Raw genomic sequence first — 63,675 nt, 5'->3', positions numbered from 1 at the left:
CTCCTACCTGATAACGATCTCTGTCTCTGGCTGCTGGTTCATCAACAAATCTTGAGCCCCCACCCAGATATGGTTCTTTTCCTCAGGGATAGAACGAGTTCAAACATGACAGAGAATTTATTGAGGGTTTTCAGCAATTGAGAAGGGTTTTCAGAATATCGTCCTAATTATTTTATCTAAGCCAAGTCTGCCACGGAGAATGGGATATGGACTGGAATAGCGCCGTCTCCATCAGCAACCTCCCTAAGAGGATATAGTCCCGATTTAGGAGGAAGACAGGGAATTCCACTCCTGGTATGTCCAGCTGGAGCAGAAGGGTCTTGGGGCTTGTAAGGAGGAGGGACAGTAACAGATCCAATGTCTTCTTTGTTTGAATTGGCTGGTGATTCCTCCCCAGATTTGTTGGGAGGAGGGGGCCTATTTAGACAATCATCATCCAATATTTTGGGAGGGCGTTTATTAGCTTGGTTAGTGGCTAAACAAATTTTGCAAAAAGTCCTTAGGTCAGGATCTTGATTTAAGGCCATGAAGGCCTGGACACAGGTCACTTCAATCCTTTTGCCTTGTTTCCTGCAGAAGAGATCTAACAGGTATAAAAGTACTGAATTTTGTTGTCCCATTAACGGGCTATTTTTTCCTCATCTCCTATGGAGCACTGAGGCCATGCATTATTGCAGACGATGAGTCTTTTCTTCTTTAAATCTTGCAATCCAAATTGGTTCCAATGGGTTAAGAGACACCCCAAGGGAGAAAAACACCCCCAAGAGGAAGATCCCATTCCCATAAAAGAAGAAAAGTCCATTATCATAATCTCCCCTGGATTGCTTGGTGGCATCCCATTCAGGATTATGTCAAGGGTTCCTAGTGTTCAAAGAGACCAGAGGCATCCCTCAAATAGCTGTTAAGAACACTGACTTGTTTACTGAAGGGATGTCAACATCCCTTTGCTTCCCTATTGCTTTTCCCAGGACACAATAGGTGCACCCGGTAGGTGGACCAAGAGAACCTGTCGTCTTAACCCATGGAGATGCTAAGAATCTGCAGGAGGAAATACTTAATGTTACAATTTAAGTTGTCAGTAGAGGGCACTGATGGAGAATACTAAAGATGGAAATCTATCATGGTCTAAGTGACATTCCAACACATGTGGTCTTAATAGCTGACTTCCCCGGGAAATGGTCCCTGGCTGGGTTTTCAATTCAGTCGGGTACCTGTTTTAGCCAGCTCCAGGCAGAGGTCCCCTGGCCAGAAGCAGCTAAAACAGAAATGTGGAGGGTCTAATGATCACATTAGACCAATGAGGAGGAAACCTCCCATGGGAATCTTAAGATCAGTAACTCACCAAGTTTGCACCAAGGCTCGAAGTCCAGAGGAAGGAAGATGCAGAATCCCTATATGTATGGGCCACCAAAAATGATGTGGGGCCATCAGGCACAACGGTCAAGAAAGAACTCTTGAGACATTTTATGGTGCAAAAAAATGATTATAGCACAGGCCCAGGACCCGGGGGCAGACAGCCACACTTGTGATTGTGAGGAACGACTGATTATATACTTTAAGTTTGGGGGAGGGGGCTCACAGAGATACTGTAAGTCTCTAAAGGGATTTCCACATGTTAAAGAAGAATGATAGGATCCTGGAGATTTAACTATTATTGTCAAGATAAGGTTGCTTTTAGTCTCTAGCAAAACATTAACATTGGGGCACCTGGTTGGCTCAGTAGGCCTTCAGCTCAGGTCATGATCCCAGGGTCCTGGGATGGAGTCGCACATCGGGCTCCCTGCTCCTCGTGGAGCCTGCTTCTCCCTCTGTCCCTCCCCTGACTTGTGTGCTCTCTCTCTCAAATAAATAAAATCTTAAAAAAAAAATTAACATTAAGGCAGCCGTGAGTTCTTTGAGGAATGTCATGCTCTGTAGGTCTCAGGTATTTATCAGTGAGCTCAAAATTCTAAGGAAATTTAATTTTAGCTGCATTTCTCTTGCCTTTGTTTTCCTCATTAGTTATCACAGACAATTCTAAAGGTTTTACATATCAAGTTCCCTCTATTAAAGTCTGGGTTCCTTGAGGTCTGGGCCCATTCCTTTTAAATTCCTGATTCCGACGCACATCTGTGCAGTGTACATTAAGTAAACCCTATGTTTTGATCCAAGATGGTAACACGGGAAGACCCTGAACTCACCTCCTCCATGGACACATCAAATCTATACCTGTTTATAAAGCAATTCCTCCTAAAGAAGAACTGATGGCTGACTGAACAACTTCTGCACACACAAAACAAAAAAGAATAGACCACATTGAGAAGAGCATGGGAGATGGAGACACGCTTATGAAAGGAGCCATTACCCCCAACGCTGCAAACGTCAATGAGGAGGGACAGTACTGAGAGATCATAAACAGATTTATTTTCCTTATGGCACAGGGAAGAAAAAAAAAAAAAGCTGTGTGGTTTTTTTTTTTTTTTAAGATTTTTAAAATTTATTTGACAGAGAGGAGAGAGAGCACAGGTAGGGGGAGGCACAAGTAGAGGGAGAGGGAGCAGCAGGCTCTCCGCGGAGCGGGGAGCCCGATGCGGGGCTCGGTTCGAGGACCCTGGGATCATGACCTGAGCCGAGAGCAGACGCTTAACCGGCTGAGCCACTCAGGCACCCGAAAAAAAAAGCTATGTTTTAAAAGGACAACTAGAATATGTAGGAACCAGCCCTAGAACTCTGTCAAATGGCAAGGGAGCTGCTGGAACTCTGTCTAAGTCTGAGGGGCTCATGAGTGCCGGGATTTATGCTCCCCCTTCACCTTGATGATGCACATGGGATCAGGGTGTCTGCACCATAACCAGCACGAGCTGCCTCAGTGAGCTCTGGGTCTTAGCCCATACCAGCCCCTAATGCCCTGGGGCACAGGAAAAAAGCCACGTTTAAAAGACCAAGTGGGTGGCGGTTCTCCCCCACCCCGCGCCCCCCCACCCCGCTCGCGCGCTTGCTCTCTCTCTCAAATATTTATTTATTTATTTGAGAGAGAGAGAGAGAGAGAGAGAGAGACAGCGAGAGAAGGAACACAAGCAGGGGGAGTGGGAGAGGGAGAAGCAGACTCCCCGCCGAGCAGGGAGCTCGATGTGAGGCTCGATCCGGGACCCTGGGACCATGACCGGAGCTGAAGGCAGACGCTTAATGACGGAGCCACCCAGGCACCCCAATAAATAAAATCTTTAAAAAAAATTGAAATAAAATAAAAAAATAGAAAAGCAACTAGAATATAAAAGAGCCAGTCATAAAACTCCACCAAAAGGTGGGGTAGCTGCTGGAATGCTCTCTGGATCTGAAGGGCTGGTGAACACCACTGGTTACGTTCCCACTCCACAAACCGACAGGAACAAGGTCTGGGTGCCATGGCTGGCTTACCACCTCGGTGAGCCCTAGGCCCCTCAATCACACCGGCCCCAACTGCCCCACCAAGGCAGCCCCAGTACAGCACACGCTGGGAAATCCCTGGTCAGTGCTCACTACAGCTCTAGCTCTCACACCAAGGTGACACAGGGGCGAAGTACCCCAGAACACTCTAGGCCCACACCATTTTGGCTCCAGACAGCTTGCTAGGGCACCTCTGGCACACAGAGGTCCAGGACCTTCTGGCTCATGCCTGCTTTGGCTCTAGCTGCCCCACCAAGGCACCCCCTGTGCAGAGCACCCCGGAAAGCCCCTGGCCAGTGCCTGCCTCACTTCTAGCTGCCCCACCAGGATTCCCCTTGTGTAGAGAACCCCAGAACCCCTGGACTGCTCCCCATCTTAGTTTCAGCCACCCCACCAGGGTGTCTGCCCCCAGTGTTGGAGGACCTCAGGATAACCCTGGCCCATGCTGGCCTTGACTCTAACCACCCCACCAGGACACCCCATGCACTGAGAACTCTGGAATACCGCAGCATGCACCCACTCTAGCTATAGGTGTTCTGCTATGAGATATAGGACACAATAATAAAGGGGACACTCCAACAAGAAGATAGAACAATTCTAAATATTTATGCACTCAATATGGGAGCGCCCAAATACATAAAACAGTAAATAACAAACATAAAGGAATGAATTGATAGTAATATGATAATAGAAGACTAACACCCCACTTACCTCAATGAATAGATCATCCAAACAGAAAATCAACAAAGAAACAATGGCTTTGAATGATACCCTGGACTAGACAGATTTAACAGCAATATTCAGAACATTCCATCCTAAAGCAGCAGAATACACATTCTTTACAAGTGCACATGGAACATTCTCCAGAACAGATTACATATTAGCCCACAAAACAAGCCTCAACAAATTCCAAAAGATCAAAATCATCCCATGCATCTTTTCTAACCACAAGGCAATGAAACTAGAAGTCAACTACAAGAAAAAATATGAAAGGACCACATAGGTGGAGATTAAATAACATGCTACTAAATAATGAATGAGTCAACCAGGAAATAAAAGAAGTCCATGGAAATAAATGAAAACACAATAGTACAAAACCTTTGGAATGCAGCGTGGTTCTAAGAGGAGGTTATAGAAATACAAGCCTACCTCAAGAAGCAAGAAAAATCTCAAATAAACAACCTAGCCTTATACCTAAAGGAGCTAGACAAAGAAGAACAAACAAAACACAAAACCATCAGAATTAAGGAAATAATAAAGATTAGAGCAGAAATAAATGATACAGAACTAAAAAAAAAAAAATCAATAGAACAGATCAATGAAGCCAGGAGCTGGTTCTTTGAAAAATATCAATAAGACTGATAAACCTCTAGCCAAATTTATCAAGAAAAAAAGGAGAAAGGACTCAGATAAATAAAATCACAAATGAGAGAGGAGAAAAACAACCAACACACAGAAAGACAAACAATTATAAGAGAATATTATGAAAAACTTTATGCCAACAATTGGACAACCTAGAAAAAAAATGGATAAATTCCTAGAAACATATAAACTACCAGAACTAAAACAGGAAGAAATAGAACATTTGAACAGACTGATAATCAGCAAAGAAATTGAATCAGTAACCAAAAAACTCCCAACATCAACAACACAAGAAACAACAGGTGTTGACAAGGATATGGAGAAAAAGCAACACTTATGCACTGGGAATGCACATTGGTGCAGCCACTCTGGAAAACAGTATGGAGTTTCCTCGAAAAGTTAAAAACAGAACTATGATCCAGCAATTGCTCTACTAGGTATTTACCCAAAGAATACAAAAATATTAATTCAAAGGGATCCATGCACCCTGGTGTGTATAGTAGTGTTATCTACAACAGCCAAATTATGGAAACAGCCCATATGTCCATAGACTAACGAATGGATAAAGAAAATGAGGTGCGTGCATGTGCACACACACACAGACACACACACACATTACTCAGTCATAAAAAAAGAATGAAATCTTGCCATTTGGAACAAAATGGATGGAGCTAGAGAGTAGTATGCTAAGCAAAATAAGTCAGAGAAAGACAAATTCTATATGATTTCACTCATATGTGGAATTTAGCAGAGCAAACAAGCAAAGGCGGAAAAAGAGACAAACCAGTAAACAGACTCTTAACTACAGAGAACAAATTAATGGTTACCAGAGGGAGGTGAGTGGGGGGATGCGTTAAATAGGTGACAGGATTAAAGAGTACACTTGTTGTGATGAGCACTGGGTGATATATGGAATTGCTGAATCACTATATTGTGCACATGAAACTAATAGAACACTGTATATTAACTAATGAGAATATATAAAATTTTTTAAAATAAAAAGTTTCCCAAACAAAATATACAGTAGTTTGTTACCACTAAACCAGCTTTACAAGAAATGTGAAATAAACTTCTTCAAGTGGAAAAGAAATGTCCATAATAAGACATAAGAAAAATATGAACAAAAAGATGTAAAATATGATAGCATACACATAAAATGTGGAGAAGAGAGTGAAAAAGGAAAGAGAAAGGGAAAAAGATTTTTTCTTTTCCAATTAAAAAAATTTATTTGAATGTGTCTGAACTTAAATGACCAACAAATTAATATGAACTGTTATTTAATTAGGATGGTATATATGAACCTCACAGTAACCACAGACCCAAAACCTATGATGGATACACAAAAATTAAAGACAAAGAAAGCCAAACAAAACACTATAAATACTCATTAACCACAAAGAGCAAGAGAAGAAGCAACAAAGAAGAAATACAAAAACAACCAGAAAACAAATTTTAAAAATGGCACATAACAATAATTACTTTAAATGTAAATTTAAATGCTACAATGAAAAGACAGAGTGGTGGAATGAACAAAAAAACCAATATCCATCTATACCTGACTTTGAAAGACTTGTCTGAGAACCTAAAGACACATACGGACTGAAAGGGAAAGGATGGAGAAACATTCACCATCCAAATGGAAGTGACAAAAAAGCCAGGATAGCTTTCTCATATCACACAAAGTAGACTTAAAAATGAAGACTGTAACAAGAGACAAAGGAGGACATTATATAAAGGGATCAATCCAACAAGAGGATATAACAGTTGTAAATATCTATGCACCCAACATTGGAACACTTAAATACATAAAGCAAATATTAATGGACATTAAGAGAGAAAGTGACAGTAATACAATAATAGTAGGGGACAGTAGGGGACTTTAACACTCTACTTACATCAATGGATAGATCATCCCGACAGCAAATTAATAAGGAAAGAGTGTCTTTGAATGGCACATTGGACCAAATTAGTAAGGAAAGAGTGTCTTTGAATGGCACATTGGACCAGATGAACAGATACCTACAGAACACTCCATCCAAAACTAACACTAACAGAATACACATTCTTTTCAAGTACACATGGAACATTCTCTAGAATAGATCACATAGTCGGCCATAAAACAAGCCTCGATAAATTAAAGAAGATTGAAATCATATGCATCTTTTCTGACCACAACAGTATGAAACTAGAAAACAATCACAAGGAAAAAAACTGGAAAAACACAAACACATGGAGACTAAACAACATGATACTAAAAATCCAAGGAGTCAATGAAGCAATCAAAGAAGAAATTTTAAAAAAGATATATGGAGACAAATGAAAATGCAACAGTCCAAAGAAAGCAGTTCTAAGAGAGAAATATACAGTAATACAGGCCTATCTCAAGAAACAAATCTTTTTTTTTTTTTAAGATTTTATTTATTTGACAGAGAGAGACACAGCGAGAGAGGGAACACAAGCAGGGGGAGTGGGAGAGAGAGAAGCAGGCCTCCCACTGAGCAGGGAGCCTGATGCGGGGCTCGATCCCAGGACCCTGGGATCATGACCCGAGCTGAAGGCAGATGCTTAAGAACTGAGTCATGCAGGTACCCTCAAACAAGACAAATCTTAAACAATCTAACCTTATGCCCAAAGGTTCTAGGAAAAGAAGAACAAAGCTCAAGATCAGTAGAAGAAAGGAAATAATAAAGATCAGAGCTGAAATAAATGACATAGAAACTAAAAAAAAAAAAAATAAAAAAAAAAAATCAATGAAACCAAGAGCTGTTTCTTTGAAAAGATAAACAAAATTGACAACTCCTTAGCCAGACTGAACAAGAAAAAGAGAGAAAGGACCCAAATAAAATAAAAAATGAGAGAGGAAAAGTAACAATTGATTCCACAGAGATACAAAGGATTACAAGAGAATACTATGAAAAATTATATGCCAACAAATTGGACAACCTAGAAGAAATGGATAAATTCCTAGAAACATACAATCTTCCAAAACTAAACCAAGAATAAAAACTCTGAGCAGACCAATTACAAGTAAAAAAACTGAATCAGTAATAAAAAAACTACCAAAAAATAAAAGTTTAGGAATAGATGGATTCACAAGTGAATTATACCAGATATTTACAAAAGAGTTAATACCTATTCTTCTCAAACTATTCAGAGAAGAAAAAAATAGAAGAGAAAGGAAAGCTTCCAAATACCTTCTACAAGGACAGTATCACCCTGATACCAAAACCAGACAAAGACACCACAAAAAGCGCCCCCCCCACACACACACTACAGACCAATATCCCTGATGAACATAGATGCAAAAATCCTCAACAAAATATTAGGAAACCACATATAGCAACACATTAAAAAGATGATTCACCACAATCAGATGGGATTTATTCCTAGGATGCAATGATGGTACAATATTTGCAAATCAATCAATGACATATGCCATATCAACAAAATCAAGAAAAAAAAATATGATCATCTCAATAGATCCAGAAAAAGTATGTGACAAGATTCAAAATCCATTCATGATGAAAATTCTCAACAATGTGGGATTAGAGGGAACATATCTCAACATAATAAAGGCCATACATGAAATACCCACAGCTAACATCATCCTCAATGGTGAAAAACTGAGAGCTTTCTCTCTAAGGTCAGGAATAAGATAAGGATGCCCACTCTCACCACTTTTATTTACTATAGTACTAGAAGTACTAGCCACAGCAATCAGACAAGAAAAAGAAATAAGAGGCATCCATCCATATTGGTAAACTGTCACTATTCACAGATGACAGGATACTATACATAGAAAATCCTAAAGATTCCAGCAAAAAAACCTGCTAGAAGTAGTAAAAAAAATTAGTAAAGTGGCAGGATACAAAACTAATGCAGTGAAATTGGTAGCATTTCCATACATTAACAAAATCACAGAAAGAGAAACTTAAAAAACAACACCATTTATAATTACACCAAAAAGAATAAAATACCAGGCATCTGGGTGGCTTAGTTGGTTAAGCGATTGCCTTTCAGCTCAGGTCATGATCCTGGAGTCCTGGAATCGAGTCCCACATCAGACTCCTTGCTCGGCGGGGAGTCTGCTTCTCCCTCTGACCCTCCCCCCTCTCATGCTCTCTCTGTCTCATTCTTTCTCTCTCAAATAAATAAAATCTTAAAAAAAAAGAATAAAATACCTAGGGATAAATTTACCCAAAGAGGTGAAAGATCTGTATTCTGAAAACTGTAAAACACTAATGAGAAAAATTGAAGACAAACAAAAGGAAAGATATTCTATGCTCATGGATTGGAAAAATTAATATTGCCAGAGTGTCTACATTACCCAAAGCAATTTATAGATTCAATGCAATCTCTAACAAAATACCAACATTTTTTGCAAAACTAGAACAAATAACCTGAAAATTTGTATGTAACCATAGAAGACCCTGTATAGCCAAAGCAATCCTGAGAAAGAAGAACAAAGCTAGAGGTAGCACAACTCCAGATTTCAAGATATACTACAAAGCTGTAGTAATCAAAACAATATGGTATGGCACAAAAATAGACACAAAGATCAACAGAACACGATAGAGACCCCAGAAATAAACCTACAGATATATGGTCAATTAATCTATGACAAAGAAGGCAAGAATATATAATGGGGAGAAGACAGTCTTTTCAATAAATAGTGCTTGGAAAACTGGACAGCTACCTGTAAAAAAATGAAACTGGACAACTTTCACACCATATACAAAAATAAACTCAAAATGGAGTAGAGACCTAAACATGAGACCTGAAACAATAAAAATCCTAGAAGAGAACACAGGCAGTAATTTCTCTGACATTAGCCATAGCAACATTTTTCTTGATACATCTCCTAAGGCAAGGGAAACAAAAGCAAAAATAAACAAATGAAACTACATCAAGCTAAAAAGCTTTTGCACAGCAAAGGAATCCATCAACAAAACAACAAATAACCCACTGAATGGGAGAAGATATTTATAAAAGATATATGCAATAAGGGGTTAACATTCAAAACATATAAAGAACTCTTACCCCCCCCACACACAAAATCTGATCCAAAAATGGGCGAGAGGCCCTGAGTAGACATTTTTCCAAAGGAGATATATAAATGGCCAACAGACACATGAAAAGATGCTCAACAACACCAATCCTCAGGGAGATGGAAACCAAAACCACAATGAGACATCACCTCACACCTATTAGAATGCCTAAAATCAAGACAAGAAACAACAAGTGTTGATGAAGATGTGGAGAAAAAGGAACCCTTGTGCACTGTTGGTGGGAATGTAAAACAGTGCTACTACTGTGAAAATAGTATGGAGTTTCCTCAAAAAATTAAAAATAGAAATACCATATGATCCAATAATTCCACTATTGGGTATTTGCCCAGGGAAAATGAAAACACTAACTTGAAAAGATATATGCACCCTATGTTTATTGCAGCATTATTTACAATAGGCAAGACATGGAAGCAACCTGGGGCACCTGGGTAGCTCAGTTGGTTAAGTGTCTGCCTTTGACTTAGGTCATGATCCTGGAGTCCTGGGATTGAGTCCCATGTCGGGCTCCTTGCTCAGTGGGGAGTCTGCTTCTCCCTCTCCGTCTGCCCCTTCCCCTGCTCCTTCTATGGAAGAAACCTGTGTCCACCAATTGATGAATAGAAGGGAAAATGTGGTATATATACACCAAGGAATATTACAAAGCCATAAAAAAGGATGAGACGGTGTCATTTGAGTCAACCTGGGTGGTCCTAGAGGCTATGATGCTAAATGAAGTAAGCTGGACTGAGAAAGACAAATACCATGATTCTACCCATAATATGTGGAATCTAAAAACAGGTATCTACAAAAAGCTGAATCAGAACTATAAATACAGGGGTGCCTAGGTGGCTGAGTCAATTAATTGTCTGATTTCGGAGCAGGTCATGACCCCAGGGTCCTGGAATTGAGCCCCACATATGGCTCCCTGCTCAGCTGGGAGCCTGCTTCGCCCTCTCCCCACTCCCCACTTGTGCTCTCTCTCACTATCTCTCTCTCAAATAAATAAATAACCTTAAAAAAAAAAAGAACTATAAATACAGAAAGCAAACAGATGAAGGCCAGGGCAGGGGGGAGGTGGGGCTATGGGCAAAATGGGTGAAGTGAGAGGGAGATTCAGACCTCCAGTTATGGAATGAGTAAGTCATGGGAATAAAAAGCAGAGCATAAGGAATACGGTCAATTATATTATAATAGTGATGTAATGGAACAGATGGTAGCTATACTTGCAGTGAACATAGCATATCATAAACTTGTGAAATCACTAAATTGTACACCTGAAACTAATGCAACATTTTGTTTCAACTATACTAAAAAAAACAAAAAGTCAAATTAAAAACAAGCTGATGTACCAATACTGAGATCAGACAAAATGACTTTAAGACAAAGACTGTAACAAGAGAAAAAGAAGGACATCACATTACGATAAAGGAATTAATCTGACAAGAGAACATAGATTTCTATGTACCTAGCATTGGAGCACCTAAATACATAAATCAATATTAACAGACATAAAGAGAGAAATTGACAGTAATACAATAATAGGGCAATTTAACATTCCACTTACTTCAATGGATAGACCATCCAGGCAGAAAATCAACAAGGAAATGGTGTCTTTGAATGACACAGTAGACCAGATGGACTTAACAGTTATATACACAACATTCCACCCAAAACCAATAGAATACACATTCTTTGTAAGTATACATGGAACATTCACTGGGAGAGGTCAAATTTTAGGCCACAAAACAAGTCTCAATAAATTTAAAAAGACTGAAATCATGTCATACATCTTTTCTAGCCACAGCTGTATGAATCAAAAGAAATGATTTACAAGGGAAAAAAAAGCACAAACATGTGGAGGCCAAAAAACATGCTACTAAAGAGCCAATGGGCAATAAATCAAAGAGGAAATTTAAAAATACCTGATGAAAAATGAAAATGAAAACACAACAGTCCAAAATCTTTGGGACACAGTGAAAGCAGTTTTAAGAGGAAAATTTATAGGAATACAAGCCTACCTCAAGAAACAAGAGGACTCTCAAATAAACCATTTAACCTCACACCTAAAGGAACTAGGAAAGGGAGAACAAACAGAGTCCAAGGTTAGTAGAAGGAAGGAAATAAAAAGGTTAGAGCAGAAATAAATAAAGACTAAAAACAAAGAAACAAAACCTGACAAACATAGAAAAGATCAATGAAACCAAGAACTGGTTCTTTGAAAAATAAACACAGTTGATAATCCTTTAGCCAGACTCAAGGGGAAAAAAAGGGGGAGGGCACAAAATCTGAAATGAAAGAGGGGAGATAACAACCAACACAAATAGAAATACAAAGGGTTATAGAGACTGCTCTGAAAAAGTATATGCCAACAAATTGGACAACCTAGAAGAAATGGATAAATTCCTAGAAACAAATAATCTTCTAAAGATTCTAAGTCAGGAAGAAATAAAAATTCTGAACAGACTGATTCCTTATAATGCGATATTGAATTGGTTATCAAAAGCTCCCAACAAACTAAAGTCCAGGACCAGATGTACCCATAGGTGAATTTTACCAAACATTTAAAGGAGAGTCAATACCTATTCTCCTCAAACTATTGTGGGGAAGGATGGAGGAAAAACAGAAGAAGGAAAGCTCCTAAATGCATTCTATGAGACCAACATTACCCTGATACCAAATCCAGACTAAGACACTAAAACAAATAAAACCACAGGCCAATATCCCTGATGAACATAGATGCAAAAATCCTTAGCAAATTACTAACAAACCACATCCAACAATACATTAAGAGGATCTTTCACCATGATCAAGTGAGATTTATTCTGGGCATGCAAAGATGGCTGAATATTCACAAAATCAATCATGATACACCACATCAACAAACCAAGGATGAAAATCCTATGATCATCTCAATAGATATAGAAAAAACACTTGACAAAATTCAACATCTGTTCATGATAAAAGCTCTCAACAAAGTGGGTTTAGATGGAACACATCTCAACATAATAAAGGCCACATATAACAAACCCACAGCTAACATCATACTCAATGGTGAAAACTGAGAGCTTTTCCTCTAAGATCAGAAGACAAGGATGTTCACCCTCACTAATTTTACCCAACATAGTACTGAAAATCCTAGCCATGGCAATCCCAGACAAGAAAAAGAAATGAGGCATTCAAATTGGCAAGGAAGAAGTGTAACTGTCACTATTTGCAGATGACATGAAACTATACATAGAAAACCTAGACTCCACCACAAAACTATTAGAATAAATGAATTCAGTAAACTTGCAGGCTACAAAATTAATACACAGAAATTGGTTGTGTTTTCATGCACTAATAATGAAGTAGCAGAAGTAGAAATTGTGAAAGGAATTTCATTTACAGTTGTACCCAAAGGAATAAAATATCTAGGAATAAACTTAACCAAGGTGGTGAACAACTTGTACTCTGAAAACTGGAACACTGATGAAAGAAACTGAAGATGATACAAACAAATGGCAAGATATCCCATGCTAATGGATTGGTAGAATTACTATTGTCAAAATGTCCATGCCCCCCAGAGCAATCTACAGATTCAATGCAATCCCAATCAAAATACCAACAGCATTTTTTCACAGAACCAAAGCAAATAGTCCTAAAATTCGTATGGAACCACAAAAAAACCCAAATAGTCAAAGCGATCTTGAGAAAGGAGAACAAAGCTGAAAGTTTCACAACTCCAGATTTCAAGATATGCTACAAACCTGTAGTGATCAAAACAATATTGTATCAGCACAAAAGCAGACACAAAGACCAGTGAAACAGAACAGAGAGCCCACACACCAAAAAATGCTTTTATGGTCAATGAATCTCGAGAAGGGAGGCAAGAATACACAATGGGGAAAAGACAGTCTTCTGAATAAATGGTGCTGGGAAACCTGGACAGCTACATGCAAAAGAATGAACCTGGACCACTTTTTCACAGCACACACAAAAATAAACTCAAATGCATTAAAGACCTCAACGTGAGACATGAAGCCATAAAAATCCTAGAAGAGGGGCGCCTGGGTGGCTCGGTCGTTAGGTGTCTGCCTTCGGCTCGGGTCATGATCCCAGGGTCTTGGGTTCGAGCCCCACATCGGGCTCCCTGCTCCGCGGGAAGCCTGCTTCTCCCTCTCCCACTCCCCCTGCTTGTGTTCCCTCTCTCGCTGTGTCTCTCTCTGTTAAATAAATAAAAATCTTTAAAAACAAAAACAAAAAAAAAACCTTACATAAAAAAAAAAAAAATCCTAGAAGAAAATAGGCAGTAATTTCTTTGACATCGGCCTTAACAGTATTTTTCTAGATATGTCTCCTCAGGCAAGGGGACCAAAATCAAAAATAAACTATTGAAACTACATCAAACTAAAAAGCTTTTGCATAGCAAAGGAATCCATCAACAAAACAAAAAGGCAACCCACTGAGTGGGAGAAGAGATATGTAAATGATATATCTGGTGAGAGGTTCATATCCAAGATATATATAGAACTTCTACAACTCAATGCCAAAAAAAGCAAATAATCCTATTAGACAATGGACAGAGGACCTGAATAGACATTTTCCCAAAGAAGACATAGAGATGGGCAACAGACATATGAAAAGATGCTCAACATCACTCATCATCAAGGAAATGGAAATCAAAACAACCATGAGATATCACCTCACACCATTCAGAATGGATAGAATTAAAAAGAAATAAGTGTTGATGAGGATGTGGAGAAAAAGGAACCCTTGTGCACTGTTGGTGGGAATGTAAATTGGTACAGCCACTGTGGAAAACAGCATGGAGATTTCTCAAAACATTAAAACTAGAAATATATGATCCAGTAATTCACCACCCAAGGAAAACAAAAACACAAATTCAAAGATACATGCACCTCTGTGTTTACTGTAGTATTATTTACAATAGCCAAGATATGGAAACAACCCAAGTGTCCGTTGACTTATGAATGCATAAAGAAATGGTATATATATATATATATATATATATATATATATATATATATATATATAATGGAATATTACTCAGCCATGAAAAAGAATGGGATCTTGCCATGTGCAACAACGTGGATGAGTGGGAGGTTATCATGCTAAGTGAAGTAAGTCAAACAGAGAAAAACAAACACCCTATGATTTCACTTATATGTGGCATCTAAAAAACAAAACAAATATATAAACAAAAAGCAGGAACAAACTCATAAATACAGAGAATAAACTGGTGGTTGCCAGAGGAGAAGAGGTAGGGGGATGAGCAAAAAAAGGGTGAAATGGAGTGTGAGATATACGATTCCAGCTATGGGATGTCATGGAGATAAAACATACAGCATGGGAAAGATATACAATGGTATTCCAATAATACTGTATGGTGACAGTAGCTATTCTTGTGGTGAACATAGCATAACATATAGACTTGCAGAAATCACCTATGTTGCACACTTGAAACTAATGTGACCTTGTGTGCCAACTATATTCTATTAAAATAATAACAATAATCCCTAGAAGCACTGGGGTCATTCTATGGGCTTTTGATATTAGCTTTATTGAAAGAAATAAATGAAAGCAAGTCTTTGCCACTAGGTGACACTCTTGTCCTACCATTATTTTTGCTTTTATTTATAGTCAGTGCTACCGGGAGCTGTTTTTCACATTCACAAGAAGACAGGAGCACTTCCAAATCCTTCTGATCGGCCTTCAAAGCTGCAAATGATAGGGTCCAAGAATTAAGGCGTGTATCCAAAATGAAATGCCATCTTGAGGACAGAGCTTGGACTCCTGCCATGCTGAAGTCCTCAATACTCAGCCAAGGAATCCCAGTTGTCTTGGCCCGTTTTTTTTTTTTTTTAAGATTTATTTATTTACTTGAGAGAACGAGAATGAGAGAGAGAGAGAGAGCACATGAGAGGGGGGAGGGTCAGAGGGAGAAGCAGACTTCCCGCCGAGCAGGGAGCCCGATGCGGGACTCGATCCCTGGACTCCTGGATCATGACCTGAGCCGAAGGCAGTCGCTTAACCAACTGAGCCACCCAGGCGCCCTGTCTTGGCCCGTTTTTATCGGCCAGTTTATCTTGGCTGTTTGAGGAAATCGAATACCTGTTTTGGAAGAATAGGAGATGGATCCTAGGAGTAGTCATCATCAGCCAATGCCAACCCCCCTCCAGCAGATGTGAGACCAGCCTCTGAAGATAGGCAGTATTCCAGTGGGCCCACCTCAGCTCACCTGGCCAGCCTGGATCCCTCAAGCCCTCCCCAGATGCCAGAAACCCTTGAAGATCAAGTGGCTTCTCTAGGACAAACATCTGTGAGCCCTGAGCAAGCCTTGGAGGAAAGTGTTCATTCTTATTTTTTTTTAAAGATTTTTTTACTTATTTGACAGAGAGAGATAGCGAGAGAGGGAACGCAAGCAGGGGGAGCGGGAGAGGGAGAGCAGGCTTCCCGCGGAGCAGGGAGCCCGATGCGGGGCTCGATCCCAGGACCCCGGGATCATGACCTGAGCTGAAGGCAGACGCTTAATGACTGAACCACCCAGGCGCCCCTTATTTCTTAGAAAAAAGTGTTACCTCCACCTTGGAAATCCTGGAAGACCCTTCCCAGGTGGCTCCCCAACACCGAACAGAAGACCCTTCCAGAGATGCCAGAGAAAGCTCGAACCAGGTCCCTGCTTCCTCGGCCAGAGCTGCTTTGCCCCCTGGTACTCCCCCCACAGGAGCATGTGAAGAAGGGCCCCTCGCAGACCTGTCTGGCGAGGCCCCAGCCGGCCCTGAAGACCCCTCTGGTCCTGGGAACACCATCCTGGCCAGCCCTCTGAAGGCTGGAGAGGCCACATCCCCAAGTCCTCAGAAGAAAGAAGCCAGAGGGCCAGCTCTTGGAGCAGCGGGCCCAGAGAACTAGAATTTGATTTCTCTGACAATGCCACCAGCCAAATGTTGCCCCCACTAAGGGAAATGGGGAAGAGACCCAGCCTTAAACCTCCCTCTAGGATATCAGAGGTGAGGCAGGAAAAGGCCCCCGAGGCGGTGGGCGAGGGGCCCGTTCCCCTTCCCCAGGGGTCTTACAACCTGGACTGGAACAAGCTGGATGACCCAAACTTTAACCCATTTGAAGGTGGAGGAGAGGCCCCGCCCCCAGAATGCCCCCAGAGCAGGCCAGCCGAGCCTGTGGCCAAGGAGCTGTCTGCTGGCCCTGAGGCCCCAGGGCACTTCTGTCCGAACCAGCAGGTGCCTTCAGCCTCCACGGATGACACGCCTGTGGCACAGACCGCAGCAAGGACCCCGGGCACAGCAGGCAAGGAGGGAGCTCCGGACTGTGCAGGTGTATCCGCCCCCATGGGCAGCCCGGGCGGTGAGCCTGTGTCCCCGACTCCTCCACGGGGCCTGGAGCCTGTCTCAGAGCCGGATGAGGAGCACTTCCGAGACCCAGCTGAGGTTCTAGGCACAGGAGCCGAGGCGGATTATCTGGAGCAGTTTGGGAGTTCCTCGTTTAAGGAGTCGGCCCTGAGGAAACAGTCCTTGTACCTCAAGTTTGACCCGCTCCTGAAGGACAGCCCTCCGAGACCAGTGCCTGTGGCTCTGGAGACCAGCAGTGCACAGGACGTGGCCGTGACTTCCTCAGGAAGCCCGCCCAAGGTGAAGCTAGTGGAACTTGACTTCCTAGGAGCCCCAGGTGCTCCTGTGCTGGACCCCCCTCCCTGTCTTTGGGCTTGGGGGTCCACTGCTGCCCATGGGGCCCACTGTGGACATGCTGCAGTATGGCCAGAAGGTCATGGACGCGGCGGTGGAGGCCACGCGCGAGGAGAACGCGTTGCTGAGGAGCAGGTGTGAGGCGCTGCACGCCAAGAACCTGGAAATGGGGAAGATAATGGACGGGTTTGAGGGGATTGTGTACCAGGTGATGGAGGAGGCTCAGAAACAGAAGGAACTTGCAAAAGCGGAGATCCAGAAGATTCTGAAGGAAAAAGACCAACTGACTTTAGGGCTGAGCTCCATGGAAAAGTCCTTCTCTGACCTCTTCAAGCGGTTTGAGAAACAGAAGGAGGTGATCGAGGGGGATCGCACGAATGAACAGTCGCTGAAGAAGTGTGTGGACGATTACATAGCAAGGATAGAGAAGGAAGGCCAGCGGTGCCAGGCCCTGAAGGCCCACGCAGAGGAGAAGCTCCAGCTGGCCAGCGAGGAGGCCGCCCGGGTGCGCAGCAAAGCCCAAGCGGAGGCCTTAGCCTTCCAGGCCAGCCTGAGGAAGGAGCAGATGCGCATCCACTCGCTGGAGAAGGCAGTCGAGCAACAGACTAAGGAAAACGAGGAACTGACCCGAATCTGTTGTGACCTCATCTCCAAGATGGAGAAGATCTGACACAGAAGCCCCCACCCCATGTGTGTCTGTCTGTCTGTGAAAGTTTTTTCTCTTCTCTCTTGACCTGTTTTTAAACTAGACTGCTTTAAAAAGAAGAGTAAAGGGCGCCTGGGTGGCTCAGATGGTTGGGCGTCTGCCTTCAGCTCAGGTCATGATCCCAGGGTCCTGGGATCGAGTCCCACGTCGGGCTCCCTGCTCCTTGGGAGCCTGCTTCTCCCTCTGCTTCTCTCTCTCTCTCTCTCTCTCTCATGAATAAATAAAATCTTTAAAAAATAAAAATAAAAAAATAATGAGTAAATAAAGTTTCCCTTTGGTTCGGGAAAAAAAAAAGTGGTGGGGGTAAGAAAGATGGGAAGGGGCAGAAGAGGAGCCAAGCTGTCCCCATTTCACAGTTCAATTTGTGACTACTTTGTATCCGGAGGCCCTCAGCCCTGTCTCCCAGAGTCTCCCGTCGGATGCGCATTCCTATTAAATCCACTCAAGGCTTCCTTATCTATACCTTCTTCTTGTGCCTCCAATAGGCATTTGGCCATGGAACAGAGATTCACAAAAGCGTGTGGGACTGTTCAAAGAATGGCGACTGACACCAGACCCTGTGTGCGTGTGTACATGAGCACACGCGCACACTCATGCACACGTGCACGCACAGCAGATTGAAGATGGATGGGGTGGAAATGTCATCAGTGGCATCAGCTTCCTTCTCACCAAATGGAAGTCTGTGCAGATTAACCTTTCCTCAAACACTGAAAATCCATCCAGTCCATTTTATTGTGTAGAGAAGTACTAAGGAACAGTAAGTTGAAACCCGCTAGATAAGCAGGTGACCATATCGTCCATTTATCGACAAAATCAGTCTATTTCTTAGTGGAAAGAGGAGGGTGTTTTCTCATTACACTGAGACAACAAGCATAAACTGGCACTGCTAAACTGGGCGAACTGGGATGAATGGTCGCTCTAGATACAAGGCACACCACCACCCTACAAACAGCTTTCAATCAGATTTAACTTGGAATGTAAGTTATTTGTCCTGATCTGGCTATTTCCCTTGCTCCTGACAGCAAAGAAGAAAATGGCTTTGGGGTTTCTTTAGTGGATGAAGAGTGACTCCCGGTGGACACTGCTCATTGCCCTCGGAAGTCTCGCCGTCCGCTGTTGGCTAGCAGAGCCTGGTGCCGGCAGTCACCAACAGCATCAAAGTCTGCATCGATATGCCAGTTCGTACTTCCCTCAAATCTGTTCTTGAGTGCAGTCTGATTTCTCTAATATATGGCTAGTTGCTTGCAGGCCTGAACCCACAATTCCAGGTTAATGTGGACAGTTGCTGAGAGATACCTTCCCCTTGCCTTATGACTCACATTCCCTTAAGATAGCAGAAACCAACCTGCTCCGGCCTTGATCATTTTTCATTCCCATCTGCGAGGCACCTCCTCTGTAGGATCACCTTAACTGGAGCACCGCAACGTGAAGTGATTTGCGAGGAGCCAGCTGCGTAATGTGGTGCAAAGACCACAAATTGGATCAAAGGACATGAGCTCAGAGCCTGACACATAGTAAATGCTCAATAAATGCAAGCTGATTCAAGTCTGACCATCACAGGAACCCTTGCAGTGGAGGGGAGGCCTATGATCTTCTCTACTATCAGGGTGTTAGAGGAGGAGTCCCTTGCCTGCGTGCCCCCCAATTCAAGCCTATTGTAGTAGAGGCAAGTACCATTTAAAGCAAGTGATTAACACTGGGGCTTCTATGGATCTAGGGGCTCTCATCTATACATCTTTCAAAATTTAAACATGATTCCTTTGAATCCCTGGGAACTGAACAAGAAAAAAAGGATCTTACTCCCCCAGACAGGAAGGAGTAATGCCTTCCCCTAACTCAGAACATGAAGGGAGAAGAAAGTAGCAGAAAACAGGAAGATGACCCTGGACCCAGAGTTAGACAGCCTTGGCTGTGAACTCCCACTCTTATTAGCATTACTTATCTCACTCAGCCCCTGGACCCTTACTTGTAAACTAGGGATGATGATGACCACCTACCTGGGTTGCTGTGACAACAAGAGACTACAGATGTTAAGCCCCAGCACGTGATCAGCCCTCTATCTATGTAAACTATTATTGCATGGGATTGTCTAAAAGAACAGTAACACCCAGGTGGCTGGGGAATATAGCTCTGTAAGTAGGAGCCCCTAGAAAGAAGATTCTAAAATCATAAATCTTGGTCGCCTGGGTGGCTCAGTTGGTTAAGCGTCTGCCTTCGGCTCAGGTCATGATCTCAGGGTCCCTGGATCGAACCCCACACTGGGCTTCCTGCTCGGCCGGAGAGTCTGCTCCTCCCCCTCCCCACTCTGCTCCACTCCCCCCACTTGTGCTCTCTCTCTCACTCTCAAATAAATAAAATCTTAAAAAAAAAAATAATAGAACAGGCTTCTTATCTACTCAGACTGTCATTAAGCAGATTTCTCTGAGCATGAGGAGAGTTGCCCGTGTGGCCACCATGCTGCTTGGACCCTTAGGGTCAGCCACCATGGAGGAAGCATGCCACAGTCCTCTCTCTAATCTTTCTAGGACAGGCAATAATACTTTGCCCTTTCATCCTACATTTTCCCAAGGATACAGCACTCTGGGAAGCACCTGTGAATTTTCCAAACTTTTTGGCAAACGTTACTGAAAAGTAAAGATGACAGAGCCTGGCTCAGTTTGAAAAGATGTAGGTTCTAGACTCACATCTTTCCTGTATTATTTCTTAGGAAATGTAGGTTTCAAAACTTTTTTTTTTCTGATTATAGAATGAATATACCCATTTTGGAAAACACAGAGAGGCATTAAGAAATTAGCCTGCCCCCTGAGAGAACCACTGTGCATGTGCCAGCCTCACGTCTGCCATTCACTAATGCGTACCCCGGTTACCTTTGTGCTGTGGGACCCCAGTATGTTGGGAAGATGTTCTTACTGTCTCCTTGCCAGTTTTTCACCTGGCAGGGTTTGGCATGGGGAAAGTGAGGGGCACTAATAGTGGTTATCACAACGGTGAGAAATGGGGTGATGGAAAGTGTGAGCAAAGTGTGCGTTTAATGCATTTTGACTGTAGATGTGGTAAGACTAACTGTTGGCCTGGGGAAAAATTTCGTGGTAGCTAGGGGTTTCACCACCTAGAACCACAGTCCCTCACGTTTGAGAAACACTGTCTTTCAAAGCCTTGTTTCCTCATTTGTACAGTGGGGAGACCTCTATTTATACCAGATAAATTGTGTCAAGTTCCCTGCAAACTAGAAATGAAACAATTATCTCAAAGCCTACTTATTGCGGCATCTGTGGTCAGGGCCTTTACACCTTAACCATGGGTTCTACCCCTCTGCCTGACCAAGGTAGGCAGTGACCACCTGGTTTACCTTGATGGGCGGGGATGATGGGGAAATACAGAGGGAGAAGAGCTCAGGGTCAATCAGAGGCTATCCTGAGATTAGCTCTATCTCCTGATCACTGAAATAGTCCCTGAATTCTCTGCTCAGTCCTGGAAAGACATGGTCAAGGGGATAAATTGCTGGAACGGGACAGGCACCTCCAAGGAACAGTAGATATACTGACCAGGAGATGAGGTGATATTTTACAGAGCAACTACCCCTGTGCTGTTGGTGGCTACTCAGAATTGAAACTACCTACTTGGGGAGCCTTGGTGGCTCAGTGGGTCCAGTGTCTGCCTTCAGCTCAGGTCATGATCCCAGGGTCCTGGGATCGAGCCCCACATCGGGCTCCCCGCTCAGTGGGGAATCTTCTTCTCCCTTTCCCTCTGCCCATCCCCCGGCTCAAGCTCTCACTCTCTTGCTCTTCAAATAAACAAAATCTTTGGGAAAAAAAGAAAAGAAAGAAACTACCTTCTTTTTGTCATCCCAGTTACTGCCTGTCATAAATGCCTGAGTTGGGGTTGGTCCTATGTGTGGGCCGAGGAACAAACCAGACTTGCAGGACTCAGGGCACTGGTTGAGGGGTGGCTGCATTTCAGTGAGGAGCCAGAGAAGCAGGGTTGTTTCTCACTCCATAGCTATGTGGATTTGAACCCATTCCTCCCAGTTTGTCTACCTCTAGGGTGTTCAGACTTCCTACTGTTGACATTTATGGCCGAATCATTCTTAGTTGTGTGTGTGGGGGGGTACGTTTCTGCTCATTGTAGGATGTTTAGCAATATCTGGGGGTTCTACCCACTAGGTGCTAGTAGCAATGTTCCCTCCCGGTTGTGACAGCCAAAAATTTCTTCAGACATTGCTATACTGAGGGAAGAATTACCCCTGTCCTTGCCTCATTGAGAAAAACGGAGTTATCCTGAAGGAGAAAGAACTAACCAGAAGTCTTGAACAGTAGTTAGAGAGATGGCTTTAGGGACAGTCTCTTTCAGGGGGTTGGGGGTCAAAACTCACTCCACATCAAGGCCTAGCTAAAACTCGGCTCACATTTCCTTAAATGTATTACCTTAGGTTTGACCTTTGACACCAGTTACAGTTCCTTCACCATTGATCTGGCCCAAACACTTAGACTCTCTGAAACCTCTCTGTGAGCCCCTTCCTGTCTTTCTTGGTTCCAGGAGAGTTTCCTGCATCTCTGGAGGGTAGAAATGGGATGTGGGTCTCTCTGAGCTAAAATCAAGGTGTCTGCAGGGTGGTATTCCTTTTTGGAAGTTCTAGGGGAGAATCCATTCCCTTGCTTTTCCCAGTTTCTAGGGGCTGTCCACATTTCTTGGTTCAAGGCCCCCTTCCATCTTTTTCAAAGCCGGTGGCAAGCATATTCCTTAGCCACCCCTCCCTCTCTCTTGAACCACAGCTAGCCAAGTTTCTCTGCTTTTAAGGAGCGCCGTGATTAGATTGGGCCCATCTGGAGAGTCCAGGCTAGTCTCCCCATCTTGAAGTCCTTACTTTAATCACATCAGCACAGTTGATTGGCCATGTAACGTTTTGTCACAGGTCCTAGGTATCAGGGCCCTCGTTCAGCCTACCACACCTGGGCCAACTACCTGGCCTCTAACAACATCACTCCGGCTCGGTGTCCCCATTCCGAGGGGTGCAGGTCGTGAGCTCAGGGGTTTCAGAAGGTAGTTTACTTACTATGCGGTTATCACCCTTGGCACAATACCAGCTCTTTAGCCCCATGATTATTACCAGGCAGCATGGAGTCTACCTTGAGGCTTCAGGTGCCTAGAGCTGAGTGTTGCCGCTTCCATCAGCCTCCTCCGGTCCCTTTCCTCTGGCTGTCCCAGAAACATAAGCCTCCGGGCCTGACTCCCTAGGAGGAGGACGTAAAAGCTAGGGCAAGTCCCATCTTTTTCTCTCTCTCCCCACCACCCATCATGGCCCAGAGGGCTCTGCACCAACCGATATAGGCTCGGGTTGGCAAACACCGTGCTGAGAGGGTGTACCAGTACTCAGGCCACATTCACGCAAGTCTGCCTGATGCCCCTGCTGTTCTCTGCTCAGCACAAGACACCCAGGGCTGGGGACAGGCTTCTGAAAAATGGGGATAACTGTGAGAGAGCACACAATGGCTCACTGAATCCTCACAACAACCCTGCGAAGTAGGTGCTGCCACTACTTCTTACAGGCAAGGAAACTGAGGCAGCAGTATTTCGTGACTTGCCAGTGAGTAGGAGCAGTGGGATTCATGGCCAGGCAGGCTGGCTCCGAGCCTGTGCCTGGCCCCCGAGGCTACGGCGCCTCCTCTGTCAGGAGACCATCAGGCTCTGCTGGCAACGGGAGTGCTTTCTCCTACCCAGATTTGCACTTTTAAAAAGCACAGAGAGGAGCACCTGCGTGGCTCAGTAGGTTAAGTTTCTGCCTTCGGCCCGGGTCATGATCCTGGGGTCCCGGGATTGAGCCCCACATCAGGCTCCCTGCTCAGCAGGGAGTCTGCTTCTCTCTCTGCCCTTCACCCCACTCGTGCTCTCTCTCTCTCTAATATTAAGGTAAAAAATAAAAAGCACAGAGAGATGCACTCACTCTGGCAGCACATATTCTCAAATTGGAACGATACAGAGAAGAATAGCATGGCCCCTGCACAAGGATGACGCTCAAATTCGTGAAGCATTCCTAATTTTTTAAAAAAGATAAAACCCGAGAGGAGTACCTTGTGCAACATAAGGAGGCAGGCACCCGACCAATGGAGGTGGATTTGGGTTGGAAGCCTGAATAAGGTAAAGGTATGTTCAGGTTCTTCTGTTTACTGGCTGAGGGGCTTTAAGCAAATAACCCATCACCTCTGAGCCTCAACCTCTTCACCCATGGAACGGGGGTGACAGTAACCATACTGTGCTCACAGGGGTGTGGCGGATCAGATGAGATAAGGAAGGTGAAATGATCTGGTATAAGTTATTATTACGGTTCGAGCATGGGCTTCACACTTGTTGGGAGTGAATTTGGGACCGAGACCTTACTGGCCCCCACATCACACCACCAGGCAGCACCTATTCCTTCAGCACAGGATGCCAGCTCTTTTTTCATACCCTGCCACCACCGAGGCTCTTGCTGGAACCTCTGCAACTGTCTCCAGAGGGCACGCTGCCTCCATTCCTGCCCCTTCTGCCCCTCCCGCATTAGCTTTACTGAGGCCCACCCCTGCTGTTAACCCCAAGTTGCAACCTTCTATGGCCTGGGTCTGGAGGGTGCCACAGATGAGCCGAGCCAGGTGGGGCAGGTATGCAGACACGCGAGCCGCACCCTATGGGGCTCTCGTCCAAAAGGGACTCAGCTACTCCATTCCTATGGATTGTCTCCATGAGGCCAGATCCTCCCATGTTTAAGGAGAAGCTGGAAATCTGGGTAGTATGTGAAATGTAGGTCCTTATTTTTAAAAGTTGGCTCAAATTAAACACACACACTATACAGGCCAAACAAAAGCCATCTGCAGGATAAACTCAATCAGCCAGTTTTTTACTTTGTACAGGCTAAATCCCAAATCATGAACATGGCATTCTAGGCTCAGATTCAGCAATGACCTACCTTTCCAATTGTCTCTTCCCCTCACTTGGGCCTTCAGCTAGCCAAGAGGAGTTGTGGCTCCCAGGACGCCCGAGGCAACTCTCTGCCCCATGCACCTCCGCTCTGCTGGCTCTGGAATGCTTTTCTCCCAGTTCCTCCAGCTCTACCTTGAGAGTTCTACTCCTCCTCCTGGAGGCCTTCCCTGAATTCTCCCCAGCCAAAGAATAATTCAGTAATTATATACAATCTACGCCCCCTGGGCCTCTGGGGCACTCTTAGAGGTTGCGTTTCACCCCTGCCTGGCATGCACCACCCATCACAAGGCTTCAGAGAAAAGGTGTGATATTATATTGTAAGCAACTTGTGTGCAGAGTCCCCTCCCCAGCCGCCATCCTGCTGCCCACTAAGCCCCAGGATACTCCTTGTAGGTCCTGGATGCATGTCTGGGCTTCTTGAAAGCTCCAGCTTTAAGGAACTAAGCTGAGTTTTGCCTGGCCTAGCTAAACTCACACCTGGAAGACTGCGCCTAATCCTTGGAACTACTGCACTGGGAGCAAAACTCCCCCTTCTCCTTGCAGCCCCTCCCCAGGGCTCCATTCTTCCCCCGCATGCCCCGCATCTCCTAGCTGCGTCCTTGGTCACTTGGGATCTCGGGCCAGGGACTCTTAATGAGCCGAGCAGCCTCACCCACCCTGGGGGCGTGGATCCAGGTGCTAGCCTGCTGACCTGGTTTGGGGGATGACAGCATCACCTGGGAATGGGAAGAGATGGCTTGAGGGAGCAGCACCTGGATTTGGCTAATCCAAATCAGTACTGGTATTACCTTCCTAAAAACGTTACAGCCCAGGGGCACCTGGGTGGCTCAGTTGGTTGGGCATCTGCCTTGGGCTAGGGTCATGATCCCGGGGTTCTAGGATCGAGCCCCACATGGCGTTCCCAGTTCAACGGGGAGCTTCTTCCTCTCCTCCCCACTCATGCTCTTTCTTGCTCTCTTTCTCTCTAAACTAAATAAAATCTTAAAAACAAAACAAACAAAAAAACGTTAAGAGCCCAGAGGGGCCTTACAGACATTAAGATCAAAGGAACCCCAGAGAATTGCAGCTTGCCCAAGGACAAGGCAGTATGTGTCCTGGGTAGGATCCGAAATACCCAATTCCAACCTGAAGGACTTTTCCCACTAAGACATAGACTTGCTGCTATCATTCTTCTGCTAAAACTACAGGGGAGATAGCGCAGGGCCACCTTTTTCAAAAACTCCATTTTGCAGCTAAGCAAAGATCGGCTTCTGATTTCTTAGCCTTCCTGCCTTTGTGAATGTAGCGCTTGGGAAATCAATGCTTGCTGCCCCTCCAGTCATCCCCACCTTGGTGCAATTTCCTTAGCAGAAGGAGTAAGAGTGGCGTGCATCCACACATTTCAAACTCCTAGCAAAACGTGTCACAGGAGGGGACAAAATGAGAAAACTCTCATGGGTAGTTTGCTGCGATGTGTCTTGATCTGCTTTCCATCAGAGCTTGCCATATTTCCCTGGGAACATTCAAATAAGGAAGAGCTACCATTTAAATGACGAAAAAAAATTTTTACACTCAACACTACTTTTTCCAAAATAAGAGATTATACTGTCTCCTTCTCATGCCCACCCCGGAAACCTCTGTGTCAGTGTAGGAAGAGATTTAGTGATGGTAAGATGAGATTATTATCTTTGCTCCACAGACAAGGAAACTCAGGCCCAGAGCAGCTCAAAATCAGTTGTCCATGAATTTGTAGTCAAGTAAGTGGACCAGGTGCTGCGCCAGGTTCTGGAAATACAATGGTGGGCAAGATGGACACAGTCCTCACCCTCAGAGTGCTTCCAGCCTAGCAGGAGAGAGACTGTCGATAACTTATATGAAACTGAACATTAATAGAATATGTCACCCCAAAATATGCCACTTTGGCATAAGGATTATTTTGAGCTGAATGCAACGGAGAAACAGACCACAGAAAAAGCTCTCTGCTCTCTACCCTCTACCCAGGGCACAGACTTCCCATTGTGAAGGGATCCCCCTCCCCTCTCTTGTACCTGGAAAGGCAGAAGAACGAAATCATGGGAGAGGACTGTGGACTCATCAGTCCCAAGATGGCACCGAGAGTAAGTGCTATAACAAAACTTCCTGAACATCCATCTGTCATTACATTTACCTTCCCACAATGTACCAGGCCTAGAAGTTCAAAAGCCCTTTTAAAATGTCTTTCACTTCTCTATACATTCATTGTCCTCTGTAGAAGCCTTTAAACCTGACCATGTCTTTGGGGGGGGTCTCATTTCATGTCTATTGAGGCTCCCCGTATGCATGTGAAATCAACCTTTTTCTCCTGTTCATCTGTCCTTCGGCATTTTAATTTCCAGCGCCTCAGTCACAGAACCTGAGAGGCTAGAGGAGACAGCGTCCCTCCCCTACAACATCTTCTGGCATTTAGTCTGGTGTCCTTTCCCCTTCGTGATGCTGACACCACACTCCCAAATCAGCAGTGAAGGAGAGTTCCCAGGTGAGCTCAACTCTCAGTCTTTAGCTGCTCCTTTCAGCTGACCTCGTCACCACCCTGGCTGCCTCCCTAAAGCATGCTTTATTTTGAGGCGAGTCTGGAGATCTTAATCTTCGTGGTCCACATTTCATGAGTTCCTCAGCGGTATCTTTCAGGCTTGGTAGCCCAGAGCAAGCTGCCCATTGCTCATCTCTGTTGTAATGATGTGGCTTATCCCAAGCCAGAAGCCAGAGAGAGCATCAAAGAGTTTTTTGCTTAATAATACACTTAGTCATGCAAACCGTGGCAGGCTTTGATGGTTTCTGAGAAATGTCCAGCATTTCTAAGGAAGCTATCATTTAAAGTCAGCATTGTGACCTCTGATCATCCAAGCACGATTCCACACCCAAAGCCCGGAATTCTTTACGTCAACCCCCAGTGCGGGGTCTATCTCACAGTTGAACCCTGGCAGCTTTTGCTACCACGGAACCAGCAAAACCCAGCAGGAGAAACCAAAACTACTCTGAGGAAACAGGCCGATGGAGGCAGAATGACAACTGATATGCAAAGGTGTGTGTATGTTGTGCATTGCACCTTTGGGGACACCATGGAATTTTAAAAATTCTTATTTTGAGGTACTGCACAGGGAGCTTTGCCAGGCCCTAATGGTGGAGCTTCAGTAAATGTCACTGGTTGTTGTGAGTGCCTAGCCTCAGCCCCTCAGTCCCTAGGCACTGCGTGACAGGTATAAACCAGGGACGCCTTAGGCTCACCTGCTTGGGTGTCAGAGGTGGTCGGTCCCTTTAGCAGTCTATCCTGAAGTCTGCCCCACCTGCTATGTGGCAGTCCATCTTCCTTCTGTCCCTGAGCCAAGCAACTCCTAGGGTGGATCAGGAGCTCAATGGGAGTGAACTTGGATCCTTCCACGGCCAGGACACAGGCATGTTCAGAAATGGCTGAGAGACTTGAGGGGGGCTGGGAGGCTTATTGTAGGCGAGGTTGCAGGGAAGAACAGCGGGGATCCTAGGGGACCAGTCACAACTGCTAAAGAGCAGGGCGGGAAGGCCAGACTCAGCACCAAGTCCTGCGTCCTGGGAGAAACTCTGGCCCGAGGGCAGCACACACCTACCCACCACCCCAGCCAGCGACCGGCCTTCCAGCCCAGAATGTGCGTCCGCAGTGGGATCCCCCTGGGAGAAGCTGTGTGAGAGGAAAGGGACTTCCCTATGGGAGGAGAGGCGGTGGAAACCCAGAGCAGGTGTGAGGGTCGCTAAGAGCCCATCCGTGCGCCACCCCCTAAAGGCGTCCGAGGTGGAGGGCCCTGCGGCCAGACACTGCTGGGCCTGTGGAGAATGGCAGAGATGTGGACGGAGGCCCCGGGTGGCAGAGCAGCCGGGGGAACCAGGTCCGTGGGAGTGGGCGGGGCAGCAGGGAGCCGAGGGGCAGGCAGAGGAAGGGGCCAGGAGCCGTGGCCTGCCCGTCCTGCAGCTGTCCCCTCCCACCCACCACAGGAAGAGGGACTGCCACACAGAGGGCAGGGCACACGGCAGGACGAAGGGACCCCCAAGAAGGTGAGCCTAAGGCCTCCCCAGGGGATGCCTGCCACGTAGCGCTTAGGGACCCCCAGAACATGGGAGAAAAGGAATGGCACTCCGGACTGCACTTCCAGTGGGGACTCATATGGACCGGGAGCTCAAGGACTGAGTTTGCCCAGATTCTTAGGACCTAGGTGCTGTTTATTGCAAAATGAGACACTGGTTTAATGACAGGCTTTAGGGAGATTAAAAAGACAGAATAAAAAACACTATTACATTAGATATATATATATATATTTCAGAAATATTAGAATATGGTAAAAAAAATAGAACTTTGTATAGAATTGAGGTGACTCTGTCATATTAACATGGTGACATTTATCCTCGCAGGGCATGTGTTTCGGTTACACTAGGGTGTCAGGGGTGCTGAAGCCCGGCCACGTGGGTTTCAGAACAGCCTTCACAATCTGGGGAGCCCGTGGTTTGTTCGGGGGCCTCCTGACTACTTCTCAGGGCCCTTCCGCAGAGCTCCTTACCATTTTTGACCCTGAACTTTGCAGTTCAGGGATATTAGGAAGCTCTAGGAATGGTACCCACACGTCTCTCTTTTCTTGGCAAAGTTTCACTGAAGCTGCATTTATTATAGCGGATCTTAGCTTATTTTTTTTAAAGGAATCGTGTGGCATGTCCTTTGTGGATTTAAAAAAGTCTTCAAGGAAGTAAACATTCATTCCCATCATTTCTATTTCACTGAAAACATTTTTTGGGGAGGGGCGGTGGTCAGAATTAAGTTGGTTTATCTTTTTCTATTTCAAATGAGTTACGTGGGGCTTGGGGAGCATTTGGACTTTTACTGGTGTGGTATTTCTTGAACGATGGGGAATGAATTTTCCCTTGCTGGGCCTTCCCCTGCAAGCCCTGTACTCAGCAGCAACTGTTGGGAGGGCCCGGTCTCCTTACCCCATTAGCTGGTCGCCCTTCTTCCCCGGGTTTTGGGGCATCACTGAGCTTTGAGAGACCAAGGCAAATACCGTGAATGGTTGAGAAGCACAGGCTCGGAAACAGAACTGCCTGGGTCGAAATCCCGGCTCCTCCAAGTGATCAACTAAATGCCCCTGGGAAAGTTACCTCTGTCTGAGCCACGGCTTGTCACTTAGGAGAGTGAGGATAATAGCACCCACTTCATAGTCCTGCTGTGTATCTTAAATGGGTAAATGAAGATACAGCCCTTAAAACAGAACCTGGCACAGAGTAAGTGCTCAGTAAAAGGGAACTACTAACTCTGAAACAAGCAAGGCCAAAATGATGGACTCTGGTTTGAGGTGGACTCACAGAGCACACACCAGTCCGAGAATATTCCCCCACCATCCTGCCAAACTATACCTCCTGCGATTCAAGTCAGTCCTGGGCCAAATCGTTGTCTCACAAAGGCCCCTGCTAGAATGCAGACGTGAAATCGTATGAGGATAACTGATTCAGACCTGCTGGCAGAGTGGTTTCTCACCAGTGAAGTCTTGTGAGGAGGTTCTTGACCACTACAGGACACACTCAGACTGGATCCAAGAGACTGGATGAAAGTATGGTGCTTATGAAAAGGGGAACTGGGAATGAATTTTAAAGGAAACACATTCACATGGCTCAAAAAACCCAGAGGAATAAAGACACATGGTAAAAAGGCCACCTTTCATCAACCTGTTGATTTCATACTTACATATGGCAACCCAATTACCACTAACACCTCCGTCATGTCCCATACTTCTTTTTTGTGGTGCGAACATTTAAGATCTAATCTCTTAGCAACTTTGAAGTATATGATGCAGTGTTGAAACTATGACAATGCAGTGTTGAAACTATGACCACGCAGTGTATGAGATCCCCAGAAGTTATTCTTCTTCTACTTCCAAATTTGTACTCTTTGATCAACCTCTTCCCAATCCACTGCCCCACCCCCGCCACCCCCACGGCTCATGCTCTTAACTAACCCTTACTCTGTACTCTATCTGGGTAGCCTTGTAAATTACTTAACGTCTTGGAGTTCAGTTTTCTTCTCTGTGAAATGAAGACAGTGAAAATGGTCTACATCATCGTTCTGAGGATTAAATAAGGTAATGTACAGAAAGCATTTGGCACAATGTCTGGCAGGTCCTAACCCTCTCAATAAAAAGAATCAGAGTATTGGACATTCTTTTCCAGGCTTCATGAAAAACTTTCTGCATCTCAGAATGGAGTTTCAACAGCTTGTGCACTTCAGTTCCTCCAAGGGATGTTCTCCATCTCCCTTATAACCAGAGCAAAACCAAATGGGTCCGAAGAGGTGGGAAAAGGACAGTCCCTGGAAGATCTGCCCAGCTGATAGGAAACTAGATACAAGCTATTTGCTCTGTCCCTGCTGTGTGCAAAAGAAGGCAACCACTGGCATGAAGTTACACGGGAGCTTGACAGAGCAAGAGCTCCCAGAAATTTATACCTCACCGTGCATCAGCTCAATAAACCCTGGGTCTCCAGGTTACTGTCCAATTATTGGATTTTATTTTATAACAAAAGAAACGTAAGTTCTCTGTGTCAGATTAAAAAAGAAAAGACAGGAGAACTGTTCCTACTCTGGACACTTTGTTCTTATATGTTTATCCAAGTCAGCATAATAGTCTTGATCACTGATTTTGATTAGCCTTTGACATTTGTTTACATTTGAGCCGTTCTAAGTCATTTCCAGGAGCTTGGTATTAAGCCAGGTGATAGGAGGTTTACTGATACATATATGAAGCATGACAATATTAAAAGTAAAATTTGTGCTACAGTAACCGTTAATATCTATGTTTCCACTTTACCTGCTTTATATTTTTCTATTTGTATTTTATCTTGACCTCGATAGTTTTGGATTCCTTTGATCAAGTATTACATCTTGTAACTTTCTCTAGGTCCAAGTATGGTTCTTGTAATCAGTCAATGCTCAGTGAACATAGTTGATGACATTTTGCCTAGCACCAGAGCCAGGGCAAATACATCAGTAGGTGCTCATTGAGAAACTATTGAACACAACACCCAACTAAAAGAAGTTTCAAAAAGAGAATGAGAAAAAGAAAATTCTTATCTTTTTTTTTTTAAACTAGGCTCCATGCCCAATGTGGGGCTTAAATTTACAACCTAAGATCAGGAGTCACATGCTCTATGGACTAAGCCAGCAGGTGCTCCCAAAACTATCAGCTTTTTAAATACAAGAAAATGCCCCGGAATAGAACTCGGTAAGTGCCTGGTACAACAAATAAAGAATAAAAAGACCCACATCAAAGCTCATTATCGTGAAATCTCAGATAATCAGAAAAAAACAAAAAAGATCTTAAAAGTTTCTAAAAAGAAAAAGTAGGCCACATTCAAAGGGCCAGAAATCAAAACATCCCACTGTTCTCAAGAGCAACATTGAAAGCCACAAGACGGTGGAGGAATAACTTCAAATTTTTGAGTGAAAATCACTTCCAACCTAGACTTCTACTCTCAGATAAAACCTCAAATACGCAAATAGAATTAAGACATTTTCAAATGTACGAGAGTTCAAAAGTTATCTCCAATCTGTCTTTTCATAGGAAACTAGTGGAGTGTGTGCTCCACCAAATGAGGAACTATACCAAGAATGAGAAAGATGTGGAATCCCACAGAAAGGAGAAGAGGGTCCAAAGATGATGGGGAAGAGAAACAATACAACAGCACAGCACCAGGATTACTGTGCAATCCGTCCACGGTTGAGGAGAGATGGCAGGTTCTAGGAGGATTGTCTTTAAGAAAACTAGGAGTTACAGGGCACCTGGGTGGCTCAGTCAGTTAAGCATCTGCCTTTGGCTCAGGTCATGATCGCAAGGTCCTGGGGTCAAGCCCCACATTGGGCTCCCTGCTCAGCCAGGAGTCTGCTTCTCTCTCCCCCTCTGCCTGCCACTCCCCCTGCTTGTGCTCTCTCTCTCTCTCAAATAAATAAAAACTTAAAAAAAAAAAAAGGAAAAGAAAACTATGAGTTACTACAAAGGACTTGTATAGCTTGGACAGCAGTTAAGGATAAACTATCGTTAGTAATATAGCAAATTAAGTGATGAGCTGAGACAATTATTAACTGCAGAATAAACAATCTGTTGTCTAAAAAGGGTAATGTAAGTATAGTACACCAAATGGTCTACCTGTAACATAGTCATAAAAGCAGAAATTCTGAATAATCATTTAACCATAGATCATAATTACGTTTTGATTCAACAAATGGTGCTGGAACAATTTCATATCCATGTGCGAAAGAAAATGAAGCTCAACGCTTACCTCACACCATATAACTAGAAACAGAACACTGACCTAAATGTAAGAGTTGACAAATAAAATTTCTAGAAAACAGGGTGCCTGGGTGGCTCAGATGGTTAAGTGTCTGCCTTCGGCTCAGGTCATGATCCCAGAGTCCTGGGATCGAGTCCCGCATTGGGCTCCCTGCTCTTTGGGAGCCTGCTTCTCCCTCTGCCTCTCTCTCTCTCTCTCTCTCTCTCTCTCTCTGTCTCTCATGAATAAATAAATAAAAATCTTAAAAAAAATTTCTAGAAAACACAGGAGAAAATTGTGATCTCGGATCAGAAAAGACACAAGAGCTGGGAAAAAAAATTCATAAAACATATATCCGATTATAGACTTTTATCCAAAAGATTTAAGAAAAAATCTGTAGAACACATATCTGGTAAGAGACTTATAACCAGAATATATAATTCTTACAACTTTTTTTTGGGAAATCAACCCAATAAAGAAGTGGACAAAAGTTTCGAATAGGGGCGCCTGGGTGTCTCAGTCGGTCAAGCACCTGCCTTAGGCTCAAGTCATGATCCCAGGGTCCTGGGATCAAGCCCTGCATCAGGCTCCCAGCAGGGCCTGATTCTCCCTCTCCTGCTCCCCCTCCTTTGTGTGTGTGCTCTCTATCAAATAAATAAATAAAATCTTAAAAATAAAAAGTTTCGAATAGACACTTCACCAAAGATACACAAATGGCAAATAAGCATACAAAAAGAAGTTCAACATCATTAGTCATCAGAAGAAATTCAAGTTAAGACCACATTGAGGGGCGCCTGGGTGGTGCAGTCAGTTAAGTGGCCAACGCTTGGTTATGCTTGGTTTCGGCTGGGGTCCTGGTCTCTGGGTCATGAGTCGAGACCTGGAGCCCTGTGTCAGGCTCTACTCATTCTCCCTCTACCCCACCTCCCTCTCTCTAAAATAAATAAATAAATTGGGGCACCTGGGTGGCTCAGTGGGTTAAGCATCTGCCTTCGGCTCAGGTAATGATCCCGGGGTCCTGGGATCGAGCCCCGCATCGGGCTCCCTGCTCAGGGGGGAACCTGTTTCTCCCTCTCCCTCTGCCTGCCGCTCCCCCTGCTGCCCTGCACGTGCTCTCTCTCACTCTGTCAAATAAAGAAATAAAATCCTTGAAAAATCAATAAATTTCTGTTTTAAGACCACACTGAAATAGCACTACATACCTACTAGAAAGGCTAAAATTTAAAAGAATGGGTCAAGAAGCAACTGGAACTCTTGTACGCTACTGGCAAGAATACAAAATAGGGCGCCTGGGTGGCTCAGTCGTTAAGCATCTGCCTTCGGCTCAGGTCATGATCCCGGGGTCCTGGGATCGAGCCCCGCATCGGGCTCCCTGATTTGTGGAGAGCCTGCTTCTCCCTCTCCTCCCCACTTGTTCTCTTTCACAATCTCTGTCTCTCTCTCTCTCACATAAATAAATAAAATCTAAAAAGAAAATTAAAACAACAACAACCAAAAAACCAAAATAATAGAGCCATTTTGTAAAACCAGTTTGGCAGGTACAGCTAAAGTTAAACGTGCACACAAGACAAAGCAATACCATATGTTATCTGCAAGGTACTAAGAGAAGAGATCTCAATCCTTCTCATCACAATAAAAAATGCTTGTAGTTATGTGTGGTGATGGGTGTTGACTAACCTGACTGTGGTGATCGTTTCACAATATACACAAATACCAATCATTATGTTGTATGGATACCTAAAGCTAATACAATGTTACAGGGCAATTTTATCTCAAAAAGAAGTTGAACACACACACTAATCTACCCCATCCCTGCTCTCAGAGGTGAAACAGGAAGAATGATAAGAATTATCCCTTTGAAAAACAAGGAAAAAATCACAATATTCACATGAACGTGCATTTTAAGTCTACTGTATAGTTTTTATTTGGTGATTATGCTCTGAAGAAAAGAATTTCTCTTCTCTGCAAAGCAATGAAAACATGCTGGATAAACTTTGATTTGGGAAATAGTAAGAGGTTCGTGTCTGTTCAGATGCCTGCACAAGTGACCTTTAAATTTAAGGGTGCGTGGCTGGCTCAGTTGGTAGAGCACACGGCTCTCGATCTCAGGGTTGTGAGTTTGAGCCCCACGTTGGGTGTAGAGATTACTTAAATAAATAAACTTGAAAAAATAATTTGATGCAACAGTGAAAAATAACAAACTACAACTACACACAACAATCTGATTCTAATGGACACAGTGTTGAGCAGACTATATGATGCTAGGTGATGGCTAGATTGATGTGTGCTTGTGACAACTTATTGAGCTGTAGACTACGATCTGTGCCTTCTTCTATATGTAAATTATATTTTAATACTTTTTTACAGTATCCCATATGATTCTACTTGTTAAGTTTCCCCCAAAAGGCAAAACCAAACTATTGCTTAGTAGTACATGCAAAGGTAGTAAAATATAAAAAGCCAGTCAATTACCTTTCAAATGCAGGAAAGGGTTTAAGATCAGGAGTGGGTGAGATTAGGGGCTCCTATCAGGGGACCTTGATTTACCGAACTAACAGGAAGTTCTATTTCTTGGCCTGAAGGGTGCTTACATAGCCTTTGCTTTAGAACTCTGCTAAACCGAACATTTAAGTTTTATGCACTTAGAAAAAAAACTAAGTAGATTCAACCCAATCTAAAAGTCTATCAATAGGGGACTAGTTAAATTAATTATAATACAGTCATGGAATGTATTCTGTACCATTAAAAATGAGGCAACTAGGGGTGCCTGGGTGGCTCAGCTGGTTAAGCATCTGCCTTTGGCTCAGGTCACCATCTCCAGATCCTGGGATTGAGCCCTTCGCTGGGCTCCCTGCTCAGCGGGGAGTCTGCTTCTGCTTCTCCCTCTGCTCAACCCCCCACTTGTGCTCTCTCTCAAACAAATAAAATCTGTAAAACAGAAATGAGGCAACTATATGCTTATAAGATCCTATACGCTTAAAAGGACCTGATGCCCAGATTGTGTCCTCAAATGACAAAAGCTATGCTAGAAATGAATCTGGTATGATTACACACACACACGCACACACACACGCACGTGCACACACACACACACACAGAATACCTCTACCTCTAGAAGAATAGACAAGAAATGAGGAGGAGACTGGGAACCAAATTTTGTATTATGTGCATTTGTTATTCTTCAAATAGAAAGGAAAATAACTAATTTTGGAAAATATTTGTTTATTGCACAGTTCTTTCCAGATTTTATGTCTAGGCTCACCTTTTATTGTCAAGTACTTTAGCAACGAACTGGCATTCAAATATGGCTGGCCAACCATGGCCACGTTGATTACACAAGGACTTTTCGGAGCTAATTTTTCTTAAGCACCTACTAGGAACTTGGCACTGAGTTAGGCACTATAAAAACAAAGGTAAATGGAACAAAAATCTAAGCCTTCGTGGAAGGGGAAGGCAGTGAGGAAAAGGAAGAGTGAGAAGGAAGAAGAGCAGGAGGCCATTTGGCACCATGGGGATTTTTCTTCCTGCAGCCATTTAGTCTTGGTCTTTGTCTTAGACGGAATCAGGTCACAGTCCTTGTCATCAACCAGAAAACACATAGTTCACGAACGAATCCCACAGGTTTAATACTAGGCAACACATTAAATACCTCAGTGGTAGAATCTTCATCTTTCTACACCTCTGAAGCTCTTTTATCCGTTACCCCTGTTGCTTCAGCTTCAGCTTCCCAGAAGGCAGAGCTGAGATCCTAGTAGGTGGGCTCTTCACATCTCTGCTGTTTGATAGGATTCAAGGACAATGTAACAGACACTGCAGTGGAGGTGCTGAGAGCCCCAAGTAATGTGGGGGGAAAAAAGCAGAGGACATTTCCTGCCACAGACCAGACAAGTTTCCATTCCTCACTAGGGATGGGAGGACTGGAATGGAGGAGGACCCACATTACTTGTGTGAGGAAGTCTTGCCTTCTGCTTGTTGCCATGGTTCCGATTTACCTGTGGTTATGTTTTGAAAACTCTTTCCCAAAGAAATTCTTTCAGCCATTTCCTGAAACAGTTTTTTTTGAATGGTTGTAAAAAATCTGGGTCATCTTTTTTTTTCTTCCAGTTTTATTGATATAATTAACATATAACATTGTATAAGTTTAAGATGTACAACGTAATGACCCGATATATGTATATACTGCCAAATTTTTACCACAATAAGCTAATGTCCATTGTTTCACAGAGTTACAAACTTTTTCCCTTGTCATAAGAACATTTAATATCTACTCTCTCAGCAACTTTCAAATATACAACACAATACTGTTAACCAGAGTCATGTTGTACATTACATCTCCAGAACTTAATTTATCTTAAAACTGGAAGTTTGTATCTTTTGACTGCCTTCACCAAATTCCCCCCCCCCCACCCCTCCCCACCTCCCACCTCTGGCAACCCCGACCTGATCTGTTTCTATGAGTTTGGGTTTTTTTAGATTCCACGTGTAAGTGAGATCACACAGTATTTGTCTTTTTCTGTCTGACTTATTTCACTTAGCATAATGCCCTCAAGGTGCATCCATGTTGTAGCAAAGGTTAAGATATCCTCGCTTTTGTGAGGCTGAGTAATAGTCCATTGTCTGTGTGTGTGTGTGCACGCGTGCACACACACACACACACACACACAACCATATTTTCTTTATCCATTCCTCTGTTGATGGACACTTAGGTAGTTTCCATTCTTTGGCTATTGTGGATGCTGCCGCAGTGACCACGGGAGTGCAGGTAGTCCTACTGCCAATTTTCTAAGGAACCTCCATACTATTTTCCAGAGCGTCTGCACTAAATTCCATTTCCGCTAATAGTGTACAACGTTTTAGATTTGGATCATCTTAAAGGACAGAGGTTTAGAAGCATTTCACTGTTGTAGTGATCCAAACCCACGCCCCTCATTTCTTCATCAAAATCCCACTTGCGGCTCTTGCCTGCCAGTGAGTACTGATGGTGGGGATGGGAGGTGTAGGTAAGGAGAAAGGGGTCTTCCTGAGGTGAGTGGCATGTGGTAGAAGGGTAGCAGCTGTTAAAATCCACATGCATCTTCTCTTCATAAAGATCACCCCCTGGGTTTGGCCATAAGGGGTGACAGCTACTTTCGGCCGCAGGTGGCTCCACTGGAATCTGCTGGGGAAAGGGTTCTGCAGAGTTCTGGGAAGGGGAGAAGTCGTAAGGCCAGCTGGTCAGAGGGAAAGGGTAACTGGGACAACAGTTGTCATTAAGAGAATGTCTCCCCAAAGCAGTGTGTTTATTCCATGTTTGCTGATCATCGTAGTCAGAGAAGACTCCAGAAACAGGATGAAGCAGGTCCCCACTATTACAGATCCAACTACTGGACAGTTTGCATTTCTCATAGAGCTTAGTGTGGCCCAAGGTGGAAGTGTCTGCCAGATCAGTGGTTCCCCCCAAGCAATAGCTCTTGGAGAAGAATAAGCAATCATTCAGTGACTTCTGCTGGGGAGTGTTAGCTATTAAACGTCCACTGTAACTACCGGGCAATTGAACGCCTTCCTGGAAAGACCAAGTTAAAGGTAAACTTCCCCAACTTTGGGTTTCACCTGGAAGAGACTAGAAAGGAAAGTGAAAAGCTCACATTAATAAGTTAAGCAAATTGACACAACTACCACAGGCACCCAGAGTTACTCTGTACAAATAAGTGCTCTGATTTTCCTCATTCCTTACATACTTGAAGCACAAATGCACAGCACGGTTTCAGCACAAGCACTTAAAGCCTGAAAGAATCAAAGGTTGCGCCCATTTCCACTGTAAAGCCTACTAACCAGTAAGAGCTGAGTTACTCTTACCCCTTTGACTCTGAGCAGAGTGAGTGTGTTTAAAATGTTTCATCTTCAAACACAAATCTGATATGGTAACTGCCTTTATAAGAAACTTGTAAGAAACTAAGAAAAATCAAACTACAGCTTCAAAGATTTCTATTATATCCAGTATAACTCTCAGTGGATCTCTGCTTTGCTCGCTCACTCAGTCTCTCATACACACACACACACACATACACACATCATTTTCTTTCTTGACTTTTCTATTTTTTAGCATTGTTTGCAGTCTGAAAGACTAGGGTTGTTGTTGTTTTTCTCCAGCTCATGGGGATTTTGTTGAATCATAAATAGGACCTCTAGGACATGAAGTAGCAAATTTATTTCTATAAATAAAGGAAGCGTATTACCTTCCAGTTATTCACAGGGAAAGAAGCTGGCTGAGAATTAAGTGATCTGCTTGTTTATGTAACAAGAGGGTGGGGGTAGAGAGACTATGACCAGGTAGAGTGAGTGGGAGGAAATGCCCTTCATTTTGTCCCAGGGCTTTGAGAAGGGATGAGGAACCAGCCATTTGGTTTCAGGGGCTCACATGTCCCTATTAACAGACCCAAATGACATTTTTTTTCTACATAAGACACTTTTAGAACCTCTAGGGATGAACTGGCTCCATCTCTGTCCTCATGAAATGCGGAGCACTGAGCAGTAGTAAAATACCGGAATTAGCATCACTATTAAGCAGACAAACCCACAAACCTATGGTATGATGCCCATAAAGCCATAAATTTCACATCACAATTTGGCCTCTCCAACCCCCAACACTGCAGGTGTCCAGTGTTTTCAGAAACTTCCTGGTTTTTTCATCTTGGTAGAGTGTGCTTTATCTATTTAGGGGAAGAATGGAAATTTTGGAAAAAACATTTTAAAACACAAGGCTAATATTTTGCGGAGACCATTTTAGGTTCATTTCTGAACCAAAATATAAAGTGCCAAATAGAGGTTAAGTACTAATCCAAGTCTCTCCTTGTAATTGTAGTAGGGAAGATGTTTCTAAAATTATACGGAATTTAAGAGCATTTGAGAGCATGCTACAAAGATGGTAGAAATTAAGAGGAAAACCCCAGATTCCATTTCTTTTCTCTGGGGGATGCTGCCTTGTAGATGAGCCAGATGGGATGATTTTGACTTCATTTGTCAGTGGGGAAGGGACCAGGGACGTTTATTGCCCCCACCACAGGGGTGGTGAGTCGCCATATGTTTTGAACACACAGGATGACAGGTTACCTTTGTCTCTGGGCTCTCCTTCAGCTTTAAGGGGACAGAGGCAGACGCCGTGTGTACTTTCTTCATTGTTCTTCTTGCCTCGGCTTCCAGTTTGGTTTCTGGTTTTGGATGATCGTGCTCTCCCTTTGACTTACAGGAGACAAGGAGGTAAAATAAATAGCAAGATTGTACCTCACAGTGTGCTAAGTCTTACCCTGTGCCCTGCCCTGGGTGTTGCTACTGATGACTGGCACAAGACTGCATAAACCTTTTCGGCCCGTCATGTGCTTTCCTGCCTGCCTTTGTTCATGGTGCCCCTCGCCCACCTGGTGAAGTCATACTCACAACCATAAGAAGTGACACGAAGTGCTTCCTACGGTATGTGGAGGAGGCTGCAACAAACACATGATCTCACAGACTCTTCGGCACCGCCATCAGTCATGCCACCATTATTACTGCCCCAGCTTCCACAGTAGGAAAATGAAGCATGGGGAGACTCCACCAGCCAGGCAACATCCTTCCCCTGCACCCGTTGAGTGAGTGGGGAGCCAGGATTCAAAGGACGCTGGAGCTAGCTGGCCAAGCTGAGAGCTAACTATAGGATATTCGGGAATTCTGGGAGCTGGCTGGTAGCTGGAAATGAGCCATGGCAGGAACTGTTGTTATCACAGATGCTGGCCCACCCTAGCAATCGGGACATTTTCTTTTTGGAGGGCTGGTTGACTAGCACACCACTGATCTAGACCCAGGCAGTCTGCCATCAGAGGCCACACTTTATCCTGTTTATACCACCGCCCCCTCAAGTACTTCTTCATATCCACGTCTCACGTAAAACTGGGGCTCAGGGGAGTCCAGTCACATGCTGAGGTTTACAGAGCTGGTGAGAGGTCAGAGCTGGTATTCAGCCTTGGGTCTGCCGAAGCCGACCAAATGCCACAGCACTGCACTAGCCTGAGTGTGATCAGATTACTGACAGCTGCCTCCCCCAGGGAGCCCGAGGCGAGGTAGGCCGGCTCCCCTCCTGGGGCTTTAGTGCTTGGCGCCTCTGCAGAGGTGTGGGTGCAGATATTTGCTTGCCCAGAGCACGTCTCAGGGTTGGTACGTTCCCCTGTCCATCTCCTGTACGAAACGTCCCCCTGTGCTCTGTACACACTTCCTGAATTAAAGAGAAATGGCATCTCATAACTCTAACTCAAATCCAACCTGGAAGAATATGAAGCGTCCATCGTGCCTCCAGAAGTTGGTGACTGGGAAGCCCCCATGGCCTCGGCAAGGAATTAGCTTCAGAGGCCCATCACAGTTGGGACAGCGTTTCCCTGTAAGAGAGCACAGGCAGGTGACCATGCCAACTGAGTCCTGGCAGCTTGCATCTGACTCCAGGATGGCAGAGAATGGACCTGGGCACAGCATTATGGGCTCCCTTCCACCGGGCATTGCCTTTGACCTGAGGAGGCCTGGCCATCAACGCGACCCAGACCAGTCTCACACGGGGGTAGACGAAGTGGTCTCCTACAGAGTGGGTGATTTCACAGGTCAAAGGAGAGCTCTCCTGAGCAGAAAATCCCTCCCTCCGTATTTACTGAGACTTGAAATTCTTTGTAGAGAAGTGGACAGAATTCTTTCACTTCACAATTAGAATTAAGGGTCAAGGAGCCAAGTCACAGGAGAGAATGTACGTAGCCCCTAAATTCTCATTAAGGTGTAAATGACCGAGCCCAGAGTCTTTCCTGAGAGCAAGTTTCAAGACGGCTTACAAGGAAAGAACAAGAAGTAACTTGAGGTCTGAAGTGAGCAAGGCATGGGGAATGCTGGATGTATCTGTTTCACAATCCGATGACCGTGATAAAGAGAAACAAAATGAACGTGATTATGGTATGGACCTAAATGGCACAGAATGGAGTCTAATCTCAAACTTCGTCCCAATGCGCCCACTCCAGACCAAAGCATTCACTGAGCTCCGGGGGGGGCGGGGGAGGGCATTCCCCAAGATGTCAAGTGGCCAAGTGTGATCAACAACATTATCCTAGGGGCGCCTGGGTGGCTCAGTCGATTAAGCGGCTGCCTTCGGCTCAGGTCATGATCCCAGGGTCCTGGGATCCAGCACCACATCGGGCTCCCTGCTCTGCGGGAAGCCTGCTTCTCCCTCTCCCTCTGCCCGCCGCTCTGCTTACCTGTGCTCTCTGTCAAATAAATAAATAAAATCTTCAAAAAAAAACCAAAAACCAAAAAACAAAACAATCCAACGTTCTCCTAGACTTTGTGGGTGCACTGAGGAACTAATATGAGTCCCCTAAGTGACCCATCTGCTTTTGAACAGAGGCCTTGAGTCAGGTGCCTTAACCCAAGGGGGCAGTTTTGTTGGTGGGTGCCCTGAAGCATGGGGGAACCACAGGGCAGATACTGGGGGGTGAGGAGGCTGACCCTACTCACTCTGCTGCTTCTGCCGGGCTTTGTCACAGATGGCAGGTCGCAGGTAGATCTTCCGCCCCTCCTCGGCGGAGCAGTCTCGGCTGCACACCACCACGCCCAGACAGGACTTCTTGAGGATGCGTGAGTTGTGGTTGTTGGTGTTGCGCATGGCCCAGCTGCTCAGGTGCCGCTGCGCATTCCTGTCCTCTGAGCTGTAGATGTGCTTCTCATAGGAATCTGGCCATTCCTGGAACCAGTCGGTCTTTTTCACATTCTGATAGAAACACAAAGAATATCGTTATAATTTAAGCGAGAAAACACACCTGTGGGGGTGCCTGGGCGGCTCAGTGGGTTAAGCGTCTGCCTTCGGCCCTTAGGCTCAGGTCACGATCACAGGGTCCTGGGCTCGAGCCCCGCGTTGGGCTCCCTGCTCAGTGGGGAGCCTGCTTCTCCCTCTCCCGCTCCCCCCTCTTGTGCTCTCTCGCTCTCTCAAATAAATAAATACAATCTTAAAAAATAAAAACAATACAACTGTTCATAGATGTGAAGCTTGCTTTGGCACCCAAGAGCTATGGAGACCTTTGGCAAAGACCAACCAGGGTTTCATTCCAGCAGCGGGATCTGAGCACTGAGTAAGAGGACTGCTGAGTCTATGGGACGTTTGCTCCCCGGACCAAGAGGAGTTGTCATTCAGTGCCCCCCCTTCCCCCGAGTTCTACCCCAATGATGTTTCTCTAGCCCTTGGTGAGAAGACTTACTGACCATTTCTCACAAAGAATTTTTGAGGGTGAAGTAATATGATTGTGCTCTTACACAATCACAGTGGAAAACACTGTGGCAGGGTAGTGAGATAATGTCTCATACCACACCGTAGTTACCCTATTGGGAAGGCGAAGGGTTTATGTGGTCACCGGAGCTGAGCAGTGGGAAAACTGGAGACCCCGGGTTTGGGAGGGTTCTGACAGCCACTTTCTCCCCTGGGGAGATCTTCTTCCTTTTTCTCTACTTCCAGATCCATGGGCCTCCAGCAAGGCAGGGGGAAGGAAGAGTTTACTTTGGCTGGAAAGTTCTATGTTCTTGCCTAGCACTCGCACTATTCCCTGTGCGTGAACATCTAAGCTCTCCTTAAAAAGATCATCAGTACAATCAATCCTTTGTTGTTGGGCTTTCTGTGCTTCTGTTTCTTCATCTGTAGAATAGGGATAATGAGAACCAAGTGTGGTTCTGAGAATACGATAATATATAAAAAATACTTAGCACAGCACCTAGCATGGAATAAGCTCTCAATAAATGTTTGTCACTGATGTTGAGGCTCACGTTCCTTAGGCCCTTTGGTGTATAGATCCTGCATTTGACAGTTCCTGCTTCATTCTCAAGAATGACAATCATTAAGTAGTCTCCATACTCAAACTTAGGTTGTGTCCATCCCCACAGCCTCTAGAGACCAGGCATCATAGAAGAACATTTTTCATCAAAGAGATTCTAGAAGGTCAGAGAGAAGATTCTAGAAGGTCCAGAAGGAGAGATCAGGGTGCTTTCCTTTTGATTCCCCAACAAGAAAGCCAGGCACAGAATACTGGGGGGAGGGAGACAATCTAGAAGGAAAAGAGAAAACATCAACATCAGGATGGAAGGGCAGCATGGGGAAGTTGGTGTTTATTGAGTTAGATTTCAAGTTTAAAATGTGCCAAAGAAGTTTTTAACATGAGACTCTGGGCAAGTGACTGTCTCTGAAGCCTCATTTTGCTCTTTTCCAAAACGGACATAATGATAAAATATTCTTCAAAAAAGTACCATGAAGAGCAGATGTGCTGTAAATTCTAAGTCTGATATAATGATAGTTGCCATTTGAATGGCATGTCGTGGGAACTAAGGTGGATCTGAGGAACCATAAGTGAGGTAGAGATAGTGCTACTTAACAGTTAAGAGCTGGGGTCTGCAACGTAGGGCCCATGGGTCAAATCCAGCCCACTGCCTTTTTTTTTTTTTGGTAAATAAAGTTTTATTAGAACACAGCCATGCTCATTCATTTTAGTGTTGTCTATGCATACTTTACACTACTACAGCAGAGCCGAGTCATTGTAGCTGAGACTGGATGGCCCATAACACTGAAAATATTGACTATCTGGTAAGATTTGTCTCAGGCAGGCCCCTTCCTGCTTCCCTCCCCCCCCCCCCACCTTTTCTATTCTTTTCCTTCTGACCTAAGGCTCTAAACAATGCCCTCTTGTTTTCTGTGGTCACAGAAAGGTCATGGCAAGCATAATAATTTATCTTCTGAAAAAAGAAAAATGCAGGTTAAAACGCTAAAACGTGGACCTTTAACAATTTGGATTGTAAGACCCGCCTGGTGCATTTAAAGAACTCAAACACAAAGCACAGCCGCCTGGGTAGCAGAGACAAGGGCAACAGACTTGAAGAAAAGTAGAGATTTTCATTTTCAAGGTGAGGGGGCCCTGCAGGCTGGTCAGTGCCATCAATCCCATGAACCAGGAAGTGGGGAAGGTGTATGTGAGTGTCTCAGATGGTCAGAGGAAGAAATTATCTCCACCGTCTTTTTTCCCCCCAGTTTTCTCTCAGTTTTATGTATTATTTTGATCTCCCGTTGAAGCTTCCTCTTTGACTTATGGATTATTTACAAATATATTGTTTAGTTTCCGTGTATTTTCAGATTTTCCTATTGCCTTTCACCATTAATTTCTAGTTTGGTTCCACTACAGTTGGAGAACACTGTATTTTCAATTATTTTAACATTGTTGAGGTTTGTTTTAGGGCTTACAGTATTTTCTTTTCTTTTTAAGAAATATTTTATTTATTTATTTTTTAAGTAGGCTCCACACCCAATGTGGGGCTTGGACTCACAACCCTGAGATTAAGAGTCACATTCTCAATCTACTAAACCAGCCAGGTGCTCCAGGGTTTATAATATTTTCTACATTTGACTGTCTTTTTTTCTTCTTCTTCTTTATTTGTTTTTTGTTTTGTTTTGTTTTAGTAGCCTCTATACCAGTGTGGGGCTTGAATCCGAGATCCCTAGATCAAGAGTCGCATGCTCTTCTGACTGAGCCAGCCAGGTTTCCCTACATTTGACCATCTTTTAAGCCTTTTTTTTTTTTCCCCAGCAGCCTCTTCATTGTCAGGCTACATTTCCAGTCCCATCAGTAATGCAGTAATAATTTTGACAACGTATTAACTTGAGAAAATTCCTAGGAGTAAATGTGTTCTTATCAAGCTCTTCTCTATGCCCAATCTTTTGAGATTTGGATGCTTAGTGGAATCTTTGGCAATGTTTGACATTGAAATTAAGACAAAACCCAGATTCCCATAATGCAAAGGAACCCAGGTGTCGAATGAATGATAGTGATTTCTGAAAGCCTTGTAAATTCAAGGCATCAGAGAGGTAACATTTAAAAAGAAAGAATAATCATTTCTTAATCTTCTTTAGCAGATCTCCATAAAATAGTTTCTTCTTTTCTGATCTTGTGTTTATTTTAATTTCTAACTTTTCATGAGTAACTTTGTTTTTCCTCTCGGTTAAGAAGTTTATAATTTAAAGGGAATATTCTTCAGGTTTCCAACAGGTAAATCTAATGAATTTATATCTTATAATCTCATGGGTAACATCACTGGGGTTTTAATTAACATTTCTATGATTTCTGTAATTTTTTTACTAAGAGACCTAATCCTCTAACTCACTCAAAATCTTTGCAACTCCATGAAATCCCAGAGCACCCAACCTCCCTTATTCTGCTTTACTTAACTACTTAAAGTTCTAATGGGGTCCCTTAAAAATTAAATATATACTATTACATAAAATAAAATGTAAATGAAAATGAAAAATTTAAAATAAGGTATGAAAAACACCTACATTACCAAGTTATTATATTAGAATTGATTTCACATAGAATATAATCCACTCACATATAAAGCAGTTATCTGTAGGTTTTCTTTAATGCTAGGAATAGCTTAATTCTTTATAAATAAATGTTTCCAAATAAAACAGGGAGAGCAAACAGATACACCTTTAAGTAAATCAGATAGAGGGAAAAAATGAGATGTTACTTATGGAACACAGGAAAAACAATTCAACCAGCATTTTGGTATCTATACACATTTTCAGGAACTTATCTCTTCTGGGCCAACTAGAAACAAACCCCAAGTGTTATCAAAGGAAGAAATTCAACTCAACAAAATGCTTTTGAGTTAACTCAAGAGTGACTCCTTAGGCTAATACTGCAATTTCCTACCTTTGTTAAAGGGTCAAAATTCAAAACAAAAATGTCCTTATTTGCTCAGACAACACTAAGGTGGGCCAGGGTACTCCAGTTTTCCAAACTCTCCATCGCTTGCCTCTCTACTCTTCTTTCTTCCCTTTTCCACTCTACCCGGCTAAGCAAGGGACCTTCCGGCAGGCACCCAGAAGAGTTTCTCCTACCACAGATGCAGTAATGTCCCCACCCCATCTCACCAGGAGCACGGGGTGGGAGAATAATTCTGGCTCCAGTAGTGGAGATTCAACGACCAAGGGAGCCCAATATAGGTGGAGCTGTCCCAGGAAGTTCAAATGACCTTGAGATCAAGGGGAACGCCGGCAAGGAGGACAAAATCATAGGTGTACCTGTCAGACCAACAACAATGTGACCTGATCATGCAGGCAGATAATAATTGCAAGAAATCCAGAATCTGGTTTACCTGTTAGCTCTTTAGCACCAAGACACATCTAATTACTCCTTCTGGCTCATTGTGATTTACATTTACCCACATGAACTCACTGAAAGAGCTCAAAGATTCACCTTCACTTATAAGTTTGAGGCCAAGTCAACCTTGCTGGCTAAAATCATGGTCCAGGGATTAACTAATTGGAGACATGGCTTCTTTGTGGTTGACTCAGCAGGTTTTAGGTTGACCTGTATTTATGTTTAGCCTATGTATTTTTTTTTTTTTATCTTTTCTCTATAGAAGAATGTACTTAAACCTTGGACTTTGGGGAGTTAATGTCTTGGTGTGGCTTTGGCCATGGATTTTTTTTTTTTTTTAAGTAAGCTCTATGCCCAACATGGGGCTTGAATTTATAACCCTGAGATCCAGAGTTGCATGTTCTACTGACTGAGCCAGCCAGGCGTCCCTGGCCACAAGTCTAATCTGAAAACTACTCATGCTTAGGAACAAAATGACTCAGGGTTTGTCTGCTGTGGTGCTTTTGGAACACTACGTACTTGTACTCAGAGAGACTGTCTGGTGTGAGGAACAGAGCAGGTGCTCTTAGTGCCCTGCTGAGGTGGGTACTAGTACTACTTAGGAAGATAAAGGAGTGATTCTCTCCCCAGTTTTCCAACAAGAAAAAGAAAAAAAGCACTTTCTTAGGTATTCAAGGCTGTCAAGAGTTACAGTATTAATGAAGACTGTGACCCTTTCCAGGAACTTGTAATAAACATTTTGAATGTAGGGAAGACTAAACCAACACCAGACATTTGCTGCTTGGGCCAGGCAAACCCTAAAGCAATTATATTTGCATCTTTAAAATGAAAATGTAATTTAAGGTGAATAAAAAGGGAAAGCAAACTGGTGTACGTTGGCCTGGAATAGAGATTTTTATCAATGGTGGTTTTGAGCAAGTTGAGTGCCTGTGGATTGGGGCTGGCTCCCTGGGGGCTGGATTACGGGGGGGAAAGGGTGTCAAAATAACCACACGTTAGAGGAGGGACCAGAAACAAGTGAAAGGAAGATTTATAGAGATATAACATGCAGATGAAAGGAGGAGGAAGCCCACATGAAACAAATAGAGGGGAGGGATGGCTTAGTCAGGGCCAAGTGGACTCTGAGCCCCAGATCCAATCATGATGCTGTCCGGCCCCAAAAGCGTAATGGCTGCCAGCTTCCTGGAAAATAACTGAATCCTCTTGGGATACCCTGCTTCCAAACCACCTTTCCAGCCAGTAGCCTCCCCCACCTCCCTGCTGTCCCTGCTGAATGCCTGTGCACAAGCTCCCGCAAATGTAGAGGCTGAATAGCCTTTGGACTCTGGTGCCCTGCTCTGCTTTGACGGTCTTGTTTGCTCCCTTTCCCTGCCCTAATCCTTTTACATTTTACAAGGCACTGCTCCGAGAAAGCCCTTTGCCAGAAGCTCTGCCTTGCTTCCCATGTCCAAGGCACGCTGTATTACATACTTCCTCTTACAAGGACCTCCAGCATTTTTCTGCATGACATAGTTCTCCGTGCAGGCATGGACCTTGCTCCATTTGCCCAAAAGATCATGAGCCCTTCCATTGAAGTTATCATAGCTTAATGGTCCCTGTATCCCCAGAGCTTGCTGTAGTGTCTGGCACATTCTAGTCACTCAGAAATGTTTGGTGTCCTTTTTTTTTTTTTTAAATTTAATTTATTTATTTGAGAGAGAGAGAGCATGCAAGCAGGGGAGGGGCAGAGGGAGAGGGAGAGAGGGAATCCCAAGCATGTTCTGTGCTCAGTGCGGGACTCGACCTCCCAACCCTGAGATCATGACCTGAGCTGAAATCAAGAGTCAGACGCTTAACCGACTGAGCCACCCAGGCGCCCCATGAAACGCTTGATGTCTTAATGAGGAGATCAGCATTCACTGTTGCCAAAAATTAACCCATAAATCGTGACATGTCTGAGATGTATAAGGGGCTATGGAATTTTAGGGAATGGGACATGCAATCAGCATTCGGGGCCCATCTTGAAACTTGAAGCATGTGAGTGGATTAGCAGGAAAGAAATGGGTCTACAAGTTGCCAGAATTTGCCTACACATTGTGGAAGTAGTCATCCTGGCAAGAACACAGAATTATGAAAAACAAACTCTAAATTTCTTGTATGAAATTTACAACAATAACAAGCAATTGCATTTGATCCTTCAAATCAGATTTTTTTTGGTGCCCAAACAGGTAGTCTAAGGAACATTAACCGCCTGAGGGGCTCCAAAGAGAGAGCTCCAGGGTCAAAAACAAGTCAGAGCCGCAGTGCCTGACAAGCCTCCTCTTGGGAGCACCGCCAACATATACACGGATGGAAGTCTCCACGTCTGCAGCAGAGAACTCTGTTTAACTTTGTTGAACCTAGTGTTTCTGTTTTTCTTTCTCTATAATATCGACAAAAATACCATGTCACTTGTACTCTGCAGAACATACTTTGGGAAACATTGTCCTAAGCAGCTTGCATAAGGAATTACTATTTTCCTTTTACCGAGGAGGTAACGGAGACTTAAAATCCTTTTGTTTAAAGCCACACAGATTCTAAGCAGTGGAGCCATCCACTAATGAATTCCACATTGATCAACTGCTGTTAATATATGCCAGGTATTGTGTTAGCACGGCGGACAGTTCCAGAAGGCAGGCTGCCTTCCTAATCTCAGGTCACAGAATGCCTAGGCTGGTGAGTGCAACCACCTCATTACCAGAAGAGGAAATGGAGTCTCAGTAAAGGTAAACAACTCCCTAAGGCTTTACAGATTAAAAAGAGGCAGAACTGGAATTCCAAGCCAGGGTTTTGTCCCCATACCCTGGCTTACACAGTGCAACCTCTCAGCCTCGTAATACTCACAACCAGATATACTCCCAAGATACACAACCTAATTAGCTTGGAAATCTTTTCAAGACCCTTTTATTTTGCATCTCAACTGGTTCTTGATACGATTCCAGAGCCAGCATAAACCCAGATCAGGATGGTGATGTCTCTGCTCAGAAAATATTAAAGGGATACGGCACCTTTTTTTTTTTTTTTTTGAGAGAGACAGTGAGAGAAGAGTACACATGAGCGGGGGCGGGGGGGGGGGGGCGCGCAGACAGAGAATCTTAAGCAGGCTCCACACCCAGCGCAGTCCGACGCGGGGCTCAACGTGGGGCTTGATCTCACAACCCTGAGATCACGACCCCAGCCAAAACCAAGAATCAGGGGCCTAAATGACTGAGCCACCCAGGTACCCCAAGGGACACTGCACTTCTAATCATTTCCTTGGCCTATTTACAAGGGCACTTGAGTTATTTCCATGAGCAATTAAACTTTTTGATTAACTATAAATGATACATTTTCAAAATTGCACTGTGTATTTTTGTTGTAAATTTCTGAATTTAATGTCTTGGGTAGCTGTGAATGCTTTTGTTTTTGGAAATTCATGTTGGAAAATCAACTTTCATGAGCCCTGAGTTTTCCTCCAGAGAAGTGGTGCTTCCTTTCTTTTGTCTACAGATCTGATGAATGATATGGATCCTCTGTCCCAGAAAAAAATGCATGTTAGTACACGGTGTTACCATTTCAGAAGGTTCTCAAACCCCATTAAAACCCCTGCTCTAGGATGTGAAACTGCGAATCTTCCTTGTACTTGTTTATTTCTACTCTTGATGTTTAGGTTACCCAGCAGCTACTTGTGAGCTACAATCATGAAATTAGGAATAGGCAGCAATATAGGCCCCTGAGCCAGGTATAACTAAAATGTACCTTAAAGGGCGCCTGCGTGGCTCAGTTGGTTAAGCGACTGCCTTCGGCTCGGGTCGTGATCCTGGAGTCCCGGGATCGAGTCCCGTGTCGGGCTCCCTGCTTGGCGGGGAGCCTGCTTCTCCCTCTGACCCTCTCCCCTCTCATGTACTCTCTCTCTCTCATTCTCGCTCTCTCAAATAAATAAATCTTAAAAAAAAAAAAGTACCTTAAAGTTTCCCCTAAAACAGCTACAGCAATCATAAACCAATTAACAGCAACCATAAAGGGGCACCTGGGTGGCTCAGGTCATGATCCCGTGTATCCTGGGATAGAGCTCTGCATGGGTCTCCCTGCTTAGCAGGGAGCCTGTTTCTCCCTCTCCCTCTGCCCCTCCCTACTGCTTGTGCTCTCTCTCTCTCTCAAATGAATAAAATCTAAAAAAAAAAAAAAAAAAAAAGAGCAACTATAAGGACAAATCCCTACAATAGATATTTATATGATTCAGCTCTGGTTTATTTAACCACCTTCACTGAGTGGAAAGCAGGGTATGCTTTGTGTTTTCCAGCTCTTCCAAGATCTACTGAGAGGTAACGTAGGCAGGAATTTAAGAGAAACAAAAGAGTATCTTCAGGGCGCCTGGGTGGCTCAGTCGTTAAGCGTCTGCCTTCAGCTTGGATCGTGATCCCAAGGTCCTGGGATTGAGCCCCATGTCTGGTTCCCTGCTCCACGGGGAGCCTGCTTCTCCCTCTCCCTTTGCCTCTCCCCCTGCTTGTGCTCTTTCTCGTGATCTCTGTCACTATCTGTCTCTCTCTATCAAATAAATAAATAAAATCTTTGGAAAAAAAAAAGAAAGAAAATCTTCACTAGAGTGCAATTTGGAATGATCTGGAAGTCTTCATTAGAATGAAATCAGGAGTGGTTATAAATCAAGACTGTGGGAATCTCATTTCTTCTGCCGTGCCTTGGAAAATCCAAATTTCTTGTTCCCCAGAATCAGGCAGACTAGCTTGACCTTTCCATTACACGGTACTGGTGATCTCCAGTCAGCCTTCTCAACACCCCTTCCAACAACTTCCAATGAAAACACATCCCTTGAATGCCAGAAAGGGAGCCAGGGGAGGTCAGTTTTAAACAACTAATATTTTCCACCAAATTAAGAGTTAAAAAGTCAAATGCCAAAAAAGAAGGTAAAGAAAATATGAAATGCATTACTTACAAAAGTTCTAGAAGAGCTGCTCTATCCCACAAGAGCACTATCATTTGCACATTCCAGTTACAGATTTAATTTAAAACCATTATTATATTGGGGCGCCTGGGTGGCTCAGTTGTTTAAGCGACTGCCTTTGGCTCGGGTCATGCATGATCCTGGCGTCCCAGGATCGAGTCCTGCATCGGGCTCCCTGCTTCTCCCTCTGACCACCCCCACCATGCTCTCTCTCTCTCATTCTCTCTCTCTCAGATAAATAAATAAAAATCTTCAAAAAAAAAATAAAAAAATAAAACCATTACTATATAGCAAATAAGACTGTATGGGAATTTGTGCACTGTGCAGAGTCAATCTATTGGCAAATACCTTATCATGGACTTTATTCTACCAGCTAGCTAGGGTGGGTACAACAGAAGCCAAGTCAAATTTTGAAAGAGAAGGGAAGTAGCATTTTCTTTGTTTCAGTCTTTAACTGTTGTGGGGCGGAGGGTGTGGTGTCTGATAGGTAAAAACCTGCTTGAATTCTAGGTAATGGCATCTCCTCTTAAAATTCCTCAGTTGGATGCCCAGCTGAAGCTCTGCAGGAGAGGAATTTACCCAGCTTGGACCTTCACCAATTTCCTTCCAGATTTTAGCAAGTTAAGGCTTCACAGTCAAATGCTGAAGGCAGATTGTTATGTAAGTACATACCTGTGGCAGTTTCATATCATTAATATCCCAGCTTAACATCTCCTTGTCCTCAGAATCAAAGTCTTCAGGCTCCATGACAGTCAGGTCACCCATAGGTTTCTGCCTGTCCAATCCCGCAGAAGTGGTGGAGAATTTTCCTTTCAAAGGTGTTCCCTACCGTTGGATCAATCCACTCTTGACTCAAGCAGCTTAGACCTGGAGACTGTTTTCTGACACTAAAAAATAAGTGATAGTAATACTGACCGTTAAAGAGATAAAAATCAGTACTTGACTGCCAGAAAAACCTGTTTCATTGACATTTTTGCAAGCACCAACAGACAAAATAAAAACGCAATGTATAAGTCATTAGTGATCTTGTGGCAATAAAGCTTGACCACGGGGAATCAGAAGCACCCATGATCCTTGGGTTGGGGCTGCCTTTCTCCCTTCTAGGCCCAGGCTGGAAAAGCCGGAGTAGGGACCATTGTCACCTGCAGCCAATGGTTGGTTAGAACATTGTCCTCCATATACCTTGGGGCAAGAGGGAGAGCTAGCTTGGAGGTGTTTTCATGGATATACCTTTGTACAGTGGCTAATATGTGGTTCAAGTTACAAGTGGGAAACATCACAACCAAATATATCTCGAAGTATTTTTTAAATCTAAATTGCCACAAAGATTAATTTGTATCTCCTCAATAAATCCAGTGTGTACTCTGTATCTTCAAATATTATCAGTGGATATCCTCAAATCAGATTCCCTCTAAAACCTTGGCATTATTGACACTTTGGACCTGGTAATTTTTTTTTTTTTAAGATTTTATTAATTTATTTGACAGAGAGAGACACAGCGAGAGAGGGAACACAAGCAGAGGGAGTGGGAGAGGGAGAAGCAGGCTTCCGGCCGAGCGGGGAGCCCGATGCGGGGCTCGATCCCAGGACCCTGGGATCATGACCTGCGCCGAAGGCAGACGCCTAACAACTGAGCCACCCAGGCGCCCCTGGACCTGGTAATTTTTTGCTGTGGGAGGTTATCTTGTGCACTGTAGAACGTTTAGCAGCATCATTGGTCTCTGACCATTAAGTGTCAGTAGCAATGCATCCTTTTGTTGTGACAATAAAAATGTCTCCAGACATGGCCAAATGTCCCCTGGCGGGGGCAAAACTCCTTGAGAACTACTACTTTAGAATAGTATTTCTTCAAGGCAGAGGATCATAGGGGAAGAGAGGAAAAAATGAAACAAGAAGAAACCAGAGAGGGAGACAAACCATAAGAGACTCTCAACGTCAGGAAACAAACTGAGGGTTGCTGGAGGGGAGAGGGGTGGGGTGATGGGGTAGCTGGGTGATGGATACTGGGAAGGGTTTGAGCTATGGTGAGTGCTGTGAGTTTTGTAAGACTGATGAATCACAGACCTGTACCCATGAAACAAATAATACATTATATGTTAATAATAAAATAAAATAAAAAATGTTATAAAATAAAAAAAATAAAAAGTGTTTCTTGACTTTAACTCAAAGCACCCTCAAGGCTTTCTAATAGAAATCTCCCTCTTCCCTGCCCCCCGCCCCCCAACTGAAGATTCTTCTATCTCACTTTACTTTGATTAAATTGTATTATGTAAAAATGACAGAGATTCAAAAATGTTTGTGCAGACTGCATTTCTTCCCCCATGAGAAATACCACTCTGGTTTCTAATCATAATTGGTTAAAGGAGATTTACCCAAAAAAAGAAAAGGAAGGAAAAAAGAAGAAAGAAGAAAGAAAGAGAAAAAAAGAAGGAAAGGAGGAAGAAAAAGAGAGGAAGGAAGGAAATGTTCTACTCTGAGGAAAAAAACTAATCATTTTGCAGATGAAATGTGCTTATTAGTAGGACACAAAGTGACACGTTTACATGTGTGACATCTCCATTTGCTGGTGGCTCTTGTAAAAACAAGGGACATAATGATGTTACATAAAACAACTTAATAGTAAACCTGAACTATGTGTTTAATAGTCTCCAGCTGAGGAAGTGCCATGGGCCCCATTCCTTAGTTACTTGACTTTATATAAACCCTAATACTTGTCAGTCTCTGAGATCTGAGGGCAAGTATATGAATATAGAAGACGGCTGACCTGAACCAATGACCATTAGATAACAAGCTAATTAGGGGTCCCTCTGTGCCTTATCCCCCCTACCACACTCACCTACAACCTAGTGGTCAAAGATTCAAAGGGCATGAAGTCCATCACCCTTGTTTCAAACACTGCCATGCAAGGTTAAATCCTCAGGAGTTTTAAATCAAAAATCGCTTGGGAAATAGACATTAAGTTGCTAAAGAAAGGCTCTTACAGACTGACCCGAATTCAGATTTCAATTACAAGTCTATGAGACACAAAGATCGCCTGGGTGGCTCAGATGGTTAGGCGTCTGCCTTCGGCTCAGTTCATGATCCCGGGGTCCTGGGATCGAGCCCCGCATCGGGCTCCCTGCTCAGCGGGGAGCCTGCTTCTCCCCTTTCTTCTGCTTCTCCCCCTCCTCATGTTCTCTCTCTCTGTATCTGTGTCTCGAATGAATAAATAAAAAATTCTTAAAAAAAAAAAGATCACGTATCGACCTGATGGCAGCAGCTGGATGCACTTACCTCTTTGAGCGTTAACAGTAACTCAGATGGTCTAAAACTTGTTACAGCTAATTGGGACAGAGTGATCTTTTTTTAAAAAAACAAAACAAAACAAAAAACAAAAAACCTTTAATAACAAGATTCACATCTCAAAAATTCCCAAGCATTGTTTTAAGCGACATAGACATAATTCTTTTGTTTTTAAATTAAGGGGAGGGGAATAAAAAAATCTTGCTGCACAAAAGCTACATTGCCCTTTTGGTTTTCTTGGCTATAAATTGTTGCCAAATGAACAAACGTTAATTTAGTATTTCCTGAAAGTTAAGAACAAAACATAGGAAGGACTGCATGCAGCCCTTTGAAAATAAACAACTCAGTTTTCCTCCAGAATCAAAAAACTTAATTTGTAAAGACTTCCCTTTTTTTTTTAAGCAACTTGGGCCAAAATGTATTCAAATTTTATCATTTCTATAGAGAACCAAGTAGAACTGAAACCCTGTAGGAATGGGGTGACTATTAGCGTATTCCTTACACTAGCCTCTCCTGCGGATTTCTGGCTTCCTTACCTTCTGACTTCTTATGGAGATGCAGACAATACTGTGTCATAAAAATCTCATCTCTGGTTCAGGTCCCAGCAGGTTCTGGTCATTTTCTACACAGACGCTGCATTTCCCTAATCCAGGTCAAGGTACACTATGCTAATGAGCTCTGGCAAAAGTCCAATCAAAATCTAGATGCTCTCAGCTTGGGATAGGCGAGAGAGCTATCCAAGGAGTCACTTAACCAGCCCAGAATGCCAGCAATGTGAGGGATATTCTATTGTTCACCTCTGAACTTTCCCCTCCTTTATGTTAAGAGGGGATTTTAGGGGCATCTGGGTGGCTCCGTCAGTTAAGCATCTGCCTTCAACTCAGGTCATGATCCCAGCGTCCTGGGATCAAGTCCCGCATCGGACTCCCTGCGCAGTGGGGAGTCTGCTTCTCCCTCTCCCTCTGCCCCTCCCCCCTGCTTATGCTTTCTCTCTCTCTCTCTCACAAATAAATAAATAAATAAAATCTTTGAAAAAAAAGGGGGATTTTAACTGAAATGGACATTGCAAAAAGAACTTCATGAGGAGGTATAGGTGTTTTCCTGCTCAGAATTTCATAGGTTGAGCCCAAAGCAGATTGATTTAATAGTAGATTCTAATTCTCCTACCACGTACCCCTGCCTGTGTATGAGAGAAGAGAGAGGCAAACAGAGGTAGAGAAATACCATGCTGATGGAACCTAATGGAAAAGATATTATTGGATGGCCAACATTCCTAAACCAGAAATACTGTAAAATGCTATTCTACACCTACAATGATGCCCCCACTAATTCTAAGTGTTCCAATCCCCTCAAATAATACCATCCTCCCAAGTCAGTTCAGTCCACATGCTATATTCCAGGCTGTCTGATAGGCTCTGGAGATCTAAGGGAGAATTAAAGCATTAAGTTTCGGGGCACGTGGGTGGCTCAGGCATTAAGCGTCTGCCTTCGGCTCAGGTCATGATCCCAGGGTCCTGGGATCGAGCCCCGCATCGGGCTCCCCGCTCGGCCGGAAGCCTGCTTCTCCCTCTCCCACTCCCCCTGCTTGGGTTCCCTCTCTTGCTGTGTCTGTCAAATAAATAAATAAAACCTTAAAAAAAAAAGGCATTAAGTTTCGTAGCGGAAAAGATGAACAAAGACACTAAATAAGCCAAAGATAACTTAATGCATGGAACCGAAGCAGTCTAGAAGGAATGGGGAAGGGAAGGTATGAAACTGGAGGGAAGATAATATAGGGAAACTTCTTTCACCATCGTGACGTGCATCTTGATGCCCCATCAGCCTCTTGACAGACTAATGGATATTTGTCAAGGCATCAAAGAATGGAAGAGGGTGTTCCAGGTAGTGGCAATATTGCGGGCAAAGGTAAAGTAGTGTGAAAAGTGTGGTGCGCTCATCATTAGGAGAAGTGGGCGCCCGTCAGGAAGGCCCTGGCCATGGAAGACAGGCTGCAGAGGAAGGGATGAGCAGCAGGTCAGGGGGCAAAGCCTTGGGAAGACTTATGGCTCTGTCAGGCAGTTGCTGAACCATCGTTGGCAATGTTGAGAAGATTTCTTACTAGTCTTTCAGTTCGTGACTGAATTTCTTTTCTGCCTAGAGGTTGAGACCCTGAAAAAATTTTCTGGTGCTTTATCTGACTAATCTTGATCTGCTCCTTGTAGTCTCTCCTTGGCAGGGAGTTCTTTCAACATCCCCAGACATGCTGTGGCAGGACAAAGCCAAGTACTGTGCCAACCGGCAAGAGAGAAAGGTCTACACGGTCCAGCTCCAGAATCACAAAGCAGGGCCAAAAATGGGTTTTAGACCTGAGAGGAAATAAGCTGGTAACTGGCACGGAACACCCGTCATGATTATCCACTCACTTAGGCCTCCTCTCTAGCGCGTCTTCTCCCATCCATGTCTAAATCCTGTCCATCCGTCAGCAACCCTCCAAATGCCACCTCCTCATGGATCTTCCCACACTAGTCTAGAACCTGTGATTTCTCATTTCTGTGGTATTCCAGAACTCTCAACTGAATTATAGGCTGTCTTAGGTCACTCAGGACTAACATTTTTTTCTAACCACAAAATGAATTCATACTCTTTTAAAAAAAAAATTCCTGTTCTTGCGGCGCCTGGGTGGCTCAGTCGGTTAGGCGTCTGCCTTCGGCTCAGGTCATGATCCCGGGGTCCCGGGATTGAGTCCCGCATTGGGCTCCCTGCTCAGCGGGGAGCCTGCTTCTCCCTCTCCCTCTGCTTCTCCCTCTCCCTCTGCTCCTCCCCCTGCTTGTGCTCCCTCTCTCTCTGAAAAATAAATAAATAAAATCCTTATTTAAAAAAAAAAAAATTCGTGTTCTCATCTCCTAGAGATTCCCACCGTGAACATTTTGGTCACGTCCTTTCAGACTTTTGTTTCCCCTTACATACATCACCGAACATAGATATTACTTTGCATAATTATAAGAGTGCATGTACAGGCTATTCCTTTAACTATTCGTGAGTGTTAGTCCCAGTTCCCCAGCTAAGCTGCTGGTTCCTTCCTGAAGGAGTTGGCATCTTCCACTTCCCTTCTCCTCACACAATGATCTGCTGGGGTCCGGCTGCAACATCACATCCCTCTTCATCCCAACCACCAACCCTACTCTGACACAGGAAGGAACTGAGGAGCTGTCTCCACACTCTGAGCTGTGACGTTATGTCCCAGACTGGTTACCAGCACTTTTGCTTTCGTAAGGCCAGCATCCTACCTTCTTACCCAAATTCTCCTCATTGGATCTCTGTCATTGTTATTGATGACAACAACAATCATGGCCACTTTCCTTGGCCAAACACTTACAGTGTTGTCAGGTGCCATGCTGAAAACTCCATCCTTACGGCAGCCTTATGGGGTGGATGCTATCCTTAGTATACTCTCCTTACTGAGGAGTTAATCAGGGCTTACAGAAAGAGTAACTCACCAAAAAAAAAAAAAAAAAAAAAAGACACAGTACCTCACAAGCATGTAGGTGGTAGAACTGATGAGCCTACTGGCTGAGGTCCTGCATGACCTGCCCAGGGCTGTTCAGTGTCTGGAGTCTTTGTCTCTGCTATGTACTCAGACCTCTGCATTGCTTTTTTCCGTCTCTGCCTCCTTCCTGAAGACAGGAATCTTGCCCTAAAAGCCAGGTGCCCAGGGGCCCTATTGCTTGGTGACTGACCTCAATGAGTGAAGCTTGGATTTCTCAGTCCCTCTGCTCTTGCACTCCCTGTCACTCCGGGGCCTGCCTACTGAGGTCATTCTAGTTTCTTGTATCAGTGGTGGTGCTTTAGGCATTTTAGGAAGGAGAGTTCTTCCCTGTGTAGGACTGTCCCATGAACACATTGTTTCCCCAGACGCTAAAGGCCAGAAACACATCCAAGTCACAATGTCAACCATAACCTCCTACCCCTGTATTTCCAAATGTCTAGAGAGCTCCAGGGAGTGTGGCATCATACTGCTCTGCTTCAGAACAAGTATGCCAGACCTTCAATGCTGAGGTGCTTGCCTGGAGTGACTGCCACCTGTGGTTTCCAATTCATGGACTTCAGACACCTCACTATACTAGATGGATGAACTTTCCAGCGTCTCCCGGATAGACTCCCTCAGCTCAAGAGATGTTCCAGGCCCCAGATCCACCCATTGTCTGGGCCCCATACTGTGAACTAAGCCATGTATTTAACCCTTATTGTGTGTCAGGCACTGTTCTAAACACTTAATCCTCACAACTACCTCATGAAATACAGCATTATTAAGTTATATTAATATGAGAAACTGAGGTACAGAGGGGTTATGTAACTCAATCTTTGTAAGATCATGAAGTAACCAATCTCTCAACTAGAGAACAGTGACGTTAAAAGGCATCCCCTTCGTGACAGAGTAAATCATCGGACACATCAGCCCTTTCTGGTGCCAACTTCCTCCTGCCTCCTAACTTCACCATTTTTAAGGAAACTGCTGTCCCTCCTCCCCTTCCCCCCAAGGCCATCCATCAAAACTTTCTGTTCCTTCTGGCACAGGACGCAGTCTGACCTACACAGTCCTTCCCTGGAATTTCCCAAGTCAGAGGTGTTCCTTTCAGCTGCCAAATTGTAAGCCTGGCCTCAGAGCTGCTATGGCCATATCTCTGCTGTCATGGGATAGAATCTGAGCCCGGAAACCAACAAGGGAGCAAAAAGCAGAGAGAGATGGACAAAGGGAGAGCAAGGAGAGAGACCCAGACTCAGGCAAGCCTGTGGCCAGCTCCAGTTTCTCCTTTGGAATTATGCAATCCACAAATACCATTTACACTTTCACTCCTTTGAATTGAGTCCTTCAACTTGCACCTGTTAAAGATCTACTAACAGGGGCGCCTGGGTGGCTCAGTCGGTCAAGCGTCTGCTTTCGGCTCAGGCGATGATCTACGAGTCCCGGGATCGAGCCCCACATTGGGCTCTGCTCAGCGGGGAGCCTGCTTCTCCCTCTCCCTCTCACTTCTGGGCTCTCTCTCTCTCAAATAAATAAATAAACTCTTAAAAAAATTCTTAAAAAAAAAAATCTACTGACACATCTTCCACCTAGGTAAGCCTAAATTTTGCCCAGATTTCATAATAAACCACTCTCCGTTTTATTTATCCTTCTAAAGACAGGCACCCAAAGGAACTTGTCTGACACCCCTTAAAATCAGAAAATGCTTCATAGTATCTCTCTTGAGTCAAGGCACAGGACACAGAGAATCAGCAGCAGCAGCAGCCCAATTAGATCCTTAACCAATACATGCAGTTCTTAAAGCAAGTGATCTAGGGACTTCTCAAAGCTCTATTTCTGTGCTTTGTAAAACTGAACTTTGGATTTTTCCTTTAGGGTTTCTCAAATATTAAGCCATTTGTGGTTCTCATGTGGAGAACTATCCAAGTTCTGTATAATGTATTTCAGTTCTAAAGACCACCCTATATCATCTTAAATTGGATTCTGAGCTGCATCTGTTCTGAGAAGTAAGAGGCTAACTTAGTCTTCTCTTTATAAATCTCTGGGCAGACAAGACAGACATGGTTGAGTGTTCCCTAATTGGTGGTTCAGGTGGGGAAACCTCCAGATGTCATGGTGTTCTCTGGAAAATACTGTGAAATTTAGAAATATTTACTTTAAGGGGCGCCTGGATGGCTCACAGTCGGTAGAGAATGCACCTCTTGATCTCAGGGTGGTGTGTTCGAGCCCCACGTTGGGCACAAAGCTTACTTTAAAAAAATATTTATACTTTAAGTCTTGAGAATTGTTTTACTTATAGAAACTATGACTGACAGATGTATATGTAATATCAAAGTCACAACCATGAACCCAGTGTCAACCCCCCCAAAAAGAAAAAAACAAAAAACAAATAAGCTCTCAAATTCATAATAGTGGATTGTTTCCAGTTTCCTATACATATTTTGCTATTCTTCTGTTTTGTACTAAAAGGCAAGAAATGGGATGTCCTACAGGTTGATAACAATGTGAATAAAGTCAGAACTGAGAAAACTATTGTTTCTTAAAAAATTTTGCAAATAAGGAAATCAACTCCAACTTTTTAAAATTTAAGAATCACAGAATAGGGGCGCCTGGGTGGCTTAGTCGGTTAAGCATCTGCCTTTGGCTCAGGTCATGATCCCAGGGTCCTGGGATGGAGTCCCGCATCGGGCTCCCTGCTCAGCAGGGAGTCTGCTTCTCCCTCTCCCACTCCCCCTGCTTGTGTTCCCTCTCTCACTGTCAAATAAATAAAATCTTAACAAGAAAAGAATCACAGATTAAAAAGAAAGTCACAGAACAATGAAGGCAGGACTACGATCTATGATAAAATGGAGGGGCGCTGGGTGGCTCAGCCGTTAGGTGTCTGCCTTTGGCGCGGGTCATGATCCCGGGGTCCTGGGATCGAGCCCCGCATTGGGCTCCCTGCTCCGCGGGAAGCCTGCTTCTCCCTCTCCCACTCCCCCTGCTTGTGTTCCCTCTCTAGCTGTGTCTCTCTCTCTGTCAAATAAATAAAATCTTTAAAAAAAATGTTAAAATGGAACGAGTTGTTACTGCTATTTTAGATGGATTTATAAATATTTCAAACTATTTTCAGTTCTGATTCCTAACACAGTAAATACTGGTAGGTATAACCACATAATCAAAAGCTGTTGGAGGCTCTTCTTAATTTTGAAGAGTGAAAACAGACCCAAAAGTTTGAAAGCTGCTGCTATAAGTACTAAGTTCTAAAATACTGAACGTTGGTCACGGGGTTGGGGGAGCTGTTGCTGGTGATATTCCGCACTCAGAGTGTGACCTGCCCCATCCTTAGCCCTTCATGGGCTCCTATCTCAGGACTAGAAAGGTGGCAGGAATGGAGGTGGTAACATGATAAGGAGAAAGAGATGCTTTCAGTGGAACTGTGCACCACCAACGTCCACAGGTCGAAATGCTGCTGGAGGAGGGAGGTCCTGACCATAGCGAGACTCTCGGGCACCCAGGACTGCAAGCTGACCCAGCACCGCAAGCTGACCCAGCACCCACCACCTCTGCCTCTGAGAGCTCTTGCTCACGGGCAGTGGGAGGGCCCACCTGTGCCCATTCGGAGATGAAGGACTGGGCAACTGGGGTAGCCCCCTGCGGCAGGCTGGGGACGCTCTAGCAGCTCGTCCCCAAAGAGGGCAGAGGAGGAGAGGGAGAAGGTGGTGGACGAATGTAGTAACTGAGAAGACTCAGTGATGAGCACACACGAGATAGTCCTTGAAGAAAACACACCCAGAGAGAACTGCGCGGAGCTGGGATTCTGCAGGTGGGGCCTCAGGCCTGCACGTGACAGCCTCAACTCTTGCCACCAAAACTCTGAAGCCTAGCAGACTCACAGGTTAGGTATTTGTAATGAAAGAATACTGATTGCACACCTGAAACTAATGAAACGTGTGTTAACAATACCTCAGTTAAACAAATTTAAAAATAAAATACTGAGAAAAATGCAATAAAAATGGTAACCATTGTTCTTTGTATTATGGGACTATTGATAATGTTTATTTCCTTTTTTATATTTATTTGTAATTTTCTACATTTCCCATAAGAAAAGTGCAAGCTTTTTATCATGGTATTTTTTTTAAGTCAGTGATACAAAGTAAAAATATCTACTATTTGTACAGTGCTTTATAGCAGCAGTTCTCAAATATTTTTATACTGTTTTTTCTTTTAAAGATTTTATTTATTTGTCAGAGAGAGAGGGCGCACAATCAGGGGGAGTGGTAGGCAGAGGGAGGAGCAGCAGGCAGAGGGAGA

General features: G+C 44.1%; 2 protein-coding genes and 1 non-coding gene across 3 annotated transcripts; 2 read left to right on the top strand and 1 right to left on the bottom strand.

Annotated features, from left to right (window-relative positions):
• The first annotated feature begins 14,890 nt into the window (after nt 1–14,890).
• Nucleotides 14,891–18,182, top strand: LOC113927946 (transforming acidic coiled-coil-containing protein 3-like). Its single transcript, XM_035728338.1, is given in 5 exon segments — nt 14,891–14,935; nt 15,964–16,169; nt 16,367–16,680; nt 16,683–17,523; nt 17,525–18,182. Coding segments are annotated over 5 exon segments (2,064 nt in total).
• A 5,969-nt stretch (nt 18,183–24,151) lies between these two features.
• On the top strand, nt 24,152–24,258 carry LOC113928103. Its single transcript, XR_003521787.1, has one exon. It is a non-coding gene; the product is annotated as a U6 spliceosomal RNA (small nuclear RNA).
• Nucleotides 24,259–38,328: 14,070 nt separating this feature from the next.
• Nucleotides 38,329–53,345, bottom strand: GCM1 (glial cells missing transcription factor 1). The gene is made up of 5 exons (XM_027603444.1): nt 53,271–53,345; nt 42,963–43,215; nt 41,736–41,848; nt 40,554–40,682; nt 38,329–39,063 (listed from the first exon to the last, which is right to left on the bottom strand). The coding sequence occupies exons 1-5, from the start codon at nt 53,343–53,345 to the stop codon at nt 38,329–38,331; spliced, it is 1,305 nt and encodes a 434-aa protein (XP_027459245.1).
• Nucleotides 53,346–63,675: the final 10,330 nt, after the last annotated feature.

This window comes from Zalophus californianus, chromosome 7, assembly GCF_009762305.2.
Source record: "Zalophus californianus isolate mZalCal1 chromosome 7, mZalCal1.pri.v2, whole genome shotgun sequence".
Lineage (NCBI taxonomy): Eukaryota > Metazoa > Chordata > Mammalia > Carnivora > Otariidae > Zalophus > Zalophus californianus.
Note: the sequence above shows the minus strand (reverse complement) of the source record. Positions and strands in the feature narration are given on the sequence as shown.

What these genes read in the sequence shown, in the direction of transcription:
- GCM1 (XM_027603444.1), bottom strand. Translation starts at nt 53,345, where the DNA reads ATGGAGCCTGAAGACTTTGATTCTGAGGACAAGGAGATGTTAAGCTGG. An exon ending in ATGATATGAAACTGCCACAG is followed by an intron (nt 43,216 to 53,270) that starts GTATGTACTTAC and finishes TGTTTCTATCAG; the next exon opens with AATGTGAAAAAGACCGACTG. An exon ending in AGCCCGGCAGAAGCAGCAGA is followed by an intron (nt 41,849 to 42,962) that starts GTGAGTAGGGTC and finishes GCTCTCTTACAG; the next exon opens with GGAAACGCTGTCCCAACTGT.